This window comes from Drosophila ficusphila, unplaced genomic scaffold, assembly GCF_018152265.1.
Source record: "Drosophila ficusphila isolate 14025-0441.05 unplaced genomic scaffold, ASM1815226v1 contig_470, whole genome shotgun sequence".
NCBI classification, from domain to species: Eukaryota; Metazoa; Arthropoda; class Insecta; order Diptera; family Drosophilidae; genus Drosophila; species Drosophila ficusphila.
In genome coordinates, this window is record NW_025064389.1 from 2,359,243 (window position 1) to 2,431,331 (window position 72,089).

At 38.3% G+C, this 72,089-nt stretch overlaps 1 protein-coding gene across 1 annotated transcript; it reads right to left on the bottom strand.

The window, feature by feature from the left end:
* Positions 1–42,887: 42,887 nt before the first annotated feature.
* Positions 42,888–56,663, bottom strand: LOC108098789 (programmed cell death protein 6). Its single transcript, XM_017201930.1, has 3 exons — positions 56,533–56,663; positions 56,105–56,480; positions 42,888–43,034 (listed from the first exon to the last, which is right to left on the bottom strand). The coding sequence occupies exons 1-3, from the start codon at positions 56,598–56,600 to the stop codon at positions 42,933–42,935; spliced, it is 546 nt and encodes a 181-aa protein (XP_017057419.1). The 5' UTR covers positions 56,601–56,663; the 3' UTR covers positions 42,888–42,932.
* Between the last annotated feature and the right edge of the window lie 15,426 nt (positions 56,664–72,089).

The window sequence follows — 72,089 nt, forward strand, 5'->3', positions numbered from 1 at the left end:
CGCCATCACACCGGGCAAGAAGCACCAAGGAATTGGTAGCCACGTTTAGCTGGGAGCCCTTACCCTATGCGGCTTATTCACCTGACTTGGCTCCATCAGATTACAATTTATTCACCAGTTTGGAACACGGATTAGCCCACCGCTTGGATTCCTATGAAGACCTTATGGATTGGCTAGAAGACTGGTTTGGGTCCAAGGAAAAGGAATTCTTCTGGCGAGGAATTCATAAATTGCCCGAAAGATGGTCAGCATGTGTGGCTTCTGAAGGGGCATACTTTGATGATGGAAATTGTCGCCATTTTTTTTAATAAATCTCCAAAGTTGTAAAAAAAAACGCAGTTTCATATGCATAGACCTGGTATATCATGATTGATTTTATTGAATAATATGTCATATGGTCGTTGGATAGTTATGGAATAAATTGCCAAGTTATAGGGGCATTCTTTTACAAATCGAGCCCCTTTTTTAACTTAACAATTTTGATTGATCCTAAGAGTGAGAACACATTTTAATTGCACAGAGTGAAGCGCAGTGTAAAGCGCAATCGAAAAAAAGTAAGCAAGTATGAACCAGAGATAAGGAACTAAAAAAAAATTCGGGCAAAAACCGTATACGTGTCTGTTAATTTTCAAAAAATACTACGACTAAATAAACCAAGTTCGTATTTCGAGCAATTTCTGTATGTGTTAAATGTGCCCTTTTCTATTTGACTCGTCATCTATCAACAATGTTTTGGCCAGTGAAATTTTTTTTTAATTTATTTCGAATTTCCTTTACGATTAGGTGCTTTGAGCAAGGGGGTTCGGTGGACCAGCAAGTAGAGCGCTGGTCTCCGATCCAGAAGGCCCGGGTTCGATTCCCAGGCTCTATATGTAAAAACTCCCCAGGCCTCGTGGGTCTAGCCTTCGCATGCCTCCGCCAGATGGCGCTGCGATGCAAACATGCCCTATTGAGATTCAAAGTGTGTAACCCCCCACGTCATTCCTAGATGGCGATAGGTGGCAGCTCCACCACTGGGATAGGTCGCTTCTGGCTAATCACCAGCTCGACCGAAATCAATATGTGTACTGAATTCAGTACAAGATTTCTGAACACAAACGGACCCCCTTCGATGACGACTATAGGCATATCTAAAAGGACACGAAAAGGTCAATGAAACGTTAGAAATTTAAGAGAGCCGTCTAATTTAGCGCAATTTGAAGTAGAAATGGACAAACTCCATGTCACAATAGCGGGGATCAGTGAGATGAGATGGAGCGGTAGTGGGGCAACAACATCAGCAAATGTCATAACAACATCACTGTTCTCATGGGCGACTTCAATGGAAACATAGGACCCAACTTTACCAGAATGAGGTAAAGGGTACGCGTAATAACAATTACCGCAATCGCCTGCGCAATGCGTGGTCCCGATTGGAAATGCATGGGACCAAAACGACCACATTTGTATAAGCAGAAAATGAAGGAAATCTCTACTGGATGTAAGAAATAAGAGGAGAGCATCGATAGACAGCGAGCACGAGCTGATCATTGGGGATCTTTCAATCAAGCTGGACCGCAATCGCCCGCGAAATGCTGACTTAAGGACCCACCGCCCGTCCCTCCTCAACCTACACCTACTTAGCAAAACCAACATCAGCGCCAAACTTGCATCAACATTACGCACCAACCTTCTACCGCAGCAAGGCCAGACACGGGAACAGACGTGCGATACATTAAGAACCACCGTCGAAGGCATTATTGGCACTCAACAACGAAGAAGAAACAACTGGATCTCTAGCGCAACTTGGGACAAGACCAACAATAGGAACTCACTGAAATTACAGGCTGACCGCAACAGCAATAGGCGCGACGAATACCGCGTACTATGCAAAGCTGTCAAGAGAGCGGCCAGAAATGATAAGAGAGCCCTTCTGGATAAACTGGCAGATAATGCAGTACGCGCAGCAAATGAAACCAATTCTTTATAGGTTCTTTAAGTGCTTTGTATAAATCGGGTTATTTGTTTATTGTTCTCGTCAAGACCTTTGTGTGCAGTGGCGGATCTAGGGTTACTGGCGCCCGGGGCAAAGCGGAAAATTTGCGCCCCCCTACCCCTCTGCCTTATGAACGTGACAGATTGTTTTTCATATTAATAACATTTAAAATATTTTGAGTATTTAAAGGTTTATTAAGGGTTAGGTTTTAAAAAAAATTTTTTAATTAATAATAAAAAATTAATAATAATAAAAAATTTTTTTTTTTTAAGATTTTAACTCTCGACATCCAAAAATGATGATTAGGAATACAGCCAGAAGGTCTATAAATAGGATGCTAAGGATTTCAGACGCAATTTGCCCCGGAGAAATAATTAACGAAATAAAAACCATATTGAAAAATAATGACTTTCCGAAACACATGATAAAATCTTTATTGGACAAATATCTAAACTCAGACAACAACCAAAGACCACCAAAAAAAGAACGGACCTACATCTCGGATACACATGTACCTAGACTTTCAGAACGCCTAGCACAGTCTGATTGCTATGACAAAGAAAATATTTTAATAGCCCACAAACCCGACAACACACAAAAACAAATATTTAACAAAACTAAATCAAAAATCGCTTTTGATGTTGATTGTTTTTTTTTGTTTTTAATTAGTTGCCCTGAAGACCGTTGCCGAAGAGCAGTCGAAATATATAGGTTAAAAAACATAAATTGTGTTTTTAATATCACCCAGACCTTGAGCCGGCAAAACACCAAATATTCAATTGGAAAGGTCGCTAACACCCACAAATTAAAGGCCAATATGTTAAGAATATTGTGTAAAAATTTTGAGTCAATTAGAGTCAAACTAACGGAGTTACAGCGTTTTAAACGACCGAATTTGGACGTATTTTAACGTATAAAAATACTACGAATCGATTTTCCCGAAAAAGTTATTTTGAAAGTCGGTGAACATCAGAACTCAAAATCTACTGAACCGATCCTTTTCAAATTTTTTAACACAATGGCTCCACATAAATACACAGGTAATCAAGAAGAGTTTTTTTTAATTTTTAATCTTTGACTATTTTTAAAAATAAATTAACAGCGATTTTTTGAGCTAAAATCGCACTTTTCACTTCCAAGTGCTATATTACTCTATCATATAGCTGCCATAGGATAGATTGAAAAATAGATATATAAATAATGGAAAAAAATTATAACGTCGTTGTTTTCAATCCCACGAGCATGGTTTTCAAAATATTTTTTTTAATTGTAAACTTTATATTTATGTCCTTTTATTATTTGTACGTCTATTCAGCTTGGCGCTCAATCATAAGTGATCGCACCCTTCTCGATAGTACATAGTCGGTTTACTTATATCGATATATACATGCGATAGTTTCTTAATGTTACCTTATCTAACTTATATAATATTTACACTATTTACATTCGGCCAACCTGACTACAGATCGACCACGATCTTTACAAACAAAGGGCAACAGTTTCATTAACATTACTTATCTTAGGCTTAAGTCTAGCAGGTTCTAAAACACCTCTAAATGGCATTTGCGTTAACTGGCAATCATCAATATCAAGACTTCGTATCTGTCATTATCAAATACACGACTTATCTTATAAGGCCCACGGTACTTAGGAGCAAACTTCTTATTTATTCCTGCAGTGGTATCGACATTTCTGAGGGCCACATAATCACCTATTTGATATTCTCGAGGGGCTCTATGCTTTCTACTATATACCTCTTCGTTTCTCTTCTGGGAATTCTGAATATTGACAGCTATGTGCTCACGGATGCTGACCAGATCTCTAAGTTCATTATTGAATTTATTCTCCAAATACTCAGAAAGCTCGTCCACTATAGGTCCCTTTTGTACTACTCCAAACAACAAAACACTAGGGGCTACCCGGGTGCTACTATGTACTGCGCTATTAATTGCATATTCGACTTTATTAAGTAGTTTATACCAATCGGACTGACTTAAAGGTTCTGATAATTTCCCCAACATAGGCGTTAACACACGGTTGACACGCTCCACCTGGCCGTTAGCTTGAGGTGCTCCAGTAGCCACCTTTATGTGCTCAATGTCTCGTTCTTGACAAAAGGTGGTGAACTCAAGTGACGTAAAACAAGTACCGCGATCCGATATGATTCTATGGGGCCGACTATAGAAATCAAAGTATTTACTCAACGTATCTCTCGCTTCTCTAGTACTAGTTGTATTTACAGGAAAGAGTTTGACAAACTTAGTGAAAGCATCAATAACCACTAGCAGATGTTTTCTCTTCGAAATTATACTCGGTAAGGGGCCCAAATGATCTATATGGAGTGTATGAAACGGCAGAGAAGGTTTCGGAATACTGTAATATGCTCACATATCGGGTACCCACTGTACCCTTTATATATTAAATAAATACAAAGTAGCAGTTCCCTAAAAACCAAATGTTCCCGGCATTTCAAGTGCGGAGTTTGTTAACCCACACAAGAATGCAATGGGCAGCCAAAGTGCTGAGTCGGCATGTCTGGCATGCGCGACCGAATTATGATATGCCAGCGTATTACACTCTCTCACTCGACGGCTTGCGCAACTTCTGTTGGGCAGCCTGATATGTATATGAGCGCGGACTGCTCCGCTGACGGCGTCACCGACGGCGTAGCTGCGCAGTCCCGAGTTTGACGAATGCTAACTCAAAATAAGAGAGCATTGAAGATATACGGCTGAGACCAGAAGGTCAGGCCTAATTTTGTTTAGTTAATAAAGACCTAATTTTGTTTAATCAATAAATCCGCAAACTATAAATGGCTTTATTTACTTGGGAATAAATCTGCATTTCTACATGGCGACCGTGACATAGAAATTGCAATCTTCGCATTGAAAGTAAAAGACAAAAGACAAAAAGTGATGTGAATTCTTTTAAAAACATATAAAAGCTGCAAATCCAAAACAGCCAACAAACAATATTCAATACAAAGGAAAAATTAAAACAAAAAAATCAGCCTGTGCGATGACCAGCACCGGCGCCGCCAGAGTCCAAAGGGCCGAACAACACACAAAAATATACATAAAAAAAAAATATGTACATACAAAAATTAAAATCATCAGTGAAATGACCAACAAAAACCCAGGAGGAATAAACAAGAAGCAGAACGAGAAAAAGTGTGGAAGGAATGACAAATCCTTCTACGCCAACGTAGGAAAGTAAAGTGTGGTAGGCAAACCGCCGACTACACCAACGCAGGAACGTTGTTAGAAACAAAAAGTGTGGAAGGAATGACAAATCCTTCTACACCAACGTAGGAACGTATGAGTGCGGAAGGCAATCCGCCCTCTGCACCCTCGTGGGAGACACCTGCACCTGTTGTGCAAAGGGACGCGCCAACTCTAGAAGAGGCCCTCGAGTTGTGTCCCAACGATGGACCACGCCCCCTCACAATAGCTGAGTACAGGGCACGCCAACAGAAGTCAACACAGGAAAAAAGGACCCGAGGCGGCAAGAAAACCAAGCTACTCCGACAACTACATTTGGAAAAAGATTTAATCAAACTAGCGAGGACACCAGAGGAAAGGAAAACCCACGAAAAAACCATACAAAAACAACTTCGCTCTGATGCGAAGAAACGCAACAAAGGCAATGGCAAAGCCTGAGTTGCCTTTAGTTTAAGGGGTTACATGGGTTTCACGGTTTCAAAAAATCGATTTTTTTTTTTTTGGCTTATTAAATTCTATAACATTTCTAGAATATTGTCCTAAATTTTCAAGTTGATCCGAGTAATAGTCTCGGAGATACAGCCTTGACAAGGTGGACGCTTGAGACCACTTTTATTGTCTCTTAAAACTTTAAACGCGTTTTTCTCAAAACTATGTTTTCAAAGTCGGTTGTCAAAATTTCTCGCAAACTACTCAACCGATCTTAATGAAATTTTACACAAGTATTCGAGATATCATTTACAAGGTATTGAACGAAGGATTTTTTTTTTTTTCAATTACAACTATTTAAAAAAAAAAAATGTCGAGAAATTTTCATCGAAATTTGCATTTTTTTGTAAAAACGTCTGCCAAAAATCCAATTTTCATTTTTTTTTTTTCCTTCGTCCAATACCTAGTTTATTGTCTATACTGAAACACGTTTTTTTTATTTTTACTTTGGATGATCCTGAAAGAAGTTCTGCTGACAACGCGGAGGCACCTTTTTCCGAGGGACTGCCGGAAATGGCGTCGTAATGGCCGACATTTTGATATTTTTTTTGAAAATTTCACAAAATCTTTATTAAATATGTATCTTTTAAATAATAAAAAGTTTCATTGAAATATTTCATTTTTTATATGCAAAAAAAATGTTTGAAAAAAGGCCGTTTTTTACCCCAGGAAACCCATGTAACCCCTTAAGTAAAATAAAACCACAGCGGGCTGCGCGAAAGTGCTAGCTGTAAAACTTCTAAACACTAACCACTGTTAGGCTATATACTAACAACATATAACTGATATTGATTTATATAGAGCAAAATATTGTAAATCAGTTATATGAAAACTAACACAAAAATTTTTTCTCACTCTGAATATCGAAGCGAAATTTATGCGATTATGTCAGCAGATATTTTTTCTACATTTTATTACATTTATTTGATTAATTAAACTTGAATTCCTAAATTCTTGTTATAAATACAAAATTTCTTTTGTTGACTTTATTTTGATCAGTTTTTTTTTTAATGGCCCCTTAAGTCAAATAGAAAGCTAGACCGGGATATCAAGAAAAATAATACTTACATATATACAATTGAATGAATGAAAAACAATAAAATAAATAAATTCTCAACAGAAAATTTTAGTAATACCTACAAATTAGTAGTATATCCACCCAAAATGGGAGTTGTAGTAGATGTTAAGTCAGTGGACTCCACTGCTAAGGTTATTACCAAGTAGAATCTAACAACATTGATCTATATTGGGTGCATATACTGTTAATAATAATAGTTGTCATAATGTGCGCAAATTTTTTTTACAAAATATACAAGTTGCACAATACAAGTTTGTTAAAAAAGAAGTATTTAAGCAGAGCAAACGATCTAGATAAGATCTAAAAAAGGGCTGAGTGTTAAATTCCATATCAAGTCATTGAATGATTGATTGTCTATTCTCAAAATATTAATATCCAAGAGAGTATTCAGAAAGTTTACTTTTCGGACGTTCTGTTCACCTAATAATAATCTTTAAACAAATAAAAAATCATTTTTCTAAAAACAAAAAAAAAACAAATGATGGAATTTAATACTATAGAATTAGATAGTTATCTCGAGGAAATAATTATTAAAGATCCGGAATTTAGAATCCGTGCATTAACCGTTCTTCATTGTCATAAAACCTTTATTCCCATTTTTGAATTCGAAAATTACTATATGGAAAAGTACAACTTGGAATTCAGCCCTTTAGTTACTATCAATAAAAAAAATAAAGGGTTTAGTCCTAAATACTTTGCCATACGTCTCAGTAAAGGAGGTCGTAAATTACTCGGTGAAACCACTATCCTTATGGTTAAATTACACAGATAAGATTACTATGGAATGGAACGATTTGTATGCGAAATTGAATAAAATAAAAAATGAATTCGATAAATCCTACAAATCTCTTTCTCAAAATAGACCAATTCAAGGGAGCACTATTAAAAAACATACAGGAATATTAGTAAACTGCTTTAACGAGGCGCGTATATTAATACATGGGCAGCGAGAAAAATTAAATAACGATCATTGGTCAAAAGTGTCAAAATTTTTGAAGAGACTCAGAGAAAATTTAATTTTTTTTTTTTTTTTTTTTTTATAGCTTTGCTTTTATTTATTGAATCTACTCTTAATTTTGAGACTAACAATAAGTTGGCAAATCTTAACATTAAAATTTAACTAACAGTATACTAAGACTGCATTCTGGTTGCGCGTCCCTCAGGTCGTTCGCTGGGTGGGTAAGTCGTTGCGACGAAGACGTGATTGGTTGCTCAACCTTGTTAGACCTCTCGCCAGGTGGTTAGGGTGCACCGATAGCTTGGTTAAGTACTTTGCCTTCTGTTCAGCGATCACTTCTTTGACTGGTAGGATGTTTAAGTCGCGGTGTATGTTTTCGTTGCGAACGTACCACGGTGCCCCGGTGATAGTTCTCAAGATCTTCGACTGAACTCTTTGAATTATGTCAATGTTGCTATTGCTGGCGTTCCCCCATAACTGGGAGCCGTACATCCATATAGGTTTTAGGACCGAGTTGTACAGCAGGACTTTATATTCAAGGCTAAGAGATGACCGAGCGTTGATAAGCCAATGAAGGCTGCTGGCTTTTAGCTTTAGGTGTGTTCTTTTGGCTTCAATGTGCCGGCGCCATGTGAGTCTTCTGTCAAGATGTACTCCTAGGTATGTTACTTCGTTTGCTTGTGGGAGTAGGGTGTTGTTTAATGTAATCGGCGGGCAGTTTTGCCTGTTCAGAGTGAACGTAACGTGCTTGCATTTTAGTTCGTTCACTTTAATTCGCCAATCTGACAGCCATTTTTCAACATCGACCAAATGAAGGGCTAGCTGCGCAGTTGCTTGAACCGGGCATTTTGAGCGGCTAAGAATAGCTGTGTCATCGGCAAACGTGGATGTTGTTAGACGTGTGCTTGTCGGGATGTCTGCTGTGTACAGGACATATAAAATTGGTCCTAGCACGCTGCCTTGAGGAACTCCAGCTCCAACAGTGTAATCGTCAGATATAGCAGTGTTGCACCTCACGACAAATTTTCTGTCGAAAAGGTAAGACTCTAAAATCTTGTGGGTGCTGTAGGGGAGCATTGTCTTGATCTTGTACATTAGACCTTCTAGCCAGACTCTATCAAATGCTTGAGAGACATCTAAAAATATGGCAGTACAGTACTCCCGTTTTTCGAACGCGTTCCGAATTTCGGATTTTATCCGGTTGACCTGCTCAATTGTTCCATGCTTTTCACGAAACCCAAATTGGTGTGACGGGATTCCTTCCTGGATTCTCAGGTATGTGTTTATCCGAGTCATTAGGCATTTTTCAAAGAGTTGGATAGGCAAATTTTTTACATTCTTTTACTCCACCCGGGAGCTTAGAGCCTCTACAATTTCTTGCAGAGGATTCGTTATCATAGATTTTCGATCGTACCGGTGATAAGCCAGTAGCGACTTATCCTAGCGGTGGGGTTGCCACCTGGCGCCATCTAGGAGTGACGAAAGTTTTATTGTTGGGTCCATAGTAACGTGGACGAGGGGGTGTGCGGGTCCGGGGAGCCGAAATTTGTTACTAATGTTAAGTGAGCGATAGAGCATAGAAGTGGTGGAGATTTGGAAAAAGAGACCGTTTCTTTTTCTCGGGGAGCCTGGGGCTCGACTCGAACCCGGGCCTTCCGGACCGGAGGCCAGCGCTCTACCTGCTGGGCCACCGTCCCCCCAGGCTTGGATAGGCAAGAGAGTATGCTTATAGGTCTATACGACGTGTGGATAGTGTGGTCTTTCCCCGGCTTTGCTATCATTATTATAATTGACTTTTTCCATCTCACTGGAAAGTGGCCAAGTTTTGCGATGGCATTAAATAGCTGGGTGAGAGTGCAAACAGCGCAGTATGGGAGCTCAATGATCATTTTGGGAGTTATGAGGTCGCAGCCCGGGGATTTTTTCGGATTCAATTGTCTTTTGATGATGTTAACGATTTCGTTTGGGCGAAACTCGATTGGCTCATGTTGAGGCTGGGGTTCATATGATAGAGTCGGCAAAGTAAACGCATTGGTGGCAGGATTTGGTTGGAAGACATTTTTAAGGTGTTTGGCAAACGTGCTGGCTCTGTCTGCGTCGCTGCGCGCCCACCCGCCTGTGGAATTTCTAATTGGCATCACGGTTTCTTTCGGTGAGCTCATAGTTGGGTGAGCTCTCCATAGTGAGTGTTTTGTACTGTTAGTTGACAATTGCTCTATGTAGCTGCGGTGGACATACGTTTCTTCTTGCTGTAGAGCTTGATCAAGTTGACGTGAGGCTTGTTTTAAGCGTTGCTTAGCAGATGGCGATCTGTGACATTGCCATTCTCTGCGTAAGCGTCGCTTTTCGAGGACGAGCTGTTCGATTTGTAGATTTGTCTTCTTTTGAATGTATTGTGTGTTTGTAGTTTGAGGTGTTGAAACTCGAGCTGCAGAGACGAGTACAGACTCCAGTGAATTAACAAAACTGTCTACGTTGGCTTCGTCGCTGAGGTGAGGACTCAGCTCAATGTGTGAGCTGATATACTTCCTGTACTTAACCCAATTGGTTTTATGTGAGGTCAGTTTTGTTGAGTGATCCCATGTTCCTGGGTGTCGGAGTAGAGTAAAGAGGACAGGCGAGTGGTCAGATGAAAGATCCGAAAGGCATTCGGCGCTTATCATATTTTTAGGAATGTTTTTGGTAATCGCAAAGTCTATTAAATCGGGAAGTTTCTTTGGGTCTGCCGGCCAGTATGTTGGAGTGCCAGAAGAAACATAGTCTAGCTTGTTCTTAGCTTTGATAATTGCATTATAGAGCTGCTTCCCTTTGTCCCCAGTGTGTGTGCTTGGCATTGTAGTCTCCTGCTGCTATGAAGTGGTCTCCGAGTGAGTTGAAAAACTGCATAAACTCATCTTCGGCTATGGTGAAGCGGGGGGGGCAGTATACGGCGGCTAGAGTTAGTTGCTTGCCAGTATTTAGGTGTATATTTATTGATGTGGCCTGTATGTAGTTTTTAGCAAATTTCGTATGGTAATGGTGCTTAATACGGCTTCTGATTAAAATTCCAGTCCCGCCATGTGCTTTACCATCTGGATGATTTGTTCCATAGAATGTATATCCTCGTAGTTGGAAATTGTATTTGTTTGTAAGATGTGTTTCTGAAAGCAGCATTACGTCGATTTGATTGTCTAGAAGGAATTGCGCTAACTCGAGTTTGTGCTGCGAAACGCCGTTAGCGTTCCACGTAGATATTCGTAGGGAAGTCATTATTTGGATTGTTGTGAAACCAGCATTTGTATAAGTAGATTTTGGTTTCGCATTAGATCTTGCATAGTTGTACGCATAAACGACATAAACTCCGTGAGGCTTTGTTGTAGACTGCATATCAAAGATTCAAAGTTACTTTTTGGCTGCTCCGGCGGTTGATGCTGCTGAGCCGTGTTCGGTTCTTGGTGTGCTGATTGCGGCAGTGAGATTTTTGGGGCTGGGGTAGCCAGTCCTGATTTTAAAGCGCTTGCGTATGTGACATTTTTGGCGGAGTTTATGGGTCCTAGTGAGGATCTGGCTGCAGTCGAGAAGAAGACTTCAGGGTTTGACCTGGAGGCTATGAACTGATTATTTTGGGTGCGGGCAGTAGATCCCCTCTGGTGGATGCGACTTTTCAGCTCCTTATAAACTGGACAACCTCTATAGTTAGCAGTGTGATTTCCACCGCAGTTGCCGCACTTTTTCGAGTTCTGGTCATATTTGCTCGCTGGGCAGTGTGCGGAGTCATGGAGCTCACCACAAACTACACACACCGGGCGCAGTTTACAGTAAGACCTTGTATGGCCATATTCTTGGCAGTTCGCACATTGTACCGGGCCATTGCGTTTGTGCGGCTCCTCAACTGTAATTCTGCGGTGCAGCAGGAACTGAAGATTGTATATAGGGTGCACTTCGTATTTCTTTAGGGGCTTAATTTGTGGCTCGAGCTCAACCTTAAAGAGTGGCTGTGGCTTTATATCCCTGTTAAGGATATTGAAGACTGTCTTGGCGCTAAATCCCTTCTCTTGTAGCGCCTTTGTTATCTCTGCAGGCGATACTTCGGGCTCTATGCCCTTAAGTACGACTTGCAGGCCCTTGCTGCTTTTTAGCTGATACGTGTAAAAGTTCTTTTTTTTGTCGGTGAGGTATTTCGATAATACTCTGTAATTATCTTCAGACTTCGTTTGAACTTTTGTTTCCTGGATATTGCCCTTTACGAGTGGTATTATGTGGAAGTTGTCCTTGCCAATAAGCTCTATAATTTTGTTGACAAGAACGTTGGAACTTTTTTCTCGTATGTAAATTGGCGGGGGCTTAGGCTTCCTTTTTTCGACTTCTGTAGATTCGGCGTCATCCTCATAGTCTGCCAAGATTTTAAATCGGTTTGAGTTCGTGGGCGTTTCTATTGCAGCTATGTTAGCATTGCCACGGGTTATTTTCCGTTGAGAGTTAAGGGGGCGCAGCTTCCTTTTGATTTGGATGTACCGATCCATACCAGTCTGCACAGCCGGCTTATTATTTTCCTTGTTATTGTTCTCTTTTTTCGGGCAGCGCAGCGGCAGAAGTATTAATGTTTGCGCTGCTAACTGATGACGTCGTTAAACGCGCTGTCGTTACAGTTGCGGTTGTTGTTGTTGTTACGGTTGACGTTGTCAAAGAAATTGCGGTGCTAGTTACTGCGCTCTTTGGCTGCAAGATCGCGCTCTTTCGCTCTCTACGTTTAAGAATTCGGTCAAGTTTGGGGTAATTGACCGTGTTTGTGTTGAGCTTGCATTACTTTCGGTTGCTTTGAAAGTGAAGTAAGCGTTGTTTCTTTGTACTGAGAGCCGTCTCTCGTCTTGCTCACGTTGGCGTTGTGTGGGAAGGTCGTTTGGGCTCGTTGCATTGGAGGTTGAGATTGTTCGAGTTTTAAGTGTTATGTTTTATATTAATTAATTAATTAATCAATATAAACATTAGCGATTTAATCGCTAAAAGCGTCTTTTCGCGTTGTTGTTGATTTTCGAAACCAGTCACTGCACTTTTTGATATTATTATACTTTTTTTCCCGGAGCACAATAAATACACGTCTGCATGCGACGACGATTCGACGATTTAATATCAATAAAAGAAAAATTCAATTTAAATATATTTAAATATTTAACGCAAAAATAAAGGACGAAGATTTAAATAATCTCACTATCCCAGCTGTTTTATTATCAAACATAGATAACACAACAGACTCCGATTCAGACTCAAGCGCAGACATAAGTGAAAACAACGACTTCAAAATGGCACAAACAAATATTGACTTCATTAACACTGCATCAAAGCTTGTACCAGTTTTCGATGGTAAAGCAGAAAATTTAACTAGTTTCATTGATGCATTAAATATAATAGACTCAATAAAAGGCGAACACGAAAACCTAGCTGTCTCTATAATAAAGACAAAGCTAAAGGGTGTAGCCAGAAATCTTATCGGAAACGAAACAACAATAAATGAAGTAATTGCCAAATTAAAAAGTAACGTCAAGGGCGAGACTAAAGAAGTATTGTCAGCAAAGCTGATGAATCTACAGCAACGCAATAAAACTTCCAATCAATATACATCAGAGGTTGAGCAGATGACGAAGGCTTTAGAAAGTGCGTACATAACAGACGGCTTAACACTAGAGCTGGCCAGAAGTTATTCCACACAGCAAGCAGTAAAAGCAATGACCAAAAACTGGACGATTGATAAGGTCAAACTTATAATGCAAGCCGGCAATTTCAACACTATGAATGACGCCGTTTCAAAATTCGTAAACAGTTTCACAGAAGCAACTGGACAACCAAACTCGGTCCTGTTCTATAATAACTATACACAGCGCGGCGGATACCGCGGACGCGGAAATTATAGAGGTAATTTCCGTGGTCGTAGTAACAATTATAGTTACTACAACAATAATAATAATCGCGGCAACTACAGAGGAAACTCAAGGGGCCGTGGCAACTCGAACAGAGGCTACAATAACAACAATACAAATAATGTAAGAGTAGCCAATGAGAGTTCGGGAAACTCTCAAGCCCCTTAAAATACTCAACAGTAGAAAATGTAACAGTTCATACTATTAATCTCAGCCAAAATATATTTGTCTCATTCACCCATGTGGCTACTGGAAAAGAACTTGTCTTTTTGGAAGACACAGGTGCCGAAATCTCTATAGTAAAAGAAAATTCCGATATATTTCAAAACATTAAATATAATAACATAATAGATATACGGGGAATAAGCCAAGAGATTACTAAATCCAAAGGCTTAACATCAATTGAAATACAGACTACGAAATACATAATTCCACACGATTTTCATATCGTAGACTTACACCTAGCCGTCCCTTGTGATGGCATATTAGGAATTGACTTCATTAATAAATTCAACTGTCAACTAGACTTTCAGCCATCTGAGGATTGGCTTATAACAAGACCAAATAATTTGAAATTTCCAATTTACGTTTCAATAGCATACAGTTCTGGCAATAACTCATTTCTTTTGCCAGCAAGATCACAAGTCATTAGAAAAATAAAATTAAATTCAAAAGAGAACAGTGTATTAATTCCAACTCAAGAAATTGAGCAAGGAATTTATGTAGCAAGTACCATAGCTACAACAGGAAATGCCTTCATAAGACTACTGAATACAACAGATGTAGATAAAGTGGTCAGTGCGAATAATTTAGCATATGAATCACTTTTGAACTACGAGGTGGTCGAAGGAAACAAAGAAACTAGAGAACAGTCTGTATTATCTCAATTGTCAAAAAATTTCCCCCCACAATTCAAATCACAACTTTCAAACTTATGTAAAAAATATAACGACATATTCGGATTAGAAACCGAACCAATCAGCACGAATAATTTCTACAAACAAAAACTGAGATTAAAAGATGATGAACCCGTATACATAAAAAATTATAGAAGTCCACATAGTCAGGTGAACGAAATCCAGAAGCAAGTCGGAAAATTAATCACCGACGGGATTGTCGAACCCTCTGTATCTGAATATAATAGCCCATTATTACTTGTTCCTAAAAAATCAACTCCAGGTTCCGAAGAAAAGAAGTGGCGACTAGTAATTGACTATCGTCAGATTAATAAAAAATTACTGTCCGATAAATTTCCACTCCCTAGAATTGATGATATTTTAGATCAACTAGGTCGAGCAAAATACTTTTCATGTCTTGATTTAATGTCAGGATTTCACCAAATAGAACTAGAAAAAGACTCAAGAGATATAACTTCATTTTCAACGAGCAATGGCTCGTATCGCTTCACGCGATTACCTTTTGGTTTAAAAATAGCGCCAAATTCATTTCAGAGAATGATGACTATTGCATTCTCTGGACTTGAACCTTCACAAGCATTCCTTTATATGGATGACTTAATAGTTATAGGTTGCTCCGAAAAACATATGCTTAAAAACTTAACAGACGTTTTTGAGAAATGTAGGGAATACAACCTAAAGTTACATCCACAAAAATGTTCATTCTTTATGCATGAGGTGACTTTTCTAGGTCATAAGTGCACAGATAAAGGAATACTTCCAGACGACAAGAAATATGACGTCATACTGAACTATCCAGCCCCACACGATGCAGACAGCGCAAGACATTTTGTAGCATTCTGCAATTACTACAGGCGATTCATAAAAAATTTCGCCGACTATTCACGGCACATAACACGATTATGTAAAAAGAATACGCCTTTTGAATGGACAGCTGAATGCCAAAACGCGTTCGAATACTTAAAAACAAAACTCATGGAACCAACCTTGCTACAATATCCCGATTTTAGTAAAGAATTTTGTATAATTACGGATGCTAGTAAGCAAGCATGTGGAGCGGTTTTAACTCAAAACCATAACGTACTCCAACTTCCAATTGCATATGCATCAAGAGCCTTTACCAAGGGAGAAAGTAATAAGTGTACTACCGAGCAGGAACTAGCTGCAATACACTGGGCAATATTACATTTTCGACCATATATTTATGGCAAACATTTCACTATCAAAACAGATCACAGACCTTTAACATACTTGTTCTCAATGACTAACCCAAGTTCCAAACTGACACGCATGAGGCTAGAATTAGAAGAATACAACTTTACAGTTGAATATTTGAAGGGAAAAGACAATTATGTAGCCGATGCGTTATCAAGAATAACCATCAAAGAACTACAGGACATAACCAGAAATATAAATAAAGTCACTACAAGATACCAAAGTAGACAGAAATCCTGCGCAGGAGAAAAAGAAATAGACTTGCCTAGGCAATCTGAAGAAAAAGCTTCAAAGCCCAACGAATACGGAGTCATAAACAATGACGAAGTACGTAAAGTAGTGACCTTGCAAGTAAAAAATACGCTATGTCTTTTTAAACATGGAAAAAAAATTACTGCAAGATATGATGTTAGCGATTTATATACCAATGGAATCCTTGACTTAGGTCAGTTTTTCCAAAGGCTTGAAACGCAAGCCGGTATACATAAAATCAGCCAACTCAAAGTGGCACCGTGGGAAAATATCTTTGAACATGTTTCATTAGATAATTTCAAGAAAAGGGGCAATAAAACATTAAAATCATTAAGAGAAGCGCTACTCAACCCGGTGACCAAAATAAATTCTGAAAAAGAAAAAGAAGCTATAATGTCTACATACCATTATGAACCAATTCAAGGAGGTCATACTGGCATTACCAAAACTTTGGCCAAAGTCAAAAGACATTACTTTTGGAAAAATATGACTCGATATATTAAAGAGTACATACGAAAATGTCTAAAATGCCAAAAAGCGAAAATAACCACGCATACAAAGACCCCATTAACTATTACCGAAACACCACAAACTGCTTTCGACAGGGTAATCGTGGACACGATCGGTCCATTGCCCAAGTTTGAACAAGGGAATGAATACGCAGTCACTCTAATTTGCGATTTAACTAAATACCTTGTAGCAATACCAATTCCAAATAAAAGTGCAAAAACAATAGCCAAAGCTATATTTGAAGATTTCATTCTCAAGTACGGTCCAATGAAGACGTTCATTACGGACATGGGAACAGAATATAAAAATTCAATAATTGAAGATTTATGTAAAAACTTAAATATCAAAAACATAAATTCTACTGCACACAATCACCAGACTGTCGGAACGGTGGAGCGAAGCCACAGAACACTTAACGAGTTCATACGCTCATATATCTCAGTTGATAAAACAGATTGGGATGTATGGCTACAATACTTCGTATATTGCTTTAACACAACCCCCTCTATGGCACATGATTATTGTCCATACGAATTAGTGTTTGGGATAACTCCAAACTTACCAAAAAATTTCAATAGCATAGATAGAATAGAACCACTATATAATATAGAAGACTATGCTAAAGAATCTAAATATAGATTAGAACAGGCATATAAAAGAGCCAGAATAATGCTAGAAATTAATAAACAAAAACAAAAAGATAGATACGATAAAAATAGCTTAGATTTCGAATTAAAAATAGGAGACCAAGTTTTATTAAAAAATGAAACGGGCCATAAGCTAGACTTTAAGGGGCACAACTAGTGTGAGATTTTAAAAAATTCGAATTTTTTTTTTTTAATTTTTCAGTAGATTACACCTTTAAAAATGACATATTAAAATTTCAAATCGATATCCCAAATAGTTTTTGAGTTATAGCAATTTAAAGAGCAGCCGCTCTCATAACAGTGCAAGCGATCATTAAATCTTTAAACGCGTTTTTCTCGAAACAGCATTTTCCGAATTTGCTGCAGTGATTACTCAAAAACTAATCATCCGATCACTACCAAATTTTTTTCACATGTTCTTTATATAGTTCTACGTACCATGAACTATCGGTTTTTTGATCCGATCAAAAATCGAATTTTGGCAGGCCAAAAACGACCAAAATTTTGGTTAAAATTCGACTTTTTTTTTAAAACGCTGCCATTTTGTCATTTTTTTATATTTTTTTTTTATCGTAGTTCATGGTATGGAAAATATTATCTAGTTTAACGAGAATTTTTCATTTTTTGATTTCGTCCACGGAGAGGGCCGGAATCACTGCAGCAGTTAAGGCACTTTTTTTTTTAGCGCCGTTGGAGATCGACTCTAACTTAAAAAATATTTAACTTTTTTCTTTAAAAATTTCACTATACATTCTTAAAACATGTATAAATATATTCTGAAAATTTGAAAGGAATTGATCGAGTAGTTTTTTTTATAAAAATTCCCAAAAATCACCATTTTTTTAGGCCGTCACACTAGTTGTGCCCCTTAAATATACAGGACCCTATAAAGTATAAAAGATAGAACCTAATAATAATATAACAATTTTAAATACAAAAAACAAAAAACAGACAGTTCATAAGGATAGACTAAAAATTTTTATAGAATAGATTTTGTAGGATGGCCATTCATAAGATAAAAATAATATTACATATTCACTAAAAAAAAAAAAAAAAAAAATATATATTTCTCCCTTATTATAAGGAATATAGGAATACAAAAACGAAAACAAAATATATAATAATAAGACATATTCGCATAAATTTTGATTTCACTAACTTTTCCAACATTTACTATATTAACCAAAACACAAAAAAAAAGAAAAAAAAACACATATAAAAATATTAATTCCTAATTTTTATAAACATACATATATAATACATATTACACATATAACATATTAATTATCAAAATAACTCCATAAATTACGTTATTTTTCAAAAGGAGGGAGATGTAATATGCTCACATATCGGGTACCCACTGTACCCTTTATATATTAAATAAATACAAAGTAGCAGTTCCCTAAAAACCAAATTTTCCCGGCATTTCAAGTGCGGAGTTTGTTAACCCACACAAGAATGCAATGGGCAGCCAAAGTGCTGAGTCGGCATGTCTGGCATACGCGACCGAATTATGATATGCCAGCGTATTACACTCTCTCACTCGACGGCTTGCGCAACTTCTGTTGGGCAGCCTGATATGTATATGAGCGCGGACTGCTCCGCTGACGGCGTCACCGACGGCGTAGCTGCGCAGTCCCGAGTTTGACGAATGCTAACTCAAAATAAGAGAGCATTGAAGATATACGGCTGAGACCAGAAGGTCAGGCCTAATTTTGTTTAGTTAATAAAGACCTAATTTTGGTTAATCAATAAATCCGCAAACTATAAATGGCTTTATTTACTTGGGAATAAATCTGCATTTCTACAATACTATGCAAGGTTCTATCATGAATCGATCTCGGCACTGAATGCAAAATGCACGACAAACAATTTCTGATAAAATGCTCAACTTTAGTTCTCATTTCTGGAAACCAATAGGTTCTCCTTAAATCCTTAACGCACTTACCCGCTGCCATATGTCCAAGTTTTTCATGAGATTTCCTAATAAGTTGTTCTTCCATACAAACAGGCACATATAAACAATAAGACTCGTCGCCATTCTTTCTACATACTAGTCCGTCCCTCAGCTCAAAGTAACGCAAGTGTCCTCTCTCTAGTTTCTCTCTCAATCGAACTATATTTTGATCTCTCATTTGCTTCGTTTGTAGAATCAGGTCTACGTCTACGTGTTGCTCCTACGACTCCTACTATAGGTATTGATTTTAGGAAAGTATCCTCACGAGACTCCAATCTATCATCTCCCCAGGCCACTTTACTACCGTCCATGTTATTCCCATTAACTTTCTCTTCCTGTTCTTCCTCATGAAGGTTCTCTAACATAACACGTACTTTCTCTAAGGGGTCTTTGCCACAGCTATCAACTAACATAGTATCTACAGGAGTGTCTCTACGAATCTCTAAAAGGCTTTCAATAATGCTATCTCCACTGCTCTCATTAAAGTTGTCTCTACAGTTCTTCTCCCGGTTTTCTAATAAATCTTCATCATTGTCGAACTCACTATTCTTTAACAGCTTTACAACTTCTATTTGTCTGCTCAAGGCATCAACATGGGCCATATTCACGCCGGGTCTATGCATAATCGAGTAATCGTAGTTTTCTAACTCAAGAGACCATCTGGCGATCCTAGGATTAATAGACTTTCTACTAAGTGTCTGCACTAACGAATTGCAGTCTGTAATTATTTTGAACGGCCTATGCTCAAGGTATACTCTAAAACGACGTAACGCATTTATTATTGCCAGTGTTTCCAACTCAAAATTATGGTATCGGGATTCTGCCGCAGTGGTTTTACCTGAGTAGAACGAAATAGGATGCATTTTCCCATCATCTTGTCGTTGCAATAATATAGCACCAAACCCATGGGCACTGGCATCTGTATGGAGCTCAGTTTCTCGACCAGGACTAAAAATGGCTAAAACAGGTGGATTAGCAAAAGCATTCTTCAACTCATTAAATGCACTTAATTGCTCATCATTGAGTGGAAAAGGACCTCCTTTCTTTAACAACTCTGTCAAGGGTTTAGCTATTTGCGCAAATGATAAGACGAAACGTCTAAAATACGAAAAGAATCCCAAACACGAGTGAAGGGTATGAACATTTTGCGGCACAGGAAAATTTCTCAAAGCTTCCAAGTGCGATTCACTAGGTTTAATCCCATATTTACTAATGCTGTACCCCAGAAACTCACATTCTTTCTTCAAAAATACACACTTCTTCTGGTTTATCTCCAAATTATACTCACTAATACGATCCAAAAGTTTTTTCAAAATCTCTAAGTGCTCATCTACTGTCTTTGTTGCTATAACTATATCGTCCATATAAATCACTAGGCTCTTCTTTCTTATAAAGTCCGAAAACGTTTCCGAAATAAATCGTTGGAACACCGCAGGGCCATTTTTCAATTCAAAAGGCATCCTCAGATACTCATACTGTCCTTGAGGGGTAACAAATGCCGTATACGGTACAGATTTTTCTTCGACCTCTATTTGATGAAATCCGCTTTTAAAATCAATCACAGAGAAACAACATTTTCCTTCCAAATACTCCAAGCAATCTTCAATAAGAGGCAAAGGAAAATTATCTTTGACGATACGCTTGTTTAAACCACGGTAGTCAACGCACATTCGAATTTCACCCGACTTTTTCTTTACAAGGACCAAAGGTGACGCATAAGGTGAAGCACTCGGACGTATTACGTTTTTCTTAAGCAGATCATCAATGATTTCCGCATTTTTTTTCCTTTCAAAGTAAGACAGACGTCTCGGAGAACAGTAAAACGGAGTGGTATCGGTTAATCTAATAGACATCCGATATCTAGGTGCTGTGTTATAATCGTATTGGTTACTAACATAATGCGATTGAATAATTTTTTCACACATCCTTGAAGAATCCAACCCAAACTCAGTTCCTATCTCAAAAGAATTGTCTAAAAATGGTTCTATAGCCCTCAAGAATCCTTGCGCATCCCTGTTAGCATTCAGAATTTCTCCGGAGCTTTCATTATCTAAACCTAGATTATGATTATGACTTAAATTAGAAAGTATTTTAGTATTTTTGTTTAAGTTATGCGCTGGTTTTATCTTCGCGGTGAAAAGGATTTGGATTTACCAGCATTATTATTTATTAATTTTAAAGATGAATTATATTTAGCATTATTGTCTCTTTTGTGAACTAATTTAACATTAATTGTTTTAAGTGAGTCTCTTCCTATCAGAACAGGGCATGGTAATATCTTATCATCGATAATATTAAAGAAAAAAACGTATTTTTTCGAATAAAACTTAACGGAAGCCTTCACAATGCCCCAAATTGATAGTCGCGGTCCTTCTATACCAGCGTACTTCGATTTTTTTAAACTCAAAACAAAATTCTTTGGAATTAATGTCTTACGAATAAAGCTTACCGGGCTGCCGGTATCAAATAAACTTACAGTAGAAATATATTTTCCCTTTTCACCGCGCAATCCTCAAATTTCAATCTGTTGAAGCACTGTCAGGTCCTCGGATCCAGATTCCTCCTCGTCTTGCATCAGCGCCGTCCCGGTTACCATCCAGGTTGCCGCCCCTCGCTTAGGGCACTGCTGGTATTTATGGTCCACCCCAAAGCACTTGAAACAGGCCCCGTCCGGCCTCTTGGGTCTTCCGCACTCCCTAGCCATGTGCCCCATTTGCCTGCAATTGTAGCAGCGAATGGCCTCAGGAACGGGTGCACGTACTTGGGGCTTCCTCAATTTGATCTGCTCCTCCTGCTTCGAATTTGGCTGCACCGGCATTTTCTTCAGCTTGTCGTAGATCATAATTTTCCGGCGCAGCTCGTGCAAAGAAGTGTAGTAAGCCATCGCAGACGCCTGTCCAGACTTGTCTCCCAATCCTTCCACGATGAATCGGATGATATCCTCTGGAGCCAGATCCACCTGTCGCCCAATGCCGCACATAGCAAAAAAATATTGAAGGACACTTTCTCCAGGTAATTTCTTCCTGGCTTCCAGCTGCTGGAACACATCCAATGCGGTGAGCTTGAGGTCAAAAACTGCTATTAGTTCTGCTCGCAGCTTCGGCCAATTTAGAGCTGCTGTTTCGTTCATAAATGCTCATGCAGATCCGGTCAACAAACGTTTGGCAAGAACAAAACGTTTTTTCTGCGACACGCCATATGTGTCCATGATATTTGAAAAGTCGTCGACCCAGCGCAGCACAGGGTATCTATTGTCCCCAGAGAACGGTTGAATTAGGGCGTCCAGATCACTAATACCGATGTCGGCTTCTTGAGTTGGTTTGTTTTGGTTCAGCGCTTTTTCCAAATCAGCCACACGTTTACGCGCAGCGTACATCTTTTCGACTTGCTGTAGGTATTGTAGCTCTGCCTCAACGTTCGCCAACACTCGTTCACGACGCTGCACGTCCACAGCCGCTATATCGGAACTTTCCAGAACTTCCCCATACTCCGCCATCAACTCACGATGCATGTCGGCACTTGCAATATTCGAAACTTCTAGAATTTCGTCACAAGCAGCAACACGATCGCGGCGCTGCACATCTGCAGCCGCCATATTAGAAACTTCCAGAACTTCTTCGACGTCTCTTTTCTGCTCATGTTCCGATTTGCCACCAACACAAGCGTCGCTGCCCGCTCTCGAAATTTCCGCAGCTCCAGATGAAGTTTCCTCCGAATTCAGCTCCTCTAGGTCAAACTTCTCCAGTTCCAACTGCTCCAAGTTCAGCTTCTCCAGGTTCGGTTTCTCTAGGTTGCGCTTCTCCATGTCGTCCATAATGGTTTTCGCCGCTGTGCGCAGTTGGTGGATGGTGGCGTCTTCTTGGAAAAACACGTTTTCTCGCTCCAGAAAAGCTTTCAGCTCAGGTCTCGTCTTCTTTTTTTAGGTCACTATATCTCATAACCACTGAGTTATGTATATTTTATTCGGGCCTTTTACCCCACACCTGATATGTAAACTTTATATTTATGTCCTTTTATTATTTGTACGTCTATTCAGCTTGGCGCTCAATCATAAGTGATCGCACCCTTCTCGATAGTACATAGTCGGTTTACTTATATCGATATATACATGCGATAGTTTCTTAATGTTACCTTATCTAACTTATATAATATTTACACTATTTACATAATAACACTTGAATTGAAAACAAATTTCATTAAAATCTGACAACGTTGTTATATAGCTGCCATAGGAAAGATCGAAAAATCTATATAAAAATAATAGAAATTAAATTATAACATCTTTATTTTTCATCAGAATAGTTTTGAAATATAAAGTTTTCTATCAACTCTTAAAATATGAATTAAATTTTAACAAAATCTGACGACAATATCATATAGCTGCCATATGAACAATTGTGGAATCCGCGCGCCTTCTGCAAATTTGAATATGCGCGCCTTCTTGGTGTGAGCTGAAAATTTGACTTTGTGCGCCTTCTCGATGTTTCCTCTGGTCACACTGTCAGCTGGGTGATCTGTTCTCACCTGCCCATCTCTAACGCGGGGCTGCCACTTGGTCGTGGTGCAGTGTGACCCATCATGCATCGACACTCAGCCTATCGATAGCTTCAACTGCCGATCATACCTTATCGAAACCAGGGACCGCAAATAATTATTATGAGTTTAAAATAAAAGTTATAGCGTAATTTTTATATAAAAATTGATACTTAATAATTATTACTAATTTTTTTATTATTAAAATTAATTTTAAGTATTAAAAATCAATTTTTTCGTAAAAATTAAGAAATAACTTTTATTTTGTAATTTTTTGCTTTTTTAATTATAACCGTTACAGTCCCTGATCGAAACCTTCCCACCCCGAGGTCCACACCCGCATGGAAAAATTCCCATGGTAAGTTTACTCTTTCAATTTTCTCTTTTTTTCATGTTTTCTTCCATTTTCCCCTACAGCTCTCCATGCCCTTGACTTGCCCTTCACGCTGGACCTCGGGTGGAAAAGGCCAATGCCCCCTCTAAACCGCAAGTACATGCCGACACTTAGCTACTGTAACGAACTGTTTTTGTCGCTTTTTATGCTCGCTACTGAATTGTGCGGCTAGCTCAGTAATGGTTGTACGTTCGTCCCACCAAATTTATAAGTTGTGATTGCCCCACCAGTGAATAAGAAGACAGCGCTGATTTCTTGACTTCAAACTTGTTTATTTGACTTCTAAATCTGGCAATTTAATATACTGCTCGCCTCGGTATGATTCCCTCGATGCCTCCTCCTGTTTTGACGCCCTCTCCAGTGCTCCCGCTCTATCGTTGCCGTTGATGTCGGGTGTTTCACGAGATGGAGTCGAACTATCTGGGCTGTGGGAAGCGTCATCGTTCCCAGAATAGGGTGAACAGGCGCCGTTTTCTCCAGGCGAATGCCTTTCGCAACCTCGACCTCCTGCCCCTTGCTCTGCCCCGGCCGGTCCACCGAATGCTCACTCAATTCTCACCGTCGGTCCAGGCGTACGCCGGGTACCCGACGAATGATCCTCTCGTGATACGATCAGTTCAGACGAACGTTCCACCCTATTCCCTACTACTCCGTGCTGGGGCTGTTCAATCCTTGGCTCTCAGGGTTTTGCTGCTCCCGGACTCTGGCAGACACAGCAGGGTTCTCGGCGTGCACGCCTTTAACACCCGTGCCGTTCAACTGCGCGTCCTTCGCGGCTTGTCGCACCAGAACGCAACTCTCGCCACGAGACGGACCAAGCGTACGCCGGATCACGGTCTGGTAGACTCTACAGTATGCGTCTGGTTCTTGACTTTTCCACACCGAGGACACGTTTACTCGATTAAGGACTCGTATGTGTAGACTTAGTCAGGACCCGCCAGGCAATACGCCGGGCTCAATGTCTCCAACTAATGGTCGTCACAGGCGCTACCTGTGCTCAATTTGGAGACTTGCAACTTACAGTCCCGAACGTCTCGACGTAGCAATCTTGCTCCTTGTAAACACCTTGCGTGGGATCCTTGCGTCCTTCGTCCGCGCCGTTGATCCTTTCTCCTCTTGTTCTTCGTGTTCGTCCTCCCTTAAATCCTTGCTTGTATCTTTGCTTGACTTCTCGCTGCCTGATGTATACTTGTGTTTCACTTCTCTTTGACTGATCCCGGCTGAACTGCGGGGCCCGCTTATATAGGGCCCCTGGACTCGTTAATTCTCGGCGTCTTCTTTTCCTCTGGGTCCAAGGTCCAACGCCGATCCCGTTACTTATTCGGTTGGATCGCGTGACCGGGTCCAAGGTCCACAGCGATCCCGTTACTTATTCGGTTGGATCGCGTGACCGGGTCCAAGGTCCACCGCGGCCACGATATCCTTTTATCCAGCCCATTATTATTTGTGGGGAGTTATCCAACTCCTCACACTACCCACGCTAATTGCTCTTCTTCTTCTTGCAGCTACTCACATCAAAACAAACCCCTTTTTCTCTCTATTTTTTTTAAGTGCTGACTGTGTTACTGAGTGTTTTTTTTTTCTGTGAAAATGCATTTTCATGTGATCGCATAACCTCCCTCTTTTTTCCCCGTTGAGCTGGCCCCCCTATCTTTTCTGTTTACATTTTGTTTTCGATCTTCATTTCCCCTTTTTTTTTGACTATTAAATTTTTGCTGAGGGTTTTTGTTTCCCGTTCATTTTTTTCTGCTTATCAACTTTTTTGCATTTTTTCCTTTAAAACCTTTCCCTAATTATTTTTGTTGCAGAAAGGCCACCCAAGTAATCCACAAAATAATAAAGACGAATTGTGTGTGTTTTATATTATTATATCTTCTTTTAATATCACTTGAAAAAACTCAACTTGTCCATTCTACGGTCAAACACAAAAAGGAAAGAAGTTACGGAAAGCAAAAGAGATCAGAACACTTTTAGTGTTACCAGCTTGTGTTTTGGTCAAGTATCTTTTGCTACTGGAATTAGTATTTTTCCATACACCTCCTCAAAAGATACGTTTAACAAATTAAAAATTAAATTAGTATTACAATAATATTTTTATTTGGACAGTTGATTATTCCGGGAATAACAATAATGATCCATATTCATCTAGAAATAGTTGTATTAATTTTTTTTTAACAAAAACAAACTAGTTCTAGGATTAAGGGAAACCCAGAAAAAACCTTAATCGAATCATTGGTTAACAAAATTAATTTATGACTTCATTTATTATTATTATTATATAGAAATTATCCACAATTGCAAATTGTGAATAATTTTATGTTTTGTTTTAAGCAATAGCTACTGTGGCCTTCTGCTTATGTTGTTATAACTGACTGAATATTTGTTGAGTGAATAAACTTATCGTAGGTAACTACATTAGGTGTTATGGTTATACAGTGCACTATGGGCAAAAAGTCTGAAATTTACGCATAAAGTCTAATTTAAAGCTAGATGCTTCAAATTTGGCTTACGAATATAAAATGTTAATGTAGAATTTCGGTTTTTTTTCTTTTTTAAATTAAGCCACGCCTTCTCCCATAAACAATAAAAAACCAAAGATTTTTAAGGTTATGTTGTGAAATTTTATTTATACATATGTCTCTTTTTCTTCATCATCTAGTATTATATATAAATTTTCATCAGAATCGTCGCCAGAGTCCGAATCCACATTTTCCAGTTGTGAAATTATTTTGCAGTTCGGGACAGAAGGAGGTTGTAGAAGATTTATTACTTCTGGCGGAAAATTTTTTTTTTTTAATTTCTTTTGCCTTTCGCTTAAACATATGCTAGATATTAATGGGTCAGAAGAATCCATAGCTCTATAAAAAACATCTGCCATGTTGTTTAATCGGCTATTCTTTTGAGCATGAGATTTCCGGTCGCTTTTATAAAACTTATTTCTTGCTTCTGAAGCATTTTCTCCTAAATATCCCACCGAAACTAAGGAGGAGTTCATTATTTGCCAGCCATGAACAAGTATTTTATGGACCGTCAGTGACATAGGATACCAAGGATATCTGTTAATGTATAACAGAAATGTATTTTCACAAAAAACCTTAAATTTCTCAACATCAACAGAATGCTCTCTGACACCTTTTAATGTATTAAGCAAATCATCCTCTTTAGCCCGCTTCGCTGAAACAAAAGCCGCATGTAATAAGTGATCTGTTGAATCTATTTCTGATGAAAGATCGTTGGCTAACTTTTGTTTCAAACGTATTCCTTAGTTTTGGCCTTTCCATTATGGATGGAGATGGATCCGTAAGCTGTTGCTCAATTGTTATAATTGATTTTTGTTGTCAATTGTTGTCTGCGAAAGCCATGCTGAGTGCTGAACCTTAAATCTAGACAACATTCGGTTGCATTTAGGCAAATATTTTTTGATGTATAATATGAATGTGTTAACTTTTTCCTCGATTTCGTTAACCTGTGACTTGCTGACTTCATTCACATTACATTTTTCTAAAATCCACTTCTTTAAGGCAGAGGCGTCGCGTCCATTGCTCTCCCAAATCTCCAGCAATGTTAAGGAGCGAAACTCATGTTTGGCTGCAACATGTCATTTTTTTTCGAAAAGGGGCAAAAACGGGCAAAGGAAATTATTAACCCCCTAATCTATATATTTTTACGAAGAACATACCAGTTTTAGTTGCTCGCAGGAGCGCGCGGCAAAAAAGTTACACTTCACGGAACACAGCTACAATTGTTTAATTTTAGTTATAAAAATACACCAGCAACATTTGAACAGACACAACAAAACACATAGAACATCTAGAAACTACCACGCAAAGTTTAATCTACATACCTGTACGATTATTTTCCATATTTACAAATTGTTTTTACTTTTACGAAAAAGCCACAACATAAATGCAATGTTTATAAATTTTCACGGTTGAATTTGAATAAATCAAGCTAGCAATCAATCAGCTGACTTTGTTGGCGCGGGAATTTCAATTTGCAGCTTTTAAAAATTTTTTGGAAATAGTTTTATTTTATCCAGAGTATGGGTAATTGGAAAATACATTCAATTTTGTACATTAAAAATATAACAACTTTGACTTTATGCGTAAATTTCAGACTTTTTGCCCATAGTGCAGTGGAAAATTAAATATAGTTATTAAAAGTAAGATTATATTATATGTTACATTATTATCAGGGCTAACAGAGTAATGTTTTTAAATGAAAAAATATTTATTTCCATATTTCGCCTTTTTTTCCTATAAATCCATATTTTACACAATCACTTGAATAAATCCATATTTTGAGCATTAAAGTGTCTGAAAACCTATAGAAAGATATGTTTGGCTCAAATATTATGAAATTTCTGTCGTTTGCCTTATACTCGATAATAAATAATGTAAACAAAACATCGTTGCGTCGTTAATCAATCAAAATATGTATCATCGAATGTAACAATTATAATGCAGTTTTTATTTAAGGATTCAGTTTTTATTCCATATTTCATGCTTTCAGTTCTTATGTCTCTTAAATTCTAGTGTTATAAAGTTATTGATTAATTCTATATCTCATTAATAGTTCTACAGAAGGTGACGATCTTATCCTGAATTTATCACCTGCTGAACTAAATGCATATGCAAATGCTCCTGTTACATCTTGCGATGTTGAGCGTTAATTTTCATCATATAAACACATATTGAGTGACAAACGCCGTAGTTTTGTTTTTACTAATCTGACACAACATGTCATATTGTTTTGCAATGATCTTTGAGACAAACGTTGCACTTTTGTTTGTAGCGATTTCTAATTGTTCATTGTCATAAAAAGTTAATATGATCGATATAATCGTCTACGTTTATCCATTTTTATACTTTTATTTATCAACTTTTTCATTATATTTGTCAACTTTTTCGTCCATATTTCGTCCATATTTCTCTATTTTTTCGTCCATAAATCCATACATATTTTTACGTTTTTAAGAACATAACTCTGTTAGCCCTGATTATTATGTACATTGGTGTGATTAGGTTAACAATTTGTTGAAAGTAATATAATATTATATATTATTGTAGAGGTGGATGGATTTGATAAATTCGATTGTTTTTTCAAAATTTTTTGGGTTTAATATATTTTCCAGGGTATTTGGGAGGAGTTTGTTTCTTTGTTCAACGTAGAGAGGACATTCTAGGAATATGTGGGTTAGAGTTAGATTAAGATGGCAGTGTTGGCATGTAGGAGGTGGGGTGTTGTCAAATAGTGTTAGTTTAGTGTGTCCGATACGAAGTCTCATAAATTTGATTATGTCCATTCGAGGAACTGTTGCGCTTAAGGCTTCGGCCACGCATTGAGCGATGAGCGACTGAGCGACCGAGCAACGCTCTCTCTAGCGACGTAAAATATTAAAGCTTATGAGAATGCATTGGAGTGGCCACGCAGCCGCTGAGCGACGAGCGAAGTTCTTGAGCGTCAGGGCGACGTCGCTCAGCGCTAGAATTGGTTTTAATTTTTAGTGCATCGCTGAGCGACGAATTGCAAACAATGCAAAAAATATACGCGGAAACTTTAATTTCGGCTGTTCAAAGCCGAACCGTTTTATGGAACGACACTCTTAAAGTGTACAAAAATAAAAATACATAAAAGTATATAAATAAAATAAAAATAAAATCAATCGATTAATGGGATGAACGTCAAACCTACGTCTTTGTATTCTTTTTAATTGCCTATATTTACTATAACGGCTTTCAAACAGATTTCGTAGAACCTCTCTAGAATAAGGCAATTTTAAAATGTTTACAACTAATCATCTCGAGTGATGTCGCTCAGTGCGTGGCCACCTCCCTCAAAGCGATCGCTCATTAACGTCGCTCGAGAGAGCGTCGCTCAGTCGCTCATCGCTCAATGCGTGGCCGAAGCCTAAGAGGTCGATTTTAGGGTTGTTGATAATATATCAAAATATCAATATATCGATATTTTCTTTTTAAAATGATATATTTATATCGTAATTTTTTGTTTGCCTAAATATCGGAAAATCGATATATTTTTTTGATATTTTTGTCTTGGTTACTTCCCTGCAGTTCCAAAAGTGCCTTGTCGTGGATGACATGGACGACTACCCACTGATGCCAGTGTCCGAAGCACCTCGAGCCGCACTGATGCCATTTCATATAAAGTTGTTGTATGGCATTTAAGGATTTGACATGCATGTCGCTATCGATGACCATTTTGTCCGAGTCATCGAGCGAGGCATCGATGGCTTATACGAATTTTGTATGGAGAAAATTCGTATAAGCTATTGATGCTTTCGTTGCTGACGTGGAGGCAATGTTGTCATTTATGGCAATGTCTAAAATGTCATCCCCAAATTCATATGAAAAACAATATACTTGTATATATATATTTTTTTTTATTTTATTAATTAATCTTATTTTGAAACATAAGAGATAAGTACATAAATAATATGAAATTAAAAAGTTTTTGTTTACCATTTATGTGGAATATTTGCAGGACAACGGCTGTTTTGCGTCCATCTATGGAACAAAAAATATTTTTATTATTACATATTATAAATGTATTACTTTTTTTAATTTAAAGCAAACTTACCTTTCAAACGAATTTACCGTACATACAGGCTGAATCCTAAAAAGATTTAAATAAGTTTGTGGTAAAAGACATAATATTTGTGTAATCTTAACGACACTTACATGATTTTTAAACAATTCCGCTGCCCGTTGCGAAAATAAAGTAATTTCACAACTAACTGTCATCGCACAACGCAAAAGAATGAGCAGTTCAATTTTATTTTGCACCCTTTTAGTATACCCTTCTTTTTTGGGTATAACCGACCATAAATGACACGCGAGTTATATTATATGTATCCAAATACATTTGTAATCAATGTTATGGTTACCTTGGTTCCATAATTTAAATAATAGGTAATATGTTATAATAAAAATATTTTTTGTACCATAGATGGACGCAAAACAGCCGTTGTCCTGCAAATATTCCACATAAATGGTAAACAAAAACTTTCTAATTTCATATTATTTATGTACTTATCTCTTATGTTTCAAAATAAGATTAATTAATAAAATAAAAAAAAAATATATATATATTGTTTTTCATATGAATTTGGGGATGACATTTTAGACATTGGCATAGATGACAACATTGCCTCCACGTCAGCAACGAAAGCATCAATAGCTTATACGAATTTTCTCCATACAAAATTCGTATAAGCCATCGATGCCTCGCTCGATGACTCGGACAAAATGGTCATCGAGAGCGACATGCATGTCAAATCCTTAAATGCCATACAACAACTTTATATGAAATGACATCAGTGCGGATCCAGGTGCTTCGGACACTGACATCAGTGGGTAGTCGTCCATGTCATCCACGACAAGGCACTTTTGGAACTAACGGAGAATGACAACAGTGCAATTAGAAAAACGAAGGAATAGAAGACAAATTTGGAGTCGGGCCGCCGTCGGGTGGAAGCAACGAGATCGTATTCGAAGAGTGAGAAAGAGGGGGAAACTTAGGAATATCCCTTTTCCTTTCCTACACATTGATTGCTTGTATGCCAAAAGACACCGGGTGACAGCCAGAACTGCAGGGTAACGTACGCACATACCACCGAAATTTGGCGCCAAACGCGCACACACACGTTGATCACACATATATTAATTAGTTTTCAATCTTAGCTGTCCACGAACTTTGAAGGTATTATGACAATAACGGAGACTTTCAAGAATGCTGAAGTAAGAATTGTTAATAACAAAAAAAACGGTTCAAAATTTTCACTTTTCACCAACGGATTTCGAAGTCCGGACCGCACTTGTAAACAATTACCGAAACTTATTGTCTTTTTATTGTGGGCAGGAAATTTTTTTATTTAACACAAAAAATATCAAAAATATCAAATATATCGATATTTTTCGGTGATATTTAGAAATATTATTATCTTATTATTTGATAAAAAAAATATCATCGATACGATATTTTTTAAAATTTTCGACAACCCTAGTCGATTTCATTCTGCTTGTTTGGGTTAATAATTTTGTAGTGTAGGGATGTGTGGTTCCAGGTTAAATCAAATTTGGCTTTCATATATTTGTTAATGTAGGTACTTAAGAATGTCTGATGTGTTGTGGTTTTTTTCCAGTATTAATGGCCGTTTAGTAGCTTCCTTAGCAGCTTGGTCTGCAAGTTCGTTGCCGGTAATGTTGCAGTGTCCTGGGACCCATATTAGGGAGAATTTGTTTTTATATTTGGAGATAATCTTTATAATTTCTTGTGTGTAAAACATGGGATTATTGGGGTTTTCTAACGCTTTGAGAGCAGAAAGTGAGTCGGTGCATATAGCGAATTTTCCTTTTTGTTTTTCTGGATGGCCGCTATCTCGGCAGTGAATATAGAAGAGTAAGGTGGGAGCATTTGTTGGGTTAAAATGGATTGTGTGGAGGTTACGCTATAGGCTTTCCGATTTCGACCCGTCTGTGTATAGGAATGTGTGTTGTTTGAGGGTGTGTTTTATTTCTAGAAAATTGTGATAGTAGACTATTGGGGGGGGGTGTTAGATTTAGTTGATGTATGTAAAGATTTGTTTATATTGGAGTGGTTAAAGGACCATGTTGATATAGTTTGTTTTTTATTTGTTATAGGGACTGGGTCTAGAAGTATTGCTTTACAGTTGTCTATAGTTTCTTGTATTGTGGATGTAAGTTTTGGGCGTCGTTTTGCTTTCGTAATTTTTTCTAATGGAGTTTTTTTTGTAGCTGAAATTATTTTAAAGTTTTTTAATATGGCATGTTCGGTTCTATGTTCTATTGGTTTGATGTTGGATTCGTAGAGTAGGTTATGGATTGGTGAGGAGCGAAAGGATCGGAATGCTATTCTAATAGCTGAGTGGAAAATTGTTTTTATTTTTTTTAGCTTTGATTTTGGTGCTCTTCCGTATAGGAATAGCCCATAGTCAATTTTAGACATGATAATTGAGTTTATTACATAAATTATCGTTTTAATGTGGCAGTTGAAGTTTGTGCTGGAAAGGCATTTTATAATATTAAGTCTTTTGGCTATTTGTAATACTAATTTATCTATGTGTTCGTCCCATTTGTATTTATTGGTCAAAGTGATACCTCATATTTTTAGAGATTTTTCATTTTTAATATTGAGGTTATTTTTTATTGTAAAATTGCACTTTCTTTTTCGACAAATGTGTAGGTGTTTTGTTTTCGGTAGGGAGACTTGCTCCGGAGTAATCGCACCATTCCTAAATGTCTGTAAGTAAGGGATTTATGTCTAAGGAGTTATCTGTTTTGTTTATTCTTTTTAATATTGTATAGTCGTCGGCGTATGCTGTAAACTCGAAAGATTTGTGGAGACCTATTGTTTTGTTAAGTTTGTTGTAAGCAATGGCAAAAAGGATAACGGATAATGGAGATCCTTGTGGGATTCCATTTTCTAGTGGCAGAGGGTGGGATTGTATGTTATGGATTTGAACGCAAATTTTCCTATTGGTCAAGAAATTGACTATGTAGTTTATCATTTTGTGTCCTAATTTCCAGGTTACCAGTTCGTCTATTATCGTGTGGATTCCGATTTTGTCAAAAGCTTTAGAGAAGTCGAGTGATATTAGTGATAGATGGTTTTTTCTCGATAGGGTTGCGGTAGTCAGGTAGTCTAGTGATGCTAAAGAATCTGATACCGACTTACCCTTCCTAAAACCCATTTGACGACTATCGAGTAGCTGGCTTTTGTTAACTTGCCACCATAGTCTTTTGGAAATTATTTTATCCATGACTTTAGATAAGCAGCTATTTAAGGATATCGGTCGATAGGAGGTTATTGTTGTTTTGTCTGAGTCTGGTTTTAAGATGGGTACTATGTTGCTTACTTTAAATTGTTGTGGGATATATGAGTGCAGAATATTATTGTAAAGTTTGAGAAGTCTTTGCATGACTGGATCTGGTAAGTTTTTTATCATTTGATAGCTGATGCGGTCCCTGCCTGGTGTTTTGCCTTTGAGTTGATTGATGGCGCTTCTCAGTTCAATCATCGAAATATCACATTCTAATGGTCTGGCGAGGGGGGATGTTTCATGGGTAAAACTATAGTTGAGGTTTTCTTTGTGGGATCTGAATGTGGGATGGAAGTTATTATTTAGTGAAGCATTTGACCAGTATTCGCATAGCGCTTTTGAAATGTCTTGTTTGCTTGTATACATTTCAGATGTGTTTGATGGGTTAGCAAGGCAGTGAATTTGGATATGGGTTTTGAGGCCGCAGAACCTATTAATTTTTTTCCATATTATTGGGATAGGGGTATGAGAATTTATTTCTGAGGTGAATTCGAATAAAGCTTTGCGTTTTTTGAAGTGAAACTTCTTTAGGCGCGTTATGGATTTTCGGGGACGGAGTAAAACCGATTCATGACCGTCACGAAAATTACCGTCACGAAAATTACCGTCACGAAAAAGCGAGGATCCCCATCCCTTTCTAACCGCTGACGAACGATGTCTCTATCCTCCTCTATCCTTTCTCGCTCTCAGCGCGCTCGCACAAAGTTGCAGTTGAAAAAGGGGTGAGAGGTGTGAATGTCAAAAGGAATTCAAATCGAACAGGTTGCATACAGATATTAATTGGCACCATAATTTCTATCCATTTTATTTGACCTAGAAATGAAAACACATATCGATATGTATTTGTCTTCTTCTTCTTCTCAATCGGTTTGTTAACTTTTGAGAGTCGCCAGCACATTTCCAGACCTCTAAAATAAGCGTCTAAAATGGCTTTTATTCGGTTTCCCACAGAATTTCAATTTTAAAAATGAGTAGTGATGAGATAGAGGAAATGGAATGATAAGAGAGAGAGAGGAATACTAGAAGTTTCACTTCTGTCGTGCGTAGGCTGGACACACCCCTTTTTTTTTATTTTTATTTCTCTTTTTAGTTGTGCATTCGCTTTTTTGTAATTGATTACATTGGTTGTGTTGATTATTTTTTGCCAGGCTATTTTCTTATTGTTTTTTAGTGTTCTCAGATCGCTGTCCCACCAGGGAACTTGTTTGGATATTTTTGGGTGATATTGTGGGATTGAAAGGTGTGAGCTGTGTCGTATTAAAGAGCAGATATTGGCTGTTTCTTGGTTGATATGCGAGCTGGGTGGTCTGTTATCGGAAAGTTGTTTTGTTAAGGCTTGGTAAAAGGGCCAGTTGGCTTTATTAATGTTAAATTTTGGTTTGGAGGGAAGGTCCGTAGACTCCTTTCCAAAAATTTCTATTGATATCGGGAAGTGGTCGCTTCCCGAGAGGTGACTGTCAATTGACCATTTGGAGTGTAGTTTAAGTTCGGGGGAAGCAATGGTGAGGTCGATGTGTGTAAAGGTATGGTGTGTAGTAAAGTGGGTGGGGGAGCCATTGTTGAGGGTTGTTAATAAGGACTGGTTAATAAATTTAAACATGATGTTACCTCGTGTGTTATTTTTGGGGTATCCCCAACTATTGTGCCAGCTATTGAAGTCGCCTGTTATTAAGATTGGGGTGTCAATATGGTAAGTGTTGTGCAGATCTTGTAAAGTGAATATTTTGTTTGGTGGTATATAACTAGAAATTATGGTGAACTTGATTTTTGAATTTACTGTTACGGCTATTGAGTCAAAGCTAATGTTACCAATTTGGGCTTGTTTTTGTTGCAATGAATTGTGGAGTAAAAGAGCTACTCCGCCATAGGGGTTATTAGAATTGTTAGTGCTTTATAGAGTAAAGTTGATTGGAATGGGGATATTGTGGGTAGAGTGGAGGTGGGTATCTTGGAGGGAGATTATTTTGGGATTTTTGCTTTTAATAAGAATTTGTAGATTATTATAGTTATTGAGGTATCCATTAATATTAAGTTGTAATATTCTTAGCATAGGAATTAAGAAGATTTTGACTTAAAACTATCTTAATTTGTTGATTTTAGCAATTATAAATCTAGTTCTTCATCGGTTCTCATGAGCTCAAATGACTTCTTTTTAGATGTAACGGGCTGTCTTGTGGTCGACTTTTTCGAACGTCTTTATGGCAGTTAGTTCCTTTTGTTTAATGAAGGCGGGGCAGGTTTTGTCCATTGCGTTGTGATGTTTGATCTCGTCTTCCTCGTATTTGCAATTGATGCAGGTCTGTGTGTTTTTACATGGTTCGTTCTCTTCTGTGTGTTTTTTTTCGGAGCAGTTGGCGCATATTGTATCGGATTTTCAGTAAGCAGTGGGATGTCCAAATTTGAGACAATTGTAACATCTCAATGGAGGTGGGACGTATTGTTTTACATTAACGACCTCATAACCTATCCATATTTTGTTTGGTATCGTAATTGTCCTAAAGGTGAGTATTATTAAGCCGGATTCTGTGATTTCATTTTTATTTTTCTTCAGAATTTTACGAACTTGAACTACGTTCTGTGGTTTTAATTTTTCCAATATTTCATTTTCTTCCATGTTTCGTAGGTCATTGGAGTAAATCACTCCTTTAGAAGTGTTTAGCGTTTTGTGTTCTTCTACACTGACTGGGAAGTCGTGGAAAGTATTTAATTTGAGTAATTTCTGGGCTTGTAGTGTGTTTTTCGTTTTAATTAGGAGGGTTCCTGCTCTTGTTTTTTGCATGTTTCGACTGCTCCGTTACAGGCGAAGTCTACAACTTTTTTTATAACGAATGGAGAAACATTTTCAAACGTTTTATTGTCTTTTCTAATGATGGTAATATATTTTGGTTCTGTTGTGATTATGCTGTTCGTTGTCCGGGGTAGGTCGGGTGGTCGCGACATCGTGGTAACGTTGGGCTCGGGCCCCACAGAGAGTTAGTTTTCCTTACTTATAGATCTGTTACTTTTTTTTTGTTGTTGATACGAGGTAGTCACGAGTCGGATGATTGATCTGCGTATAGATCGCAAGCTGATAAGCTGTTGGTTGGAGATTAAGTCTGTCGCACGTCTTTACTCTTTGAAGCTCGGGGTGAAACTGTTTGACTTCATTATTTCAATGTTTACTTGGCTTCTACTTAACAAACAAAAAAAATTCATAAATTCCATTAACAGTCTTTTGATTTAAATTTTAAATATATGTACATATTATACAGCTTGGTTTGTGAGACCCATTTCATTTCTTAGGATCTGGAATCTCGCAGCGGGCAACGGCTTTGTCAGGACATCTGCCACCTGGTGTTCTTCAAACAATCCGTGTCCATTCATCGAAATTCGAATTCCCGTTGAATTGAATTTTACAGTCAAACCTGCAGCCTGCATCCTCGAGACGGACAGTAAGTTCCTTGGAACATCCTTGCAGAACAGAACATCCTTCAATGTAATCCTTATATTGGAGCTAGTACGAAGTTGGACTGTTCCCTTCGCAGTAGCATATATGTAAGCACCTTGCTTTGCGATTCCAATCTCGATTGGTGTATCCAGTGTCGAATAGTTAGCGAACAGGTTTATGTTGTTTATCATGTGGTCCGAAGCGTCGGAGTCCAATATGAAGGATATGTCAGCGTCACCTGTGTAACTTTTTACCTGTCGTAACATAAACGCAAACGATCTACCTGGCTCGGCATTAGCTATTTGGACTTGTTTTTCCTTATCCCTGTTCTCTAATCCCCGTTTAAAACTGTAACAATCTTTTTTAAAGTGCCCCTTTTTACCGCAATGATGACATTTTAAATTTGATTTAAAGTTCTTCGAGGGTTTAGCCTTAAATTTCGATTTTAGGTGCAGTGCCTTCTGTTTGTGATTATTATTGAGATGTACAGCTTGTAGAACTGTATTGCTTGAATCCTTACTTAAATTCTTTACCGTAATCTCGTGATCAAGTAAGCGATTTTTAATGAAAGAAAGCGTTACATGTTCGGTAGATAAAGTTTCTATAGCGGTCACAACACCATCATATATGGAAGGTAGTGTTAAAAGAAGGTGTGCTACTTTATCCATACAGAATCTAATTTTTCAAAGATCTCTTTGGCAGTCGAATTATTGTCAGCGAATGAGAGAAAAGAATCACTTAAAAATTCTATTATCATGCTTTTTGCCAATCTCTCTGCCTTCGTCCAGTTTTCATCTACCTCTCCTGGCTTCTCTTTCTCAATTACAAATAAAACATCATTTTCTGCTAAAAGAGCCCTTACACGAAACTTCCATACGGAATATTTCTCACCACGAAAGGGGGAAATATTCTTGAACTTATTCTCCTTATTCATTATTGTTCCTTCTTGTTGGATTTGTACCGCTCTGGATGGTTCGATCGTTGAAAAAATTGTGTTTCCTCCTTTTTCCTTTCAATGTGCTCACACACACACGCTATCGTCGACTTCAGTTCGTAGAAATTGTAAAACTTATTCAATTATGAAATTATCTTTATTTCTGCGATCACTGGGCCCATAACCTGTTGCAGAAAGGCCACCCAAGTAATCCACAAAATAATAAAGACGATTTGTGTGTGTTTTATAATAATATCACTTGAAAAAACTCAACTTGTCCATTCTACGGTCAAACACAAAAAGGAAAGAAGTTACGGAAAGCAAAAGAGATCAGAACACTTTTAGTGTTACCAGCTTGTGTTTTGGTCAAGTATCTTTTGCTACTGGAATTAGTATTTTTCCATAATTTTTTTTTTTAATTTCCTTTTTTTTGCTGAGGGTTTTTGTTTCTCGTTAATTTTTTTTTTTTTTTTGAGATCTTGGGCTTATCAATTTTTCCTGTTTTTTTCCATTTTCATTTTTTTTTTTAGACTTTCCCATTCTTTTCCTTTGATTACTAGACATTTTTTTTGTTTACCTTTTTTTTGAGATCTTGGGCTTAACCATTTTTCTGTTTCTGTTTCTTTTTCTATTTGTATTTTTTTCTTTAGACTTTCCAATTCTTTTCTTTAGATTACTAAACCTTTTTTTTGTTTCCATTTTTTTTTTAATTGGCTGCCCCCACATTACTCCTTTTCTTTTTTTTTTTTTAATAATTTCATCCTTTTTTTACTTTATATTTTTCTCATTCTTCTTTTTTTTTTATTACTGTTTCAACCTCCACTCCACCTGCGCTCGTCCGACGCCGACACCTGCCGACGCCACTCTGGTGGTCCCGACCTGGCAACGGGCAAGGACACTTGGCGTCTGAAACCGGGCCTCTGCTCCACGGCGGCTGCCTCGGGCCACACCCATGGCCCTCTTTCCCAGGGTTCGGGTTCTTCGGCCAAGTCCTCAGGTGCTGCCGCGGGCTCCTTCGGGGATTCTTCCTCCATAGGTCGCTCCTTCGGGGATTCCTTCTCCACTGGTGGCGCTTTCGTGGGCCACCTCCACTTCACCGTGTGCTGGCACCACCGCACTCCCTCCTCCACGTACTCCTTGAGGGAGTGCGAGACCCGTGCCTCCGGTATCTCGGCCCGCTACTCTGGCCGCAGCGGCCCCGCACTTGCGTCTGCCTCCTTCGGCGACTGCTGCTCCATCTCCATGGCGACCGCTGCCTCCTCTCTCCCTGGATGCAGCGTCGGCGGCCGCGCTGGCACCCACCGCGGGGGTGAGGCCGTGGTCTCCCAGGTGGGTTCCCATCCCGCCTCCTGCCTCCACACCTCTGGTTCCTCGTCCCAAAGTCCTTCTCCTGGCGTTGGCGGCCGTGCCGGCACCCACTGCGGCGACTCGGGTCTAGATTCTGGTGCCAGCTCCAACTCCTCGACCTCCTCCACCCAGTGCCTGGGGGTTGGGGGCACGGTCATGCCTGGCGTCGGCAGTGGCACCTCCCTCAGCATCACTGGACTTTCCCATAGCTCCCGCTCTTCTCGCTCCGCCGCCTCCAGCCTCGCCTCCCACTTGATGCGAGCCTCTTGCTCCCTCCACATGGCCGCCACTTTCCGCTTCAGCCCTTCGTGGTGGGCCGCGATCTGCCGCAGCTCGCCCAGCTGCCTCTCCCACATCCTTCGCCCGGCTTCTGCTTGACGAGGGATCGGCGTCTACTCGTTCCACAGGGTCCGACACAGCCCTAAAGCCATGTCGGCCCTCGTCTCCACGTTGGCTCTCGGAGGCCCCGACGGCCCATCTGGAACCTCTGTCGTTTCGGCTGGGATCGTGCTGCCACGCCTGCCCACTGCCTTCTCCAGGCGCCACCTCCTGGCCTCCATTCGCGGGTCGTCGATCATCTCGACCTCGCTGTCCGAGGACACGGTTGGCTCGGGCTCGGTCGGCGTTGGATCCTTCAGGACCCGTCGGGAGGTTCGGATAGGCCGTGTGCTGGGCTGGCTCCCCACTCCCGACCATCCTTGCCCCCCTCCGAGTCCTTTGGGACCCTTCTCGCCTCCGGCGTGCCTCTGCGCGTGTTACGGTAGTGCTCATCTTTACGTTGTATTTCGAACGCTGAAAGTTAGGAAAGTTAGTGGGCAGATCCGGCGGGAAGGGTGTCCACGCTGGAATCCCCAAACTACGGAGGAGGCGGGAGAGTTAGTAGGCAGATCCGGCGGGAAGGGTGTCCGCGCTCGAATTCCCAAACTACGGAGGAGGCAGGAAAGTCAGTGAGCAGATCCGGCGGGAAGGGTGTCCACGCTGGAATCCCCAAACTACGGAGGAGGCGGGAGAGTTAGTAGGCAGATCCGGCGGGAAGGGTGTCCGCGCTCGAATCCCCAAAACTACGGAGGAGGCGGGAGAGTTTAGGTGAGGTTGGATTTTATAGTGGCCTACGCAAGGAAAACACACGTTTTATATATATTTCACGATTTATTTCGTATCACTTCAATAGGGTCCGCTACACCGTCCTAAACACGTGTGAGCCTGGTCGTACTAACTTCGGTTATCTCACTTTCAAAATACTCTGAGCCTTGTTCACAAACACCCGCGAAACACCGTATGAGTCTTAACTAACCCTAACTGTCGGAACGAATTCTGCTAGAAGCCCGAGGACGGTCGGACGTTAGGCGTCGAAGATGGCCTGTCCCGCGATCCTCTGCCGGCGAGGAAGAAAAACTCGAGGAGCACACTTCTGCTCCGTACCACGGACCCCAAAAAAAAGAGCCCAGAGGCATGCGTCCGCCCCGTTCCGCGAACCCGAGAGAAAAGATCGAGGAAGCCAAGCTCTCTCTCTCTCTGTGCGACCCTCTTCCCTTTTTTTTCCCTTTTCCCGCATTCGGGATTTCTAGTATTTTCCTACTGCCGAAATCCTAACTCCTTTGCTTATCTAGTATTTAAGGTGTCTCGGCTAAGTATCGGTCAGCGTTGCCACCCCTGGCTTGGATCTTAGATGTAATTTATTTATAACTTAAGGCTAACTTGGTTATGGTTATGATTATGATTGTGGCGTAACCGCCTTCTAGGCGGGTTCGTTACAAGCTTACCTACGAGGAGATGTCCACGGTGCTAAAAAGCATACAAGCGTGCCTTAACTTAAGGCCGCTGTGCCCGCTCACAGTGGACGCGGATGACTTCGAGGTGCTCACTCCGGCCCACTTCCTAATCGGCGACTCCATGTTTGCGCCCCCGGAATACAGTGCACCCTCTTCTAAGTTCAGGGAGTTCCTGCTTCAGCAATCAATGTTGCGACATTTTTCGGACGGCTGGAGTAGGGATTGGCTTAGCCATTTGCAGCAGCGTCCAAAATGGTCACAAAGTTGGACTAACTTTTACTCGTCAAGGACGACAGATTTCCCCTATCGCAGTGGCTGCTTGGAAGAATTGTCGAGCTTCACCCAGGGCAGGATGGCTTGGTTCGCGTGGTGACGCTAAAAACCCAACAAGGACAAATGAACAATTCTCGCAAATAACAGTCGACCGTTTTTCATCTTGTTCTCTCGGTGCGAGCACAACCGAAAAAGTTCATACTCTCTCGCTCTGAGCAGGAGACCCTTGCTGTCATCATTTGTGTTTTCTGTTGAGCGCTTTTCGTTGAGCTCTTTGTTTTTCGGTCTTTCAATGAGCAGTGCGTAAGGAGCAAATCGAGAAACGCTCGCACAATGAGAGTCAGCAAAAGACCGAAATGAGATTGACCGAAAAACTCAACGCAAACGGTCTCGATTAATATATTTCGTCCGCAAAACCGATGTTTAACGATTTGCTTGCACTGCGTGCACTGTATACCAATACATATGCAAAAGACCTTTTGCTTAACTGAACACGACAAAACGGTCTTGGAGCAACCAGAACAAAACCGAATAGAAAAAAATGGTTTCGGTTTGAGCGCAACCGAACCCATTCACGGATCCATAAATCAGTCGTTCTCTGAGCCTTTTCGTAAAGAGTCACGAGAAGACTGTTATTAGCAGACAACGAGAAACGGTCGACTGTTATTTGCAAGCTCTGCAACTGAAGCGTTCGGTAGCGAAGATCTGTCGCTTGCCGATTCAAAAATAGCCATCCTCAAAGCAGCTTTAGTCTCTCACGCGTATGCACATAATTTCTTTATCTTTCTCCTCCCAGATTCCAGGTACAGCTCAGGACGCTTAGGACGCTCTTAAAGCTACGGCCTAGCATTGGCGGGCGGCATGTTCAGATTCGCGATCTGGCCACACGGTGCCAATACTTGCGGAAAGTTTGGGCAAAGGGAGGTCTCGCTGCGATTGGAGGAAGAGGAACAAAGCAGTCTGATCTTTGCACTACATCGCGACGATAACGGAGCTGCGTAATTCTTTTGATTTGCTTTTTATATATAAATCACTTGAAACCCAAATAAATAGTGAAATTAATTGCCTTAATTCTCAAAGTGTTTTTGTACGACTACGTAACCCCTTATTTTTTATGACCCCGAGCTTCCGGCAGGAGGGGACACATCTTAACAGCAGGGGTATAAAAAGGTCCTAGATGTCCGGCTCCACTTGAAACTCTTCATTTCGTATTTACAATTCATAAAGATTAGAAAAAGGCTTTTAATATTTGCATTTATTAAAATGTTTATTATTTAAGACTATATTTTTAAAGAAAAAACCATGCTCAAAAACTGTTCATAATGTATTGTAATGATTCCATCCATATCCGTGTCATGCTGACGAAACGCAGTTGTTAAAGTCTAAAAAAAAGTATAAATATATTAATTATATTCGAAATGAAAACATAGAAACGACATAACGAGAAAGGAGCTGCTTTTGACAAATTTTTTTTTGTAAGCTATTTAAATTTATTTATTATTTTAATTTGTTAAATTTTCGCATATGTTGTAGAAACTATTAAGTTTTCAAATCTGAATCGATACTTAAATATTATTTTATATAAGTTCGTTAGCCCTGTCACGGAAAGAGATAAAGAGTTATTTTGTTGAAGCCGCGAATACGTGGGTGGTCTCTCTGTTTAATTGGTTGGGTTAATTGTAAATTAAAACATAAAAGAGGGCATTTTAAAAACAAAAGGACCATATAAAAGAATAACGGTTTGACATCAAAATCTAAAAGTCAACAGAGTTTCAAAAAATGAAATCGGATCCGCGTACTTAGATCGTTTTCGGGCCTTAAAATGGATCGAAAAGCCAACAATTGCGATTTGTTCTCTAATAAATTTTTTAATAGCGATTTCGCGATTATAATTTGTTTATAATGGTTTCAAAATGGGTGGTTCATGTTTATTTCTGATGAAGTCATAGCCCCATATCAGATAATAATTTTGCTCGCTCTTACTTACTTGAATCATTGTGACCCGTATAGCATAGAAACAAATTAAATTAAATTTATCCCATTTTAGAAACAAGTGTTCCTCGAGAACTAGTGATACACTAGTCGGCATATATATTTTGACAATAATCAAAGTGAAATATACTCGAAACTTGAACTTGCTTCTTTTAACTTTTGGTATCAATGGAAAGGTAATTTAAATGCCGTTTGAATGATACCATACTTTTCTTAACTCATTCGATATTTATTGAAAAAGTCAATTTAAAAAAAAATTAAAAAATAATTTTTTTAAACTTTTCCCTCGGCTTCAAAACTAAAATTTTTGGATGCAAAAAGTTTCTTTAAACAAAAATAATAGTAACTGCAAAAAGAATTTTGCAAAAATAATTTTTCTTTTATTTTTTTATAATTTTTTGAAAATGCTTAGAAATACGCATTTAAGCCATATTTTTGTCTTTTCCATACAAATTTTTTCCGACATTGTCACCTTCGAAAAATCATTAAAAATAAAAGAAAAATTATTTTTGCAAAATTCTTTTTGCAGTTACTATTATTTTTGTTTAAAGAAACTTTTTGCATCCAAAAATTTTAGTTTTGAAGCCGAGGGAAAAAGTTAAAAAAAATTATTTTTTAATTTTTTTTTAAATTGACTTTTTCAATAAATATCGAATGAGTTAAGAAAATTATGGTATCATTCAAACGGCATTTAAATTACCTTTCCATTGATACCAAAAGTTAAAAGAAGCAAGTTCAAGTTTCGAGTATATTTCACTTTGATTATTGTCAAAATATATATGCCGACTAGTGTATGTTCAAGAGGGGCCTTAGCTGGGACCACCAGGCGGGTCGCAGGTTGCGGATAGCGAACGGCCTTTTTCATAAGGTTCATAAGGCTAATAAGCAACCCCGGACAAACAGCGGGTACACCGAAGTCGGTGTACTGATAAGACGCTTGTCTAGGCCGTCTTCAAATTGTAGCCTCACACACCCCTCTTCCCCCAGAATTACCTACCAACTTCCCTTCCCACAATCTCACTCCGGTGCCGGACTAAGGTGTCATCCGACCCGTGCCGATAGTCAGCCTGGCTGGGGCCCGGATTAACAACTAGCCCAGTCTCTCACGGAGGGTTCAGGCAAGGGGCGACCGCCTGTCCAAACTATGTCTTACCCGGGTATGGCGGATCTCTGCCCGGGCGGACCGTATATTCTCCGCAACTCGTGGGAGTAGAATATGAAAAAGCATACAAGTAACAAATTACCGCAGGACATCCCTGCCTCGAGTGTCACAAGGCATTTAGAAAATAAACTCCTCGTCGGAGAGCGAACCCAGGAGAGGCCTACCGGGGTCCCAAATCAAGTGGTACCTCAGATACCTCCAGCAGGGCATGACGCCTAACGAGGCACTGAGGAAGGCTAAGGAGCCACGATCAGCGGCCCACCCCAAGTCAGAGGGCAATAAAGAGGCAAAGGCACCTCCCTCCCGTCCAAGGCCTGAGGAGCCTTGCACCTTGAAGGCGGCGGCGACAAGGCATCTGCAGGCATACTCAGCGTGCCGAAGGCGGGTGACAAGAGCGCGAAGCAACCACCCTCCATCTCCACAGCCCCTTAGAAGATAGCCAATGCTTTTGAGGACAGTTGCCCTCTTGGCAGACGGAAAGCGGAAAGAGACGCCCCATGGTGGAACGCCAACCTGGAACGGCTCCGCATCTCCACCCGCCGGCTCTTCAACAGAGCAAAAACGAGCGAGCATAACTGGGGACAATATAAGCAAAGCCTGACGCTCTACAACAAAGAGATCAGGAAGGCCAAACGGAAGAACTATAGAGACTTCTGTGAGGCAATCAGCACAGCACATGAAGGGACAAGATTGCACAAGGTTATGGCCAAAGCTGCACCAGAAAGTAACCGAGCCCTGAGGAAATGTAATAACACCTACACTTCCGACGACATGGATAAACTAGCTTTACTCTTTGAAACACACTTCCCTGGGAGCTCACCCCTGGTGGAAGATACGTCCACCCCAATGGAAGCAGTGTCCATTCCGAGACACCTAAGACCAAGCGCTGAGGACTGGGCAATTGCCCAGTCTCTAATCTCTCCGGATGGTATCTCTCCATCATTCCTGCAGCAGGGACTGGACTTACTCCTAACCCGCTTAAGGAGACTGATGGTGAGCAGCCTAGCAATTGGACACATCCGCAATGCGTGGCGTAGAGCTAGGGTGGTCTTCATACCCAAGGTAGGGAAGAAAGACATCACCAACCCCAAGACCTTCAGACCTATCAGTTTAACTTCGTTTTGTCTTGAAACATGGATTCCAGTACATAAAGACATATCCGGGAATGAACTAGCCGACAGGCTAGCAAAACTAGGGGCGGAACGACCCCTTATAGGACCCGAGCCTTATTGTGGCATAGGCACACAATCAAAGATTACCTAAGAATGGAAGAGGTACATTTGAGGCAAGCCTGTGGTAATAGCCCACTAGGGTAATTACCGGTTTACTAACCGGACATTGCAAACTAAGGGGACACCTATTTAATATAGGGATTGCAAACAGCAATACATGCAGATTCTGTGATAGCGAGGATGAGTAGCCTGAGGAGTGGAACATCGGGCCCAGGTTCCTTACACTTGGGACCTCTGAAAGCATCGACCCAACAAAGCTCCTTAACTTTATCGGAGGAACCGGGTTGACGGGTGAGCTTTAAGCTCAAATAGGGGGTACAATACATTCAATTGGGTCGAATTAACCTTTCCCCCATCAAACATCGAAGCTATGACGATTTTGCAATTCATTTTCCATATTTTCGACTATAGATCATATGGCAGCTTTATAATATATGTAGCTATCCGATTTCGATCCAATTTAATCCGAAATTCAATAGTAGTTAAAAAACGCCATCTGGAAGAAATCTAGTCGATCTGATCAAAAACCACGGGGTGCGTTTTTTATTTAATTCTATTGTATGGGAACTATCTGATTCCATTCATTTTAATGTTCACTTGATTGTTGACAGCTGCTTTGCTTGCACGTGTTTTGGTTTTTACCTATTCAAAAAAATTGATGAAAGAACCTGTATCAAATTTTGTGTGAAAAACGAAATTAATTGCGTGGATGCATTCCGAATGTTGACTGTGGCATACGGAGAAGCTACCTTGGACCGAAGCAAAGTGTATCGGTGGTACAAAATGTTCTCAGAAGGCCGAGAAGATGTGAATGACGAAGAGCGTGCCGGACGCCCGAGCACTTCAACAACAGACGAAAAAATTAATGAAGTGGATAAAATGGTATTGGCCGATCGTCGAATCACCGTTAGAGAAGTTGCTGAGGACCTAAACATATCGATTGGCTCGTGCCACTCGATATTTATCAACGATTTGCGCATGCGACGGGTCGCCGCGAAATTCGTACCAAAATTGCTCAATTGCGACCAAAAACAGCATCGCATGAACATTGCTAATGAGATGTTAAACTCTGTCCGCGACGATCCAAATTTGCTCCAGAGGGTAATAACTGGTGACGAATCGTGGGTTTATGGTTACCACGTGGAAACCAAAGCTCAATCATCTCAATGGAAGCTGCCGCACGAACCAAGACCGAAAAAAGCGCGCCAAGTTCGATCGAATGTGAAAGTTTTGGTGACAGTTTTCTTTGTGTTTTCTTTTCTGGTGCCAGGGTTGCCAACTATACGTCTTTTTACGTAGTTCTACGTACTTTAAGCCTTTCTTGCAAACCTACGAACTTAAGTCCCAGAATCTACGTATTTTCTATCAAAATTGTTCAAATTTGCAAAATAAACCGAATGGGCATATTTACCTTTATTTTCGCGAAAAAATTAATAAACGTTCCGTTTCATACTAACGGACACCCCTAGCCTCTTGTTTAACTTGTTTAAATTAACTACAGGTGGTATAGGTTTACCAGAATCTCGTGGCAAATAAGCCAAACTTTAAAAACATATATTAAAATCCATTCATTATTTAGCCTTATTTATTTCATACTCTATGTGCAAATATATAAATATCTATATAAACAGATCATTTGCATGTAAAGTTTGGCTTATTTGCCATGAGATTCTGGTAGACTTATAATTCATAGATTTTTTTATTTTTAAATTTGTTGTTTGTTTGCTGTCTACTACTTTTAGGGTAATATAAATTGTCATTTTATTTACTTTTACCTACCCTACTCTCTTAATTTCACTCAGAAAAAAAAGTACGTAGATCTACGTATTTTTTATATGGCAATTTCACATTTCTACATAACTTTCTTTATCTGACCTACGCCTTTTTTAAAATCCGAGTTGGCAACCCTGCGTGGTGCATCATGAGTTCTTGCCACAGGGAAGAACGGTCAATAAGGAATATTACCTAAAAGTTTAGAGTAATTTGCGCGAAGCAATCCGCCAGAAACGCCCGGATGTGTGGAAGAACAAAAATTGGCTTTTGCACCACGATAACGCCCCTGCTCACACATCGTTGCTTGTGCGCGACTTTTTGGCCAAAAACAACACACTAATGATGCCACAGCCACCGTACGCTTGACGAGATAAAGACGGCATCGAAGGAGGACAATAAAAAAACAAGAAAGGAAGCTAGCTTCGGCAAGCCGAAGCTTATATACCCTTGCAGTCATCAAATATGTCGAACAAAACGCATAAAGGCTAGACAACATCGAAGCTAAGACGATTTTTCTATTCATTTTCCATATTTTCGACTATAGATCATATGGGAGCTATATGATATAGTTGTCCGATTTTCATCAAATTTAATTCGTAATTCAAGAGTCGTTAGAAAACTTTAAATTTCAAAAATCATGCTTATCAAATAAAAACCAACGATGTTATAATTTTATTTCCGTTATTTCTATGAAGATTTTTCGATCTTTCCTATGGCAGCTATAAGATATAGTTGTCCGATTTTTATGAAACTTTTTTCTCAATATAAGGGTTGTTAAAAAACTTGATATTCAAAAAAATCATGCTCGTGGGATAAAAAACAACGATGCTATCAATTTATTTCCATTAATTCTATATATATTTTTTGATCTCTCCTATGGCAGCTATATGATAGAGTTATCCGATTTTGTTCAAATTTAATCCGAAATTCAATAACAGTTAGAAAACGCCATCTTGAAGAATTCAAGTCGATCTGATCAAAAACAACAGAGTGAGAATTTTTAATTTCATTCTCTTGTATTGGAGCTATCCGATATAGTCGGCCGATCCGGCCCGTTCCGACTTATATACTGCGTGCAACAACTACACAACTTTTGGGAAAGTTTCAGCACGATAGCTTTAAAACTGAGAGACTAGTTTGCGCGGAAACGGACAGACGGACAGATGGACAGACGGACAGACGTACATACATATTTCGATTAAGATGGTGATGCTGATCAAGAATATATATACTTTATGGGGTCTGAGGTGTCTCATTCACTGCGTTGCAAACTTCTGACTGAAATTATAATACCCTTTTGCTCTGCAAGGGTATAAAAATGATTTTTTGAAGTGCTTCGAAAATTGGAAAAACCGTTGGCACAAGTGCATAACATGGAAAAAATAGATATTCATGAATAAATAAATAATTTTTGAAAAAACACAAAATTCGCGATACTTTTTGAACACACCTCGTATATATTGCGTGCAATAACTACAGACGGACAGACGTATTTCGAATCAGATTGTGATGCTTATCAAAAATATATAACTGACGTGTCCCCTTCACTGCGTTCCAAACTTATGACTGAAATTATAATACTCTCCGAAAGGGTGGAAGAAAATTATAATAGCGTTTGATAATGATTTTTTGGATATAGAGTTTTCTAACGACTCTTGAATGTCGAATAGAGCCTTGGCTCGCCGGAACAAGCCGGATCGGGCGACTATACGACAGATTAAAAAAAAATTTACCCCGTAGTTTTTGATCATATTGACTAAATTTCTTCCAGATGGTGTTTTTTAACTACCATCGAATTTCGAATTAAATTTTATCAAAATCGGAAAACTATACCATATCGCTGCCATAGGAAAGTTAAAAAATTTATAAATAGATAACAAAAAAAAATTATAACATCGTTGTTTTTTTTATACCCTTGAATTGAGAAAAAATTTCATAAAAATCATAAGTTAGTGTTTAGTTAGGGTAGGATAACCGTAAAATTATTATTTTTTCGACGCGCGTGTTCGCGAGAAAAGAGTCGCGACTTAGAAAAATAAGAAAACGGCCGACACAATACACAATAAGATCTAATTATGAGCTAACAAAGTCAGAAGAGATCGCTTTAAGAGCGGCAGAGAGTCAGAAATAGATATAATAGGATAAAGTCTATTATAGTCAGAACACAATACAGGGGGATGTAATTTCTGGTTAATCTACTTGGAACAGAAAAGTTTAGCCTGCTAACTAAGTCGGGGCTATCAATTTCACCACAAATAAGATTAAACATAAAAAATTTTTTTTAAGTCTTATTTTAATCTTTTTCTTTGCATTTGAAATTGAGAAAATAAAAAAAATATGTACCTACATACTATACTACTAGTATATCCTGTCAGCAATAACTACACCTCCTTGTGTTTTTTTTCAGCGAGATAAATTTAGTTAGACTACCGTATGTAACATATTTACATGTCTAGATCGATTAAGATGGTGCTGCTGATCAAGAATATATAATATATGTACATACATATACTCGTATATACATACACAGTGGCTCAAAGCTTATTTTGTGCAAGAATAAAACAAAGTTTTATATCGACAGAGCAACCAAACTAGCAAAGATATCAAAAAAATTTAAACGCAGAAAGTTAAGAAAACTCTTTCACTATCTAAATAACAACAAAAGTTTTTCCTAAGGTTTTAAAAAATTTTTTTTTGCATTTTTTTCTGAATGATCAATATGTAGAGAACATTGTGTAAAAATTTTGAGTCAAATAAAGTCAAACTAACGGAGTTACAGCGTTTTAAGGGGGGGGTAAGGTTTTAAAAAAATTTTTTTTTACATTTTTTTTTATTTTTTTTCTGAATGACCAATACGTCGAGAACATTGTGTACAAATTTTGAGTCAATTAAAGTCAAACTAACGGAGTTACAGCGTTTTAAACAACCGTATTTGGACGTATTTTCACGTATAAAAATACTTTGAATCGATTTTGCCGAAGACGTTATTTTGAAAGTCGGTGAACATCAGAACTCAAAATCTACTGAACCGATCCTTTTCAAATTTTTAACACAAATTCTCAACATAAATACGCAGGTAATCAGGAAGAGTTTTTTTTAATTTTTAATTTTTTTCTATTTTTAAAAAATAAATTAACAGCGATTTTTTAAGCTAAAATCGCACTTTTCACTTTCAAGTGCTCCCAAAAAAAATTAAAAAAAAACTCTTCCTGATTACCTCGGGAAATTCATTATCTTTACAACGCATATCACATTTTATTTTTAAGATAATCCGTTATGATGTTCACCGCAAAACAACTTTTTCTTAAGGCGCTTCGGAAGATTAACCGCCACAGGCTTATTTCTTAATATTTTTTAATAATTTTTTTTCTAATACTCTTCAAAAGTTAAACAATAACATGTGATTAAGCTCAATAAAACAAACTTACTCATTTCGCCGCAAAAAAGATCAAGCATGGCCCTTTTTTTGGCCTTTAAAACCTTACCCCCCCCTCACCCCTTAAAGACTTTAAATCAATTTTACATGTATTTGTAAATTTTTCTAGTTGTTTTCATGGGTATTTTACCTTACTTCCCCAACAGGGAAATCTTAAGATCATTTCCGATGGAAAATTCACATTTCCGAATTGCCAAGTCCAAAATTTCCCACAAATGCTCAATGAAATTAAAGTCTGGAGACTGAGTGGGGGTTTAAATCCCCTTGAGGCAGTTCCAGCTAAACCAAAGCTTACAATTGTTGCAATAGGCTTCGGGTCATTGTCTTGGTTGAATCTAAATTGATTCCATTTACCTAAGTTATCGACATTTTTAACCAAATTTTCCATGTAATTGGTTAAATATATCTTGGCATCCATGATACCGACAATAAAAACATAATTCCCGACGCCGGACGCAGCCATATAAGCCCAAACAATGACATGGTCACCGCCGTGCCAAATCGTTGCGTTTAACTTTTTAGTTTCCTGCTCCGTATTGGAACACCGCTCCATGTAGCGTCTCCCAACCGATTAAAATAAAATTAAATATTGATTCGTCTGCAGAAATTTTGTCATCTAAGAAAAATATCGGGCGAATTTTATGTACCAGTGCGGACTTGGCCCAATGCATCTTATTTTTATACCTTTGAAAATATTCTTTCTTGCAACTAGACCATTAAAAGCATGGTGGTGCAATATGTTCCAAACTGTATTTGGGTAATATTTGTTGACCATTTCGTTCTCAATCTCCACACAAATTTTGAAGCCGATAGCTTAAGGGGTTCCTTAGTTTTTCGGACAAAACAGCGCTCCTCGTAGTCGTTGAATATTTGGTTTGGTGCAACTCGGACCTTATTTTGGACTTGGCGATTCAGACAACTGAATTTTCCCTCAAAAAGTATCTTAAGATTGCTTTAATGGAGAAGTGGGGTAAAATTCGCGTAAAGACAACTAGAAAAAGTTCAAATCTATGTGAAATTAATTTTAAACCCTTTTACAAACAGAAGTCAGTTAAAAAAAGTTATAAATTTAAGAATTAATTAAGTTATATAACATTAAAGTGCTTGCACGAAATAAGCTTGTGCGTTAGAATCGACCTATTTTTTAGTTTTTGTACGAAAAATTGATTTGTTTTTTAAATTCGGAAAAACTTTTATTATTTTAATAATATACGAGATTCCTAAAATTACTGCGTTTACATTTTTTTGATATCTTTTGCTAGTTTAGTAGCAGTATCGATTTAAAACTTTTTTTTTATTCTTACACGAAAAAAGCTTAGAGAAACTGTATAAATAACCCTACGGGTTCTGAGGTGTCACCTTTATCGCATTGCATTTGTGACTAATCTTTTAGCTGGCTCTGGTTTACCGTAAAAAAAAAAACACCGGTAGCACTCCGGGAGTGCCGGCAGAAGTGAAAACTTTAATATTAACGTTGTGTTTAATTATAAGTATAAAAGTACTATCATTTATAAGAGAGGTAGAATACAATGTTTATTTATTGCGCTATCGTACACAAATATGGCAATTTATATGTTGTTATTTATAATATTATATCGTTATTTATATATTACATTAAATTTTATCTCTCAGAAAAATCAACTTCCATCCATATTTTCGACGACTTTTACACCATAGTTATTATCAGAAATCATCATCGCAAATTTTTACAACTTATACAATTGGTTTATGATAACTGAAGTAAGAAACAAACAGTTTTGATTCGAACCTATTTAAGTGTAAGTACAAGGTAGTCTCGTCGGCTTTTTTTTCCCCCTATTGGGCACTACAATGAGTGCGAGTGAGAGGGTTTTTTCCCGTAAGTGCGAAAGAAACAGAAGAAGATGATGTCGTTTTACCCTTATGCTGTGCACGGGGTTTAAAAAGGACTGTGATATGACCATGAGTATTAATTTTTCCGAAATTTTTGGTTTTTGCACAAATCATTTCAAAATATTTTTCTGCAATATTACATGTTACGCCTTGTATGTGCTTGCTGCAATAATTGCAACAAGTATTTTTCACAAGCACACAAGGGTTAACGTTTTGAGAAAAAATCGTCCGCGGACAACCTCTCACTTTGAAATCCCGAGCGCACTGAACCATAGGGGGAAAAAACCTGAGCGATTTTGCAGCCGACGAGACCATGGTACAATTATACAAGGTAGGGGGAAGAAAAGCCGACGGGACTACCTTGTATAATTGTACCATGGACGAGACTACCTTGTATAATTGTACCATGACTCAGGCACGGTAGAAAGAGTGGGAGATACTAGTTCCTCTCCCTTCCCCTCGATCTTACGCTTTTTCGATCAGCATAACGGGACCCTGACGCGGGTTTGAAAAATTTTACCCTGCTCAGCGCCGCTAAAGAAGTTTTCACTTCAATAAATTTCGGTAAAATTGCGCTTTAGCAGCTTTTGCTGAAAATGGGCTAGGAAATTTATTCTTTTTTAAAAAGCTACCTTGGGGCCTAAACATTAATAAAAATGTGGCGGAAAGCGTAAATTGTGATTATGTGTTAAAATAAATATCACTGCCGCGAGACAACCTGTTTTTAGAACATTGCCATGTTTTTCAAGCGAAAAACTTTACCGGGAAGAATGTATTGTGGATGAAGAGTGCTGCAATTGTGTGAAAATTTAAAAACAAAAGAAATTAAACAATTTCACCATGTCAGACACTTCCAATTTTAGTACTCAACGCTGTTAAGGTTGCGAAATGACTCAGACTGATTTTATAGTACTGAGTGAATATCCAGAAAAGCTATGGCCAGTTGCTTTTTTGCTATTTTTACAAATAAATAATTAGAAATCAAGCTTTCCGCCACTTTTTTAGTAATGTTTAGGCCCCAAGGTAGCCTTTTTAAAAAAGAATAAATATCCTACCCCATTTTTATCAAAAGCCGCTAAAGCGCAACTTTACCTAAATTTCAAACCATCATACCTAATTTTGGGTTGCCGAACTTTCCTTGTTTAAAATTTTTTTAAACATACCTACAAACATGGATTTTAGTTTAAGTGTTTTATGGTTTCTATTAAAGTCAGCACACAATTTATTCGGACACCCGTGATTTCCAATATTTTTCATCAATAACTCGACAAATATATAACGAATATAAAAAGTTAATATTTCATATTGAAGAACAACATTCTAAACATACATTTTAAAAACTATAGGTATAATAAATTTTTTGCTTTAATACTACGTAATATTTCAAAATAACCTAAAAAGTCTTTTTTTTCTCGCACAAAATTTATTCGTACACTTCAAAGAATCGGGATATAGACATATTTTTTAGGTGAATTTTTTTTTTTAAATTGGTGGGTGTTCCTAAAGCATTTATTATTGCTTTTAAACGTCGACCCATGTTTTTGACCAAATTAGCTGTCTTTATAACGCCTATTTTATCCCATTCCACCTGTAATGCGGTTCTTAAGGATTCCTTTGAGGATATACTGTGCATCCTTATTTTATTCTCAAGTATGTCCCATACGTGTTCTATTTTGTTTAAATTTGGAGATTAGGGAATTCTTTTAAGCTGTTTGCTGTGATGCAAAAGCCATTTCTGCACCATATAGGAAGAATGCTTCGGGTAGTTAACTTGTTAAAATAAGAATTTCTATGGTTCAAATCCAACTTTTGAGAATAAAATTTTGGCTAAGAATATCCTTATACATAGTGTTGTTTATTTTATCATTTATAAACACCATTCTGCCGACTCCACACGAAGTTACACACCCACAAACCGCCTCCATGCTTAATAGTTGGTATAAGGTTGTTCTCTTTCAAAGCTTAATTGGCCTTTCTCCAAACTTAGGAAGGACCGACGTGTCCAAATTTGTTGTATTTTGATTTGTCACTTAAAACTACGTTCTTTCAAAACGAATCCGACTTGCTGACATACAGTTTTTTGAGCTAAACACTTTTTTTTTTGTAGATGTCTGAAATTAAGGTCTTTCGGCGAGCAACTCTGCCATGTAAACCAGCTTTTTACAGGTAGTTGCGGTTGGTTTGGGCAAACATTTTTTTTTTGTCTAGCTTCCTCTAGATTCTTTCCAATTTTAGTAGATGTTGATTTTGTATTTTGCAAGACTGTAGATACGTCTTTCCGCTCCTCACTAGGTGTTAGTATCTTGGGCCTACCAGCTTTACTGAGATCTGCAGCTAAATCTCATGTGTCCAGCAATTTTTTTTATCACGCTATGTATTGTGGAAGGTGATTTGTCACTGATTCTACCGATTTCCCGAAAGATACGATTCTCCAAATGCAGTTTTAATATAAATTTTCGCAACTACAAAGACAAATCTTGACAACCTCCTATTTCGTCTAATATTATTAATAAACGTAGCAAAAATAACCTCAAAATCAAAAAAAAAAAACGTTGATGACTATTCTTAACTGTTTCCTAATATAAAACAAAAAAAAAATGATCGAATTACGTTGCAATCAGAAATAAAAGTCAATAAATGAAAAGTGTACGAATAATTTTTGGGCCGTATTTCAGGCACATATTTTGCATTTCTTTCACTAGATGTTAGAGCATTGTAAAAAAAAATTAATTTTTTTTATTCTAATGGCTTCAGAAAATATCTGTTTTCATAATACGTAAAAAAAAAGTTTTTAAAATTCCGAAAGTACTGTGAAAAATGCAGTTAAACTTTACAATAGTGAGCATCCGAATAAATTGTGTGCTGACTGTAGATTTACTGTGGATCCTATAATAGTTATGTACATATGTGGATGAAAAGTTACTACCACTATTACTAATACTGCCATGGTTAATATAAAAACAAGTACTAAAATCGAATACTCACATATAGCACTATACAACATTGAATGAAATCGTCAAAAAGAATAGTACCACGTCCAAAGCGATCAAATTTTTTAAGTAAAATGTCAATTAGTTGATCAGACAAACGATAACCAAATGACGTCAGTGCTGTTTTAAGCTCAGTTTTGTCTATATTGCCGGAATTGTCACGATCAAATGACCGAAAGCAATTTTGCCAGTCCGTTACATATTTCCACAATGCTCCAAAGTCGTGGAAGGATACGGTTCCTCTATTTTCGCGATCGAACATTCCAATCATTAAACGGATCGTTTCGGGATTAAATGCAGACCAAGTTCCATTCGAAAGGGCCACTTGTAGCTCGTCTGCGGAGATATGACCACTCCTGTCTTTGTCCACTCTGCAAGAAACGTATACTAATTGTATTTTGATATTTACGTTGACCTCCCTACCTTTGAAACACATCCCAAAGAAATTGTTGATCTGGCATTCCGTCATTATATGTCATTCTCGCGGCCATATATATTTTACTTAATAGAACGCAATCTAATAAACACGATTTTTATTTTTTTCGATTAGATATCGATATAAATTTCCAATTTATACACTTTATACCCTATTCCAACTCAAAATTATTCAGTCTCGGTAGAATATCCTACGATAGCATTTAGAAACTATGCCACAACTTGCTAAGGGGCCGTCCGTAAACCTCGTGACGCTATTTTTGGCTTTTTTGACCCCCTCCCCACCCTATGTGACGCATCACATATGTATACAAATTACAACCTCCTTACAACAAAGCGTGACTCTCTGATGAACCCCCCCACCCCCCTAGGAGCGACGCGTGGTTTATGGACGGCCCCTAACATGTACTATACAATTAAATCTCTATTAGGTAACAGAAATATTAAAGGTACACAAGCAGCGGGACCGTCTTACCTGTATCTTATTCAAATTAACCTGTCAATTACTTCAAATATGTAATAGAAACGTAATTGAAACCCCGTTTTAAACAAGGTATTTTTCAAAACATAAAAAAACACCGAGTTGACTGCTTGAGACCATAAATTGCTGTATTAAATTAACTAACTGCTGTTACTAGCTTTGTTTGACAAACTCTATAACATATTTTTATACCCTTGCAGAGCAAAAGGGTATTATAATTTCAGTCAGAAGTTTGCAACGCAGTGAAGGAGACACCTCAGACCCCATAAAGTATATATATTCTTGATCAGCATCACGAGCAGAATCGAAATATGTATGTACGTCTGTCCGTCTGTCCGTCTGTCCGTCTGTCCGTCTGTCCATCTGTCCGTCTGTCCGTTTCCGCGCAAACTAGTCTCTCAGTTCTAAAGCTATCGTGCTGAAACTTTCCCAAAAGTTGTGTAGTTGTTGCACGCAGTATATAAGTCGGAACGGGCCGGATCGGCCGACTATATCGGATAGCTCCAATACAAGAGAATGAAATAAAAAATTCTCACTTTGTTGTTTTTGATCAGATCGACTTGAATTCTTCAAGATGGCGTTTTCTAACTGTTACTGAATTTTGGATTAAATTTGAACAAAATCGAATAACTCTATCATATAGCTGCCATAGGAGAGATGGAAAAATATATATAGAAATAACGGAAATAAAATTATAGCATCGTGGTTTTTAATCCCACGAGCATGATTTTTAAAATATGGACTTTTTTAATAACCCTTAAATCGAAACAAAAATTTCATTAAAATCCGACAACGTTATCATAAAGCTGCCATAGGAAAGATCGAAAAAAATATATAGAATTTATGGAAATAAATTGATAACGTCGTTGTATTTTATCTCACGACCATGATTTTTTCAGTATCAAGTTTTTAAGCTAGCTTTGAATTATGAAAAAAATTTCATAAGGTTCGAACAACGATGGGAAAGATTGAAAAATCTACATAAAACAAAATTATTGCATGTCTGTTTTTATACCCTTGCAGAGCAAAAGGGTATTATAATTTCAGTCAGAAGTTTGCAACGCAGTGAAGGAGACACCTCAGACCCCATAAAGTATATATATTCTTGATCAGCATCACGATCAGAATCCAAATATGCATGTACGTCTGTCCGTCTGTCCGTCTGTCCGTCTGTCCATCTGTCCGTCTGTCCGTTTCCGCGCAAACTAGTCTCTCAGTTTTGAAGCTATCTTGATGAAACTTTCCCAAAAGGTGTGTAGTTATTGCACGCAGTATATAAGTCGGAACGAGTCGGATCGGCCGACTATATCGGATAGCTCCCATATGAGAGAATGAAATAAAAAATTCTCACGCCGTTGTTTTTGATCAGATCGACTTGAATTCTTCAAGATGGCGTTTTCTAACTGTTATTGAATTTCGGATTAAATTTGATCAAAATCGGATAACACTATCATATAGCTGCCATAGGAGAGATCGAAAATTATATATAGAATTAATGGAAATAAATTGATAACATCGTTGTTTTTTATCCCACGAGCATGATTTTTTGAATATCAAGTTTTTTAACAACGTTTATATTGGAAAAAAAGTTTCATAAAAATCGGTCATCTATATCTTATAGCTGCCATAGGAAAGATCGAAAAATCTTCATAGAAATAACGGAAATAAAATTATAACATCGTTGGTTTTTATTTGATAAGCATGATTTTTGAAATTTAAAGTTTTCTAACGACTCTTGAATTACGAATTAAATTTGATGAAAATCGGACAACTATATCATATAGCTCCCATATGATCTATAGTCGAAAATATGGAAAATGAATAGAAAAATCGTCTTAGCTTCGATGTTGTCTAGCCTTTATGCGTTTTGTTCGACATATTTGATGACTGCAAGGGTATATAAGCTTCGGCTTGCCGAAGCTAGCTTCCTTTCTTGTTTTCCTAAATTTCAATTTAAAAGCAGCGTTATACATCTCTGGTTTCAAAAGGCAATCAAAACCCTAAAATTTAAAACTTCAATTTCATCGCTATCTATTTAATAATTTTGTGTGAATTCACGTGATTAATGCCTCCTTAATTTCGATATTTTCTTAATTTGGAGATGTTTCAATAGAAGATTTAAAATTACAATTTCGGCAATTGATAAATCTTCTGAGATAGCAAACGAATGATTCGGGATCCACATTTCCCATATCATTTTCCTCTCACTAGATTTTTTCGGAGCCCTTTTATTTTCCATTGAACGGATCTGTTGAAACCAAAATTCCATCCAAACTAACGTCAAATCTACTAAGCTGAGACTGCAACGCTGAGATCCGAAAGGTGCTATGTAAAATGTAGGCCGCGTCTACCAGCTTGAAGAACGGAACATTTGGAGGAGGCCTGGCGTGGAAGTTGTGCGTAGGCAACCGGGCGTTAAATCATACGAGAGTAGTAGTCTGCTAGGTGCAGGACCGTTGACATCTAGACCGGACTCCGAGTGTGGAGCGTATAGACGTGGCTGCAGAAAGGACTTTGTCTGAGATCTGCGCGGTTAACTTTTAGCTTAGGCCCGTTAGTGAGGTCCAGAATTACTGGTCGGATTAACATACAATATCAGTTGAGCTAGCCGCGCGTTTTACGTGCAAGGAGATCATACAAAAGAAGTTCGTTACAGTAATGTTGATGTTCTTAAAATTTTTTTATAAAGTTATTTCATATACTTTTTCATTCTCTGCAAGTACATATTTGAAAATTATTTTAGAAACATTTCCCGTTAATACTTTTACATTTCCTTGTCCCTTAGTAAGGTCTCTCTTAGGTCTATTCTTTGGCAGAACCCTGACGTGCTGGGGTTTTTTGGACCTCGGATTCGGATTCAGCTACCCCGAAAACATATAGTAAACATGGTCTGACCTCCAGGCCCGAAAAAATATTTTTTTTGTGTGGCTGTGTAATTAGTCGATAGGACTATGGGACTATGATTAATTTGTTCTTGGAAATTCCAGTTTACGGTTTAACCATGGATAAGTTTGTAGCCAAACAATAAGCCAAAATGACGTTTAGTCTCAACAGAATAAACTTAATTAAACTCCCAATAAACACAATTCAGTGATACTGAATTGATAAAAGCAGCTGCCGGTAAGCTTGGGTCGGCGGTATTCCTCTTAGGCTTCGGTCACGCATTGAGCGATGAGCGGCTGAGCGACGCTCTCTCGAGCGACGTAAAATATTAAAGCTTATGAAAATGCATTGGAGTGGCCACGCAGCCGCTGAGCGGCAGAGCGACGTCGCTCAGCGCTAGAATTGGTTTTAATTTTTAGTGCATCGCTGAGCGATAAAATGCTAAGAACTCAAAAAATATGCGCGGAAGTTTTAATTTCGGCTGTTCAAGGCCGAACTGTGTTGTGGAATGACACTTATAAAGAGTATAAAAATAAAAATTATACTGATAAGAATTGGGATGAAGTAGGAGTTATTTGTGACTGTACAGGTAAGCTTTTATTTAACGTTATGTACAATATACAATAACAACGTAAGTAAATTTATATTTAATATGTGTTTATGAATATATATTTTTATTGAAAGTGTCATTATTTAATCAAATGACTTAATATCGGAAATCCCCAAAAAAAAAAAAAATCAGTTAAAGAATTTCTAACATTCATTGCTGACTCACTGCTTCTATTGCAATGTGACTGTTCTTCAAGATTATCCACATTTCTTGAAGCCACTATTCCGTTATTAATTTCTGCTGTCGTATTTATGTAGTCCAGGTCACTGTCCCCATCACATTCTCTCACATAATTATGTAAAATGCAAGCACATTTTATAATGTGAACTGCTGTGCTAGGTTTTGTCTTAATATCTTTTTGTAAAATTCGCCATTTCTTAGTTAAAATGCTGTGCTTTTGGCACTTCCTGGCGATTGATAATCTTTCATTGAACTTTTCAGTTTTTGCATTTAACTTTTTTCAAGGATATGGCCTCATTAAATAATTTTTCAGTGGGTAGGCTTGATCTCCAATTAAAAAGTTTGGCAAAATTATATTTGAGCCTGGTAGTGCTTGTGATGGTGGAACATTGAATTTGCCTGCTTCCAGCAATCTAAACCAAGTGGATCTACAAAATGTGCCACCATAGCTTTGCTTTCCTCTGCCACCCACTTCAATTGTTATAAATTTTTCGTCAGCATCTGCTACTCCCTGCAAAACAATTGAAAAAAAAAGGTAAAAAAAATTTTTAAGTTAAACCGTTTTATGTAAAACATGTACTAAATGTACTAAAAGCCTAAAAATAATATAAAACAGATACAGACGTGGGAATTATAAACATATGCTTAGACTAGACTAAAATAAAACCGTGGGGCAAGTCAATTGTGTACAATCGTTGATTAAAATGTTTGTTTGCCCCACGGTTTTATTTTAGTCTAGTCTAAGCCAATGTTTATAATTCCCACGTCTGTATCTATTTTATACTATTTTTAGGCTTTTAGTACATTTAGTACATGTTTTACATAAAACGGTTTAACTTAAACATTTTTTTTACCTTTTTTTATTTTCTAGTTTTTAGTTTTTATTTCGCATTTTTATTTATATTTTTTTTTTCGAAGTTAACTCCACAGGTAAGTATGTTAATGCAGCAGCGTTGTACCGAACTGTAACGAACTTGATTAGGATAACAACGTTTGGTACAAATATCACAAACATGTATATGTCGGATCAAATGAAACGGGGCCTACTTTATTCTCTTGGTCAGAGTAGGTGAAGCGGGGCCTTCTTTAATGTGAAGCAGGGACTATTAAAAAAGGAAGTTAGAAATTGAGTGAAAGCATGGCAGAGCGGGACAGATTTAGACTGCTGCCAAATGAGGTCTGTTCGTTAAGCGCTGACATACATGCTAGAAAGAGAGGACTGACAATGTATAAGAATTGAGTAGAAATTAGAAATTTGGAAAGAAGACTCTTGGGAAGTCACTGACTTGGGAGTTCAGAAAGCGCCTGGCAAACGAACAGAACTTGCTGCTGAGGATTCTAGTTAAAGAAATGGAAAAGACAAACGACCCTCCGACATATACATGTTGTGTTAATAGCCTTCTCGAATGCCTGCAGATTATAAGCTCTGCTCTGTGTTTTTGATGCTTTTTGTTCCCGTCGTTTCTGTAATCGATCATTTCTATCAACTTCACTTTCTTCAGCTCGTTTTGCTTTATAATTTTCTTTCGCTTTTTGAAGCCTTCGTTTACGCTGTGTTGCAGTTTCTTTCATAATTATTATTATTATTTAGCTTACCCCGTTTGTTGTCAGATTGATCTGAATTAATCTGATGTGTTTGACAGTGACAATGATAGCCATGTTGATGGGATTGATAAAACCTAAGTTATCCGCCATTTTGCAGAGGCCGCCATCTTGAATTTTAATTTTATTTAGTACATTGTATTCTACTTGTGGAGACCTTTCATTTGATACCCATATTGATGGGATTGATAGAACCTACGTTATCCGCCATTTTGCGGCCGACATCTTGGATTTACAATGTTATTGACATTACTATATTGTATTGTCATCGGAACTGAAGGTGTGTACCAAATTTCAGATCAATCTGACAACAGGAGGGTACTTACATTTCAATTTCTAATTTTGACCCTAGGGTGAGCTAAATAAAACAGTTTAATAATGCAAATACATAATTGAAATATGAAATGAATTACATGCTTTCAGATATGTTTCAGGAAGATGAAAGTAACATATCTGTGACGTCAACACCATCTACAAGTATAGTCGCAAAATCTACGCCCAGAAAAAGACAAATTAATATGGAAACCAAATTCTTGAATATAGAAAAAGAGCGACTGGAAATGTTGAAAAATCAAATCGGAAAAGAAAAAGAAACAGATGAAGAAAACAAAAACGTAGATTTATTATTTTTTAAATCACTTTTGCCTTTTTTTGAAAAATTTACTGACACCGAAAAGTTGGAAATTAAAAATGAAATACAAAATATAATAATTGCTAAGCTTACAAATAAGGAATAAATATTAAACTACATTAAACTACTACTTATGTTATGTCACGTCCTGCCTTTTTTTCTTGTGTACTGTGCCGCTTGCCGACTAGCCATCGATATCCCAGGGAGGGGAACAACCATATCGAACACTTACACGGCAGTCACAACAAAAATAAACAAAACGAATTTTTGAATCTAAGATCTGAACATGGACTAAAAACAACGGATTTTGGGACAGATACATATGGACTCAAAAGATAGAATTAGTGTCCTCTGAGGACCTCCCAACCATGGGTGCATCTTGTATTGCACCTCCCTAATATCATATTCGTGGAAATATTTATTTCATCTATATTTGGTAAAAATTATCAATATTATTTAAATAATTTTTTTCGCGAATCGAGACCACTTGCCACTTTTCTTCTCCTTGCCCTTTTTTATTCTATCCACTCTTCGCCAAAAAAAAGCACTCAAAGTTTTTCAAATTCACCTTTGGTTCACTTGGAGTCAGCTATTCCTGGGGAACCAGTTCCAGAGGCTTAAAAAAAATCGCAACCCTGCCTGGACTCACGCATAATCGTTTTAAACATTTTTTTTTATATTTTTTTCTGAATGATTAATATGTCGAGAACATTGTGTAAAAATTTTGAGTCAATTAAAGTCAAACTAACGGAGTTACAGCGTTTCAAACAACCGTATTTGGGCGTATTTTCACGTATAAAAATACTTTGAATCGATTTTGCCGAACACGCTATTTTCAAAGTCGGTGCCCCTCATAACTTCAAAACTACTGCACCGATCCTTTTGAAATTTTAAACCCTATTTCTGTACATATTTTACGAGGTAACGCTGTCGATTTTTTTTTTTTTTTTTTTCATAATTTTGATTTTGCAATGACAAATTAACCGATTTTTTCCCAAAAAATTGTGTTTTTCACTTCAAAGTCTTCGAAAAAATTAAAAAATTGCAATTTTCAAAAAACCTTCACAGCGTTACCTGGGGCGAACTATTATCTAACGAATGAATTTTCATTTTTTGATTTCATATGATCCAGCACCGAGTTATGAGGGGCACCGCAATTCAACTTTTTTTGGCGACACGTCCGGACAATTGCTACCATTGCCATATTTTTTAATATTTTTTTGTAAAAATTTGATAAAACATTCTTCTAATGTCATACTTTAATATACCGTTGGTTGAATAAATAAATTTTAACTGTGTCGTCAGGAAAAAAATCACAAAAACATGGCTTTTTTCGCATGATTTGACCTTACCCCCCCTTAACTTACAAACACTTACATACACTTACCTTAATAATAAAACCAATCGTTCTTCGGCAGAAATTGCTGATCTCGGTTTACTAATTTCATTTTTAATTGTACTTAACAGCAAGTCGAATGAATTGAGTGACATGCGTAAGTATTGCCAAAATCGATCTGGATGGTTTCGAAGATTTCTATATAAGTGATGAAACTCGCCATACTCATTTCTCGATCGATTTATGGGATGAACGCCAAACCTACGCCTTTGTATTTTTTTTAGTTGCCTATATTTACTGTAACAGCTTTCAAACAAATTGCGTAGAACCTCCCTAGAATAAGGCATTTTTACAACTTAATCAACTCGAGTGATGTCGCTCAGTGCGTGGCCACCTCCCTCAAAGCGATCGCTCATTAACGTCGCTCGAGAGAGCGTCGCTCAGTCGCTCGGTCGCTCATCGCTCAATGCGTGGCCGAAGCCTTCATTTCATAATTGATGATACAGCTATCCGATTTTGATCAAATTTAATCCAAAATTCAATAGTAGTTAGAAAACGCCATCTGGAAGAATTCAAGTCGATCTGATCAAAAACAACGGCCTGAGAATTTTTTATTTCATTCTCTCGTATTGGAGCTATCCGATATAGTCGGTCGATCCGGCTCGTTCCGACTTATATACTGCGTGCAATAGCTACACACCTTTTGGGAAAGTTTCAGCAAGATAGCTTTAAAACTGAAAGACTAGTTTGAAGAGAAACAGACAGACGGACAGACGGACAGACGTATAGACGTATTCTGATTCTACTCGTGATGCTGATCAAGAATATAAATACTTTATGGGGTCTGAGGTGTCTCCTTCACTGCGTTGAAAACTTCTGACTGAAATTATAATACCCTTTTGCTTTGCAAGGGTATAAAAATATATATAGAATTAATGGAAATTAATTCATAACGTCATTGTTTTTCATCACACGACTATGATTTTTTGAGTATCAAGTTTTTTAACTAGCCTTGATTTATAAAAAAATTTCATATTTCAGCTGCCATAGGAAAGATCGAAAAATCTATATAGAATCAACGGAAATAAAATGATAACACCGTTATTTCTCATCAGAAAATCATGATTTTTGGAATATAGAGTTTTTTAACGACTCTCAATCGGACGACTATATCATATAGATGCCATATGAACAATATGAACAAAAATATGGAAAATAATAGAAAAGTCGTCGTAGCTTCGATGTTGTTTAGCCTTTGTGTATTCTGTTCGAAATATTTGATGACTGCAAGGGTATATAAGCTTCGCCTTGCCGAAGCTAGCTTCCTTTCTTGTTTAAACACAAAATAATTGCACTTTGTTTTCTTTCAAAAGCACCGCAGCGCCTTATGGTTTTTTCAATAACTAATATTGGAAATGTTTATTTAAACTAATTAGTCAAATTATAAAACCATTTAACAAATCTCTTTTTTGTTTAATAATCTAGTAAATATTCAAAATTAATTAATATGGATTTATAATTTGACTAATAAATTTAATTTAAATATTATTCCCAGACAATAGCTAGTATATAATATTGTATAATAATATTGTATATAATTATATTTATTTTAAGTAAATTATGTTAAAAAACTTTAAAACCTAAAAGTATACATAAGTCGAGCATGTTTCAGCCGTGGTTTCCAACGAAAACCCAAATTTTTGTTTCTATCGGTAAATGCATTGCCATGGCAACAATGCAATAAGAGAAACAAAAAAATAGAAGACAAATTTTGTGTCGGGCCGCCGTCGTTTGCAAGCAACGATTCGTATTCTAAGAGTAAGGAAGAGAGCGAAACTTAGGAATATCCCTTTCCCTTGCATATACCCATGATTGCTTGAATGCCACGAGTCACCAGGTGACAGCCAGGGTACCCTGCAGTTCTGGCTGTTCACAAGTGAATTGGGGCAATTACCCATCATGGGTGTAGGAAAGGGAAAGGGATATTCCTAAGTTTCCCCTTCTTTCTCACTCTCATAATACGATTTTGTTGCTTGCACCCGACGGCGGCCCGATTCCAAATTTGTCTTTTATTCTTTCGTTTTTCTAATTGCACTGTTGTCATTCTCCGTTAGAAACAAAAAATTGAGGGGCGCTCGACTTATATATACTCTTTTGATGTTAAAATTCTTCAAATACAGTAGAATCCTGTTATAACGACTCCGCTTATAGTGTCCGTCCGGGTATTGCGACGAAAACTCGATGGCTTGATTGGTCCCCAGACAGATTTATACACTTATATCCTTTTGCTTAGTGCGTCTTCCGGGTATAACGACGAAAACTCGTCGGTCCCTTGAAAGTCGCTATAAGCGGATTCTACTGTATTAAATATTATATATATATATATAATCATATATATTTAATGTATTTTATATATGTATACAACATTATTTAAATTATTGAACCAAGAGAACCATAACACAACATTGATTGCAAATATAGATGTAATATAACTCGCGTGTCATTTATGGTCGGTTATACCCAAAAAAGAAGGGTATACTAAAAGGGTGAAAAATAAACTGAACTGCTCAACTGAACTGCTCATTCTTTTGCGTTGTGCGTTGACAATTAGTTGTGAAATTACTTAATTTGTGCAACAGGCAGCAGAATCGTTTAAAAATCATGTAAGTGTCGTTAAGATTACAAAAATATTATATACAGTTCGTTTCATTTGGATAGGACACCTAGCAACTTTTATGGTTAATCGCTCGTAGCGAAGTCAAAAATCGTTAAAAGCTAAAATTTGTTTTTAAGTTATTATCTCTGTTCTATTGTGATTCTAAAATGCAGTTACATTTCTTCATTATTGCTTTCCCCACTTTTTTATTTGAGTTTTTGCAGTGCTACATGGTTTTTTGCATGCTGAAAATCGTTTCATTTGGTTTCATGTTTTTAATGAACTTTCCAGGTCCGCATAGAGAAATTAAAAAGGAAGTCGTGAGTGATAGTGCAGAAAAAGAGATCCGGGGCTAAAATCGAAGAGCAAAAAGACATAACGAACGCGAACGAATCGCAAAACATTGTTCACGGCGCCTTAGCTCAACAGGAAGCAGTTCCGCTAATATGCAGTTACAGAACTTGAGCGTAGAGCCCCCACAGGTGGAGGCCTACCAAAGAGTCTCAGTACAGCCAGGAGCACCCCCATGCGATATAGCGCTCCACGGAACTAAGTCAGTACCAGATTTTAACGGTGAGCAAGACGAGTACGTAGCGTGGAGGCAATCTGCCACGGACGCATACGAGCTATTACCAGAGCAATTGTGCCCATTATCAAGCCGTTACCATAATCAGGACTCAATTTCGATGCCAATCTGGCAAGACTGCTCCTACGCAGATAAAACTTCGTTGCGGCAAGTGCGATAACAGCTCGAGGCGGTTCGTCAAAGTGACCAAAGCCTCATACAATACTATGACGAGGTTGAGCGTAAGCTCAATAAAATTGTCATATCCCACGACATTGAATGAGTCATTACTGAGGTAAGGGCATACGCCCTCCGTATGTTTATCTCAGGCCTAAAAAAAACTGAGGGCAGTCGCATTCCCGGCACAGCCAAAAGACCTTCCTTCGGCATTGGCATTAGCTAGGGAGGCTGAAGCCAGCATCGAAAGAAGCCAGTTCGCGACAACGTATGCTTGGGCAAGGGAGCAGAAGACACAGAATTCTCACTTTCGTAAGACTCAGTACCGCGCTCCCGATAAGCAAGGAACCGAAAAGAATCCACACTATTTAAAAAAACACCAGATAAGAACCAACAAAATGGCTCTGGGCGTAAGCCAGAGAGCTGGGCCGACCGTAGCAATCCACGTCAGGCAGCAGAGCCCATGGACTGGAACCCATCGTCTTCCAAGTCCAAGCAACAGCCACACTTTAAACAAAACCAAAATGATACACAACCTTAAAACACGCAGGCAAAAAATTCAAAAAGACCAAACTCCTCAGATAGGATAACTGAACAAAGGCGCCAGCGGCTTGACAACATCGAGCAGACCGCTGGTGCTAAATACCAAGAATATGATAACGCTGCGGTAGCCGCGCTGAGTGCAATCGAAGACGACAGCGACTCGGTCGACTCCCATGACCTTCTCAATTTTTTAAAGAGCGGTCCCGGCTACCATTTATCGAACGACGGTTGGCTGGGAGAACTTTAACAATTCTTATTGATACAGGGGCAGCGAAGAGTTATATAAAGGCCGTAAAAGAGATCAAAAACATAACGCGAGTAGCCTCACCGGCATAGATAAAAGTGCCAAATAAGCGTCTTGGGAACAAATTCCCCATTTTTTTATACTAGATTCCCTAACAACATTTGACGGGATCATAGACTTCGGCTTGCTAACGCAAGTGGGAGCCACCCTTAATATGCAAACTTAAAAAAATGTTGTATGGCCCCGTGTCCGAGGACCTGCAGTTCTTTGACTGCGATAATGTAAACTTTACCAACATAAAGGACGTAGTCGTTCCAGAGTCAGAAGCCAGAAGTTTTTCGAAATGGTAAAAAAAGATCTAAAGCCTTTTTCGAAGCAACTCAAACCTTGCAGTACAACTCAAATGTGGTGGCAACTATTCCACTGAGGATAGCAACCCAGTGTACTCTAAAACGTACCCACACCCAAGGAAACTGAACTAAAAAACCATTCCTTAAAATTCCCCCTTGCCAAGTATCGAGTTAATACTGGCAAACCTTGGCAAAGCCAAATACTTAAGAACTATTGGCTTCAAATTCGGCTAGCACCAAATTTTCCTCGCGGAGCAAGACAGCGAAAAAACCTAATTTTCAGTCAACGGAGGCAAGTATGAATTCTGCCGTTTGCCTTTATAATTAAAAAATGCTGGTAGCATTTTTCAAAGGACAATTGATGCCGTATTGAAAGAGCAGATAGGGAAATCATGTTACGTCTATGTTGACGATGTCATTATTTTTTCGGAAAACGAAAAAGAGCATGTCAGTTACATTGACTTTATCCTGAAAAAATTAAGCCAAGCCAATATGACAATCTCGAAAAAAAAACCATTTTTTTAATGAAAGTGTCTAATACCTCGGCTTCGTAGTGACCCGAAACGGGGCTTACACAGAACCGACAAGCTTATTCTCACTACTTAAGATCATTCTTAGGACTCGCCAGCTATTATAGGTGTTTCATAAAGAATTTCGCTACAATAGCCATGCCACTTACCAACCTCCTTAAGGGGTTATATACCTTTTTTTTTTTTAAAAAATACGAAAAAATTTTTTTTATACTATTTCGAGAAGTATATAGTAGCAATTTATGAAAAAAAAAATTTTCATTTTTTTCAAAATTGTTCAGAGGAACCTGGCCTTGAGGGAGAAAACGGTTCCGTAAGTAAACACATGTCTAGGAAAATACAAATAAATTGAACGATCAGCAAAGAGACGCATTCAATAGACTTCAAAACATTTTGGCATCAGCAGATGTCACCCTCAAATACCCAGACTTTAAGAAACCGTTCGATCTGACAACCGATGGGTCAGCTTACGGCATCGGGTCTGTACTGTCGCAAGACCAAAAACCCATAGCGATGATATCCAGAACCCTTAAAGACTGCAAGACCCGTTACGCAACTAATGAAAGAGAGTTAATCGCTATAGTCTGGGCAAAATTAAGGTAGTATTTGTATGGCACTCGGAAAATAAGAATCTGCACACAGCATAAGCCGCTAACGTTGACAAGTTAAAGCGTTGGAAAGCATTTATAAATGACTACGTCGCAAAAGTCATATACGGGTAAAGAAAATTAATTCGCCGACGCCCTTTCGCGACAAAACATCAATACCCTCTAAAACGAACCCGAATCTGATTGTGCAACAGTTCACAGTGAAGAATCTTGTATTTATACGATAAGAAACAACGGAAAAACATTAAAATTGTTTCAGAAATCAGATTATCCTAGAAGAGGCAAAGTATTCCCTAAAGCGATACTTTATAATTTTTGGAAATAAACCCTGCCATATTATACATTTCACGGAAAAATCGAGTCTTTTAGAAACGCTATTTATTGTAACTTGCCAACATTAGCTCGCATTCAACATGCATTAGTATCGAATTTTCAAGCTACGAAATTTTGGCACTGCAAGAACTTTGTGTCAGACATTTCTGATAAAAGTGAGCAGAATAAGTAGCGCAGAGCTCAATCGTGCACACAGAGCTGCTCAGGAAAATATCAAACAAGTCTTTCTCGACTTTTATTTTCCAAAAATGTCCAAGTTAGCGACCGAGGAAGTGACAATTTGCAAAATAAGCACTACTGTAAAGTATGACAGACACCCCAAAAAACAAGAACTAGGGGTAACTCCAATTCCGTCATATGTTGGCGAAATGCTTTTTTTTTTTTTTTCATTTTTAAATTTCATTTATTCACTGGAATCTGTTCAGTGCCTTCTGAACTTAACCTAGCGTTATTTACGAGAAAATGGTTTATGGATACAAAGTAGCCTTAAATACTAAGTAACAATTAATATTAGTGAGAATCAAAAAGTGAGAACATATAATATTAGGTATAAAATCCTACGAGTAGGGAGATCGGTGGGATGTAGCTTCTTCAGCCGTCGAAGAGAAATTGGCTCAGCTAGGTCACTCGCTAGCGAGTTTGGATGTGTCACGATCCTGTCAGCGTAACGACTGCTGTGTAGGTTGATTTGGTCCCCGATAAATAATAATCCAAGGTCCCTCTCGATGGCTACGTTTGTAACGTACCAGGGGAGCCCGGATGCACGCCGAGCTGCTCGTGATAGCACTACTCTAAGCCTCTCAAGCTGATGCTTAGAAGCAGTGCCCCATACTTCTATGGCGTACGTCCAAGTAGGCATTATAATGGCTTTGATTGGAAGGGCCTTATTCGAGAAGTGTAGTTTTCTGGAGCGCAGGAGCCAGTCAAGCTTTTGTAGCTTCTGCAGGCATTTGGATTTGACTGCCGAGATGTGGGCTCGCCATACTAGCGCTCTATCCAGATGTACTTCTAGGTAGCAATGGGAAGTGACATTGGTAATGTCTTCACCATTGAATGTGAGACCAGCCGAAGTACTGTGCCGACGGGCGAAGGTCATGTGGGCGGATTTAGCGCAGTTAATGGCGATATTCCATTTCGTAGTCCAGTTCTCCATAGAATGGAGCCAGACCTGAACTGCATTTGTTGCAGATTGCAGCGATGAGTGGGAGGCTAGCGTGCAGGTGTCGTCAGCATAAGTGGCCAGGAGCAGCTTCGCAGCGGAGTCGTCATCATTGTTGCTGTCGGGGGCCGGCATGTCAGCAGTGTACAGCGTGTACAGAAAGGGTCCAAGTACACTTCCCTGTGGAACCCCAGCATTGATTTCACACACGCTGGAATGGGAGTCTCTTATTGCCACATCAAAGGTCCGATCAGATATAAAGGATCTCAGGATGGCAAAGAAAGGCGCAGGGAGAAGCTCTTTTATTTTGTATAAAAGACCTTCATGCCATACTTTGTCAAATGCTTGTTTGATATCGAGGAAAACGCCGACGGTGTACAGCTTGTGCTCAAAGCCGTGTGTGGTCTGGTTAACCAGACGATGCACCTGTTCAGGGCAGCCATGGGATTTCCTGAAACCAAATTGGTGGGCCGGTATGTGATTCACTACCTGTGGTAGATCCATCAGTCGGCTAAGGAGGATGCGCTCAAAAATCTTGGAGAAGGTTGCCAGCAGGCTGATTGGGCGATAAGACTCAATATGCGTGGGAGGTTTTCCAGCTTTGGGGATCATGACAATCCGCGCACGCTTCCATAGCTTAGGAAAGTACCCTAGGCT

Bases quoted from the DNA above. Each gene is read 5' to 3' on its own strand.
- LOC108098789 (XM_017201930.1), bottom strand. From the start codon at position 56,600: ATGGCCGCGAGAATGACATATAATGACGGAATGCCAGATCAACAATTT. The intron at 56,481-56,532 runs GTAGGGAGGTCA...CGTTTCTTGCAG, and splicing joins CTTTGGGATGTGTTTCAAAG to AGTGGACAAAGACAGGAGTG. The intron at 43,035-56,104 runs GTGAGTATTCGA...ACTTTTTTTTAG, and splicing joins AATGTTGTATAGTGCTATAT to ACTTTAACAACTGCGTTTCG.